This window comes from Leucoraja erinacea, unplaced genomic scaffold (genome assembly GCF_028641065.1).
Source record: "Leucoraja erinacea ecotype New England unplaced genomic scaffold, Leri_hhj_1 Leri_224S, whole genome shotgun sequence".
NCBI classification, from domain to species: Eukaryota; Metazoa; Chordata; class Chondrichthyes; order Rajiformes; family Rajidae; genus Leucoraja; species Leucoraja erinaceus.
The window spans coordinates 89119-161207 of record NW_026576125.1 but is presented as its reverse complement, the minus strand read 5'-3'; the positions used below and the strand labels follow the sequence as shown (position 1 = coordinate 161207).

Sequence of the window (72089 nt, the reverse complement as noted above, 5' to 3'; positions counted from 1 at the left end):
CGAATGTTAGAGTTTCCACCTCTAGTAGCTGCTGGTTGTTTCTATGCCTGGCAATAGGGTTATTGCATACCCACTTCAAGTTGACAGATGAAATGGAGCCAGTTTGCCAAGTTGACAGATGAAATGGAGCCCGTCTCTCATGGTTACGGATGCAGTTCACTGTGAGGTCACCAGCTAGGCACATTATGAGGTCACCTCTGAATATGATGGTTTACAAACTTGCGATCTTACGAATGGAAGGCAGGCCCAGAAGGGAATAAACCACTTCACCATATGACCATCACAGTGGTAAAAAGCAACTGGACTCAAGTGTTAGATAGAAGGAACTCAGTTCAGTTGAGATTATTGTCACGTGTACAGAGAAAAGCTTTTTATCGCATGTCAGCAGAAAGACAATGCATGATTACAATCGAGTCATTTACAGTGTATAGATACATGGTAAGAGAATAACGTTTAATGCAAGATAAAGCCAGCAAAGTCCGATCAAGGATAGTCTGAGGGTCACCAATGAAGTCAATAGTAGTTCAGCACTGCTCTCTGGTTGTGGTAGGATGATTCATTTGTCTGATAACAGCAGGGAAGAAACTGTGTTCAAGAAGAAACTGCAGATGCTGGAAAATCGAAGGTACACAAAAATGCTGGAGAAACTCAGCGGGTGCAGCAGCATCTATGGAGTGAAGGAAATAGGTGACGTTTCGGGCCGAAACCCTTCTTCAGACCGATAGGGGGAGAAGAAAGGAAAAAGGGAGGAGGAGGAGCCCGAGGGCGGGGGGATGGGAGGAGACAGCTAGAGGGTTAAGGAAGGGGAGGAGACAGCAAGGGCTAGTAAAATTGGGAGAATTCAATGTTCATGCCCGACGGACGCAGGCTACCCAGGCGGAATATGAGGTGCTGTTCCTCCAATTTCCGGTGTTGCTCACTCTGGCAATGGAGGAGACCCAGGACAGAGAGGTCGGATTGGGAATGGGAGGGGGAGTTGAAGTGCTGAGCCACCGGGAGTTCAGGTAGGTTCTTGCGGACTGAGCGGAGGTGTTCGGCGAAACGATCGCCCAACCTCCGCTTAGTCTCACCGATGTAAATCAACTGACATCTAGAGCAGCGGATTCAGTAGATGAGGTTGGAGGAGATACAGGTGAACCTTTGTCGCACCTGGAACGACTGCTTGGCTCCTTGAGTGGAGTTGAGGGGGGAGGTAAAGGGACGGGTGTTGCATTTCTTGCAGTTGCAATGGAAAGTGCCCGGGGAGGGGGTGGTACGGCAGGGAAGGGAAGAATTGACAAGGGTGTTGCGGAGGGAGCGGTCTTTGCGGAAGGCAGACATGGGGGGAGATGGGAAGATGTGGCGAGTGGTGGGGTCACGTTGGAGGTGGCGAAAATGGCGGAGGATGATTTGTTGTATTTGCCGGCTGGTGGGGTGAAAGGTGAGGACTAGGGGGACTCTGCCCTTGTTGCGAGTGCGGGGATGGGGAGAGAGAGCAGTGTTGCGGGGTATGGAAGAGACATAGGGAGGAAACTGTTCCTGAATCTGGAGGTGTGCGTTTTCAAACTTCTGCACCTTTCCTAATTTGAGGACGGACATTTTTGCTATTGAGGGATTGTAGCGTAAGTTCACCAGGTTAATTCCCGGGATGGCGGGAATGACATATGATGAAAGAATGGGTCGACTGGGCTTGTATTCGCTGGAATTGAGAAGGATGAGAGGCAATCTTATAGAAACACATAAAATTCTTAAAGGATTAAACAGTCTAGATGCAGGAAGAATGTTCCCGATGTTGGGGGAGTCCAGAACCAGGGGTCACAGTTTAAGAATAAGGGTTAGGCCATTTAGGACTGAGGTGAGGGAAAAACCTTCACGCAGAACATCTGTGGAATCCTCTGCCACAGAAGGCAGTGGAGGCCAATTCACTGGATGTTTTCAAGAGAGTTGAATGTGGCTTTTATGGATAAACGTAATCAAGGGATATGGTGAGATAGCAGGAATGGGGTATTGATTTTGGATGATCAGCCATGATCATATTGAAAGGCGGTGCTGGCTCGAAGGGTGTATGGCCAACTCCTGCATCTATTTTCTATGTTTCTACATCGTGGTGAGTCCAGCACTCGTTGATGTCTGGTCCTGAAGAAGGGTACTGTACCAAAATGTCACCCACCCATGTTCTCCAGAGATGCTACTTGAACCGCTGAGTTACTCCAGCACTCTGTTCTTTCATGGTCTGGCTGGTGTCTTGCTTATATGAAAGAGCTACATTGCCAACGCACACAAGCTCCAACTTTGCTGTCAACATGAAACTGTTGACAGTTCAATAAATGAAATACGTTGATGAAACCCGAGTGATGGACAAGATAATGCTTCACAGGAGAAAGTTAAAACTGCATTGAATTAAACCCCACATGTAGAAACTGAACTAAAGGAAGATGTTTCCAAAAGTTATGAGCTTGATTCTATTACTCCAGAAGTGAAGGGCAGGTGGGGGAGGGTCTTAGGCACCCCTTCATTTGATCAACACAAGGGATAAGGGGTTGGCTTAATCATACTTTGATCTGTCAAGGAATAAACGTGAAACACTATTCAATCTCAAGTATTTTCATTTTGACATACAGTGTGGCAACGGGCCCTTTGGCCCACCGTGTCCATGCCGACCAGCATTCACTTGTATGCCAGCGCTATCCTATACACTGGGCACTTTTTACCAAAGCCAATTAACCTAAAATCCTGTACGTCTTTGGAGTGTAGGAGGAAACCAGAGCACCTGGAGAAAACCCATGCGGGTTACGGGGAGAACGTACAAACTCTGTACAGACAGCACCCGTAGTCAGGATTGAACCCGGGTCTCCGACGCTGTGAGGCAGCAACTCTACCGCTGCACCACCCTACCTTGTTGGGGAAAAATAATTAAAAAGCAGCAGAATATTTTTGACATTTACCAAATGAGAGTTGTCTACAGTCAAAGCATGTGTAGCTAGTTCCTGGCACAAAAATACTTCCGCTTTAACAGTTTCACGCACAACTCTTTAAACCCAAAGACTCCACTGTTGAAATGCAATTCAATATTTGACAAATCTGAACACGGTAACAGACAGATATAAAGCACACAGAGGGATTACTGAAGTGCATTTTCCCTTTGTAGTCCCTGAGAAATCAGTGGCAGTGGCAGAGGGTTGTTCTGATGTTCTAAGCCATGCCAATCCAGATATGATTGAATGACGGAGAGGACTTGATGTGCCAAAAGGAGAAGGAACAATCATTGGGTTTCAAAGTTTGCAGAGGGCTAACATACAACTCCCTTAGCATCAAGTGAATTGATCAGCACGGTGGCACTGTGGTAGAGTTGCCGCCTTACAGTGCCAGAGACCCGGGTTCGATCCTGACTATGCCTGCTATCTGGACGGAGTTTGTATGTTCTCCCTGTGTCCTGCATGGGTTTAATTTGGATCCTCTGGTTTCCGCCCACATTCCAGAGATAAGCCGGTTTGTAGGTAAATTGACTTCTGTAAATTTCCCCTAGTGTGTAGGATATAGGACTAGTGTACGGGTGATTGTAGTGTACGTGTGAATTCCAGAGATTCACCACTCTCTGTGTGAAAAAAGTTTTCTTCATCTCGGTCCTAACTCTGACTGATGAGGGCCAAAGTGCCAAAATATTTTTTGACCACCTGACATACCTGCGACATGACCTTCAAGGAACCATGCAACCATCAACCATTCCTCTGCCCACCCGGCTAATTGATCCAGTTCCTGCTGCAATCATTCACAACCATCTTCACTACAATACAACAATACAATACAACGGTTTATTTGTCACATTGCACAAAAAGTGCAAGTGAAATGATACGTCAGCAGCGATACAATGATAAAGGGCACACACAAAAACACAATAAATTTTTAACATAAACATCCACCACAGCATTCATCACTGTGGTGGAAGGCACACAATTTGGCCAGTCCTCCTCCATTTCCCCCCGTGGTCGGGACCTCAACCCTCCGCAGCCGTTGCTGCGTGCGTCCAGATGGTAAAGGACAAGGTACAAGTCCAGGTAAGTCCAGAGTCGGCTCCTCCCCACCGGAGACCGCGGCTTTTAGTTGGTGTAGGCCGCAGGCCGGCGGCCGAAGATTTCTGCAAAACCACTCACTTCTGTATCATCAGCAAACTTGCTAATCTTGCCCTGTTCTGTGACGTTTCAGAGTGCTGGAGTAACTCAGCGGGTCAGGCTGAGTATAGAAGTTGGGAGGTCATGTTGCAGTTGCATAAGAAGTTGGTGAGGCCGCATTCAGAGTATTGTGTTCAGTTCTGAGCACCATGTTATAGGGAAGATATCATCAAACTGGAAAGGGTACAGTGAAGATTTATGAGGATATTGCCAGGTCATTTCACTCCTCTTTCAAATCTGCTCTACTTATCTACATGCATTTTTCTTCTTCACTTTTTAGTCATAGAATGATGCAGTGTGGAAACAGGCCCTTCAGCCCAACTTGCCCACACCGACTGACATGTCCCATCTAAACTAGTCCCACTCACACGCGTTTGGCCCATATATCCATCTAAATCTGTCCTATCCATGTACGTGTCCAAATGTCTCTTAAACATTAGGATAGTCCCAGCCTTAACTACCTCCTCTGGCAGCTCGTTACATACACCCAGCACCCTTTGTGTGAAAAAGCTACCTCAGATTCCTGTTAATTTCTGAAATATTGGTCATAGATTTGGTGCAAAAATGCTTCAAAATAATGCTCAGAATGCATCAGAGAGCATCTAAAACCCCTAAGCTTCCAGGGCCCTTAAGCGGGCCCTGGATCCCGGCATCGAGGGACTTCACGCTTCGCGCTCGTGATGTGCGCAGTGCGCACATTATTTCACATTAAATTTTTTGTAATCCTGTCATGCCACCCCCCTTTTTGACAAGCTTCGTACGGGGACATGGGGGGAGGGGTGGGAAGAGGTGGGGGAATGTTGGAGACCGGAGACAGGGTTGTCACTGGATGGATAGGATACTCTCCCATAAAGAAAAATTCAGAGGTGGCAGAAGAACCCTTTGTCCCTATGTTCCGGATGTAGGGGGATTCCAGAACCAGGGGTCACAGTTTAAGAATAAGACCCGCTGAGTCACTCCACCTTTTATCTTGGTCTATTAACAGATTCAGATCTACCTTAGATCTCCTCTTGTAAGTCTGCGTGGCTCTGTCCTTTGTCTCCGGCATTCTCGAAACTCCTTGCTTGGGTTATTGATCAACTCCGCGAAGGTTAGAGTTTCCACCTCTAGTAGCTGCCGGCTGTTTCAATGCCTGGCAGAATGGGTTTGGTGCACCCACTTCAAGTTGACAGATGAAATGGAGCCAGTTTGCCAAGTTGACAGATGAAATGGAGCCCGTCTCTCATGGTTACGGATGCAGTTCACTGTGAGGTCACCGGCCAGGCACATTATGAGGTCACCTCTGAATATGATGGTTTACAAACTTGCGATCTTACGAGTGGAAGGCAGGCCCAGAAGGGAATAAACCACTTCACCATATGAGCAACTGGACTCAAGTGTTAGTTACAAGGAACTCAGTTCAGTTAAGATTATTGTCACGTGTACAGAGAAAAGCTTTTTATCACGTGCTAAAACCAGTCAGCAGAAAGACAATGCATGATTACAATCGAGCCATTTACAGTGTATAGATACATGGTAAGGGAATAACATTTAGTGCAAGGTAAAGCCAGCAAAGTCCGATCAAGGATATTCTTAGGGTCACCAATGAAGTCAATAGTAGTTCAGCACTGCTCTCTGGTTGTGGTAGGATGATTGATTTGCCTGATAACAGCTGGGAAGAAACTGTCCCTGAATCTGGAGGTGTGCGTTTTCAAACTTCTGCACCTTTCATAATTTGAGGAAGGACATTTTTGCTATTGAGGGATTGCAGCGTAAATTCACCAGGTTAATTCCCGGGATGGCGGGAATGACATATGATGAAAGAATGGGTCGACTGGGCTTGTATTCGCTGGAATTGAGAAGGATGAGAGGTAATCTTATAGAAACACATAAAATTCTTAAAGGATTGAACAGTCTAGATGCAGGAACAATGTTCCCGATGTTGGGGGAGTCCAGAACCAGGGGTCACAGTTTAAGAATAAGGGTTAGGCCATTTAGGACTGAGGTGAGGGAAAAACCTTCACGCAGAACATCTGTGGAATCCTCTGCCACAGAAGGCAGTGGAGGCCAATTCACTGGATGTTTTCAAGAGAGTTGAATGTGGCTTTTATGGATAAACGTAATCAAGGGATATGGTGAGATAGCAGGAATGGGGTATTGATTTTGGATGATCAGCCATGATCATATTGAAAGGCGGTGCTGGCTCGAAGGGTGTATGGCCTACTCCTGTACCTAAGTGATGGACAAGATAATGCTTCACAGAAGAAAGTTAAATCTGCATTGAATTAAAACCCACTTGTAGAAACTAAACTAAAGGAAGATGTTTCCAAAAGTTACGAGCTTGATTCTATTACTCCAGAAGTGAAGGGCAGGTGGGGGAGAGTCTAAGGCAATTACCCCCCTTCATTTGATCAACACAGGGGACAAGGGGTTGGCTTAATCATACTTAGATCTGTCAAGAAATAAAAGGCAAACAATATTAAATCTCAAGTGTTTTTGTTTTGAGATACAGTGTGGCAACGGGCCCTTTGGCCCACCGATCCACGCCGATCAGCATTCACCTGTATACACGCACTATCCTACACACTGGGGACTTTTTACCAAAGCCAATTAACCTACAAACCTGCACGTCTTTGGAGTGTGGGAGGAAACCAGAGCACCCGGAGAAAACCCACTCGGGTCACGGGGAGAACGTACAAACTCTGTACAGACAGCACCCGGGTCTCCGGCGCTGTGAGGCAGCAACTCTACCGCTGCACCATCGTACCTTGTTCGGGAAAAATACTTAAAAAGCAGCAGAATATTTTTGACATTTACCAAATGAGAGTTGTCTATAGTCAAAGTGTGTGTAGTTTGTTCCTGGCACGAAAATACTTCTGCTTTATCAGTTTCACACTTAACTCTATAAACCTAAAGACTCCACTGTTGGAATGCAATTCAATATTTGACAAATCTGAACACCTTAACAGACAGATATAAAGCACACAGAGGGATTACTGGAGTGCATTTTCCCTTTGTTGGCCCTGAGGAATCAGTGGCAGTGGCAGAGGTTTGTTCTGATGTTCTAAGCCATGCCAATCCAGATATGATTGAATGACGGAGAGGACTTGATGTGCCAAATGGAGAAGGAACATCTCATTGGGTTTTAAAGTTTGCAGAGGGCTAACATACAACTTCCTTAGCATCAAGTGAATTGATCAGCATGCGTGGACACGGTGGGCAGAAGGGCCTGTTTTCATGCCATCTCTCTAAAACAAACTATTGCCTTCACCTCGTTGGTCTCAGTTTAACATTGCTTGTGAAAGTCAGCAAAGTGCAAGATTCTTTCAATAGTCCTCAGACCAGTGAGCCCATGGGCTCATCTCTTAACCAGACAGTCAAAATCTTTTTTAGTTTAGTTTATAGATACAGCACTGTATCAGGCCCTTCAGCCCACTGAGTCCACGTCAACTAGCGATACCCACACATTAACTACCCTGCACACATTAGGAACAATTTACATTTATACCAAGCCAATTAATCTACAAAGCAAAAACCAGAAGGTATTTACTTGTCTAAATGTCTCACCCAGCTAGATTTTAAAATAAGCCTGCATTATTCAATGTGGTATAAGTGGAAAACTACAATTCTGAACTAGGATTAATCCTGTATTAGTCACTAATGGCTGCATGCTACACTTGGGAGTTTTGTCTTCTTAAAAACATCTGTCACTTACACAGAAACTTGAGTGTAACTACTTGGGGATTTTCACTGAACCTTGGCTCACAGCACAAGACCCTTGGCTTGAGCATAACTCTTGGATCTAAGCAAGCACATCACACAATTTCCCCTACAACCACAAGAGATGCAACACCTGTCCCTACACCTCCTCCCTCGACTCTGTCCAAGGACCAGGCCAGTCCTTTCAGGTGAGGCAGAGGTTCACTTGCATCTCCTCCAACCTCATCTGAGTGATCGGAGTGGCGGCGCGGCTCTGGCTGCAGCGGCTTACCGGCGGTCCCGTTGTCTTTGTGTTTTTTATGTTGTTTATTTTGTTTGTTTAGTCTAGTTTTTGGTTTTAGCTTGTGTTTTTTGGGGGGGGGAGGGTGTTGAAACGGGGTTTGCAGTCTCTCCCTGCGGGGGAATACGACCTTTTTGTCGTATTCCCCTTCTCTGCCTCCGTCTGCGCTGAGGCCTAATGGAGCTGACGACCTCGAGGCTCCGGAGGCAGAGCACCGTCAGGACTCGCTCCCGTGAGGGTGGTCCGGCTCAGGGCTGGAAGAGGTTGGGACACTCCCGTGAGGACGGCCAGCCCGAGGGTGGAACGAGGCTCCCGTCGGAGCGGCCGAGCTCGGGGAGGTGCGGCGCTGGCAGCCCAAGGGAGGTTCGGCGCCCAAGTCGGGGCGGCCCGGTCCGGGGGAGGTTCGGCGCCCATGTCGGGGCGGCCCAGCCCGAGGCTGAAGACGGCACAGTACTCACGTGAGGGTGGCTGGGACGGTGTTCTGGCGGCGGTGGCCTGAGTCCGGGGTTCGGCCGCGGGCCAGCAGCTGTTTCTGCAGAACTGGTGGGCGGCAGCTTCAACCACCCCGGGCCGCGGTGTTTGAGCCACGGGACTGTTCTTAACATCGCCCGGGGGGGGGGTATCGCCCCAGCGCAGAGGGAGAAGAGGAGGGAAGAGACTGCGACCTAAGACTTTTGCCTCCATCACAGTGAGGAGATGCTGGGTGGACTCACTGTGGTGGATGTTAATGTGTGTTTATTGTTGTTTTATTGTATGGTATTATATGTATGACTGCTGCAATTTCGTTCAGATTTCTGAATGACAATAAAAGGCTATCTATCTATCTATCTATCTATCTATCTATCTATCTATCTATCTATCTATCTATCTATCTATCTATCTATCTATCTATCTATCTATCTATCTATCTATCTATCTACTACTGTATCCGCTGTTCCAGGTTTGAACTCCTTTATATCAGCGAGACCAAGCACAGGCTTGATGATCGCTCCGCTGAACACCACCGCCCAGTCCGCCTGAGCCTACACGATCTCCTGGTTGCTAAACGCTTTAACTACCCCTCCCATTCCCACACTGACCTGTCTGCCCTGGGCCTCCTCCACTGTCAGAGTGAGGCCCAGCGCAAATTGGAGGAACAGCATCTCATATTTTGCTTGGGCAGCTTACACCCCAGCGGTATCACTATTGACTTCTCTAACTTCAAGTAACCCTTGCTTTCCCTCTCTCTCCGTCCCTCCCCCACCCTAGTTCTCTGACTAGTTTCACTGTCCTCCTGATTAAATATTACTGATTGTGTGCCTCGTTGTCACCTTCCCCATAGCTAACGATGAACCTTTCTACATTTCCTTATCACGATCTGCTTTGATCTATCCTTTTCACACCTTTCCCCTCCATATCGCTACACCCCCTCCCAGTCTGAAGAAAGGTCTCACCCCAAAACATCACCCATTCCTTCTCTCGAGAGTTGCTGCCTTACCCGCGGAGTTACCCTAGCAATTTGTGTCTATCTTCGGTGTAAACCAGCATCTGCAGTTCCTTCCTTCACAACTGTCAATGTATGTGAACCACATTCCCTCATGATACTAATAAGCACATACCATTTGCAGAGGCAGCAGACAATGATCAGTTTAAGACACTATATGGGAAAATAGGACTTATGTTCCCTTTCCACAAACCTTAATGGACCTCAGACCGTAAAGGACCTTGCTTGCCTCGAGGAATGAGGGGGGCTCCTCATAGAAACTTACCGAATAGTGAAAGGCCTGGATAGAGTGGATGTGGAGAGGATGTTTCCACTAGTGGAAGAGACTAGGACCAGACTGCACTTTATTGCTCCTCGTTAGATCAGGAACTAAAATAAGAATCCCGCAGTACATTGAGCAACATCAGGTATCAGGAAAGATGTTTGCCGTAAATTGCCCCATCTGCTCACTTGAACATTTCCAGCCTCATCCCATCTCTGGTTTTAAGCCAAATATCTGTGCCTGCCTTATAACCATATAACCATATAACAATTACAGCACGGAAACAGGCCATCTCGGCCCTACAAGTCCGTGCCGAATTTTTTTTCCCCTTAGTCCCACCTGCCTGCACTCATACCATAACCCTCCATTCCCTTCTCATCCATATGCCTATCCAATTTATTTTTAAATGATACCAATGAACCTGCCTCCACCACTTCCACTGGAAGCTCGTTCCACACCGCTACCACTCTCTGAGTAAAGAAGTTCCCCCTCATATTACCCCTAAACTTCTGTCCCTTAATTCTGAAGTCATGTCCTCTTGTTTGAATCCTCCCTATTCTCAAAGGGAAAAGCTTGTCCACATCAACTCTGTCTATCCCTCTCATCATTTTAAAGACCTCTATCAAGTCCCCCCTTCTCCCCATAACCCTTGATTCCACTAGTCCCTAGAGCTCTATCTAACTCTGTCTTAAATCCATCCAGTAATTTGGCCTCCATTGCCCTATAAGGATATAGGACTAGTGTACCGGTGATCGTTGGTTGGCGTGGACTCGGTGGGCAGAAGGGCCTGTTTTCACGCCATCTCTCTAAAACAAACTATTGCCGTTACCTCGTTGGTCTCAGTTTAACATTGCTTGTGAAAGTCAGCAAAGTGCAAGATTCTTTCTATAGCCCTCAGACCAGTGAGCCCATGGGCTCATCTCTTAACCAGACAGTCAAAACCTTTTTTAGTTTAGTTTATAGATGCAGCACTGTATCAGACTCTCCTGGTTGCGAAACGCTTTAACTAGCCCTCCCATTCCCACACTGACCTTTCTGTCCCGATCACATTGACAACCCAGACGCGGCTCCGACCCTCCCCCTCTCCCTCTCCCGCCCCCACTCACTACTTCATGTTCTCCCCCAGCACCTCCGCTGAGAGAATGGAGAGGCTGGGCTTGTATACTCTGGAGTTCCGATGGATGAGAAGGGGTCTTATTGAAACATATAAGATTATTAAGGGTTTGGACATGATAGAGGCAGGAAACATGTTCCCAATGTTGGGGCCAGAACTAGGGGCAACAGTTTAAGAATAAGGGGTAAGATATTTAGAACGGAGATGATGAAACACTTTATCACACAGAGAGTTGTGAGTGTGGAATTCTCTGCCAGTGGGCGGTGGAGGCCGGTTCTCTGTATACTTTCAAGAGAGAGCAAGATAGGGCCCTTAAAGATAGTGGAGTCAGGGGATGTGGGGAGAAGGCAGGACTGGGGTACTGATTTGGGATGATCAGCCATGAGCACATTGAATGGTGGTGCTGACTCGAAGGGCCGAATGGCCTACTCCTGCACCTATTGTCTATTGTCTATTGTCTATTGATTGTGGCCCTGGCTGCTGCTTCAGTCTTAAACCTGATTCACTGAGCAGCCTTGGTTCTCATCAGCAAACATCAGCTGAAACACATTGTGCAGGGATTCTGCCCACGGCATTTTGTAATGCTGTAAATGCAGCTTGTCACAACTTTTTAGTTTGTCCTTAGTTTATTGCTTTGATGCTGCCAATTCCCATCTACCCGATCACTTTAACTACAGTCATCAGGGTGGATCTCTATGATCAGCTCGAGTAAACACAGAATAAGTTGCTGGTGGGAGTGAGTGTCTCAGCTCCATCAGAACCTAAAATGCAGGTGTACGTACATCTGGACAGCTCGTTCCCATTAATCAGTGTAATCATGATCAATGAAATTCACCAGCACTTTGAGCCCATTTCTAAACGTGGCAAATTTACTGAAATGCGGAGAGGATCGTCATTGCCCATTGGTTTTAATTCTTTCAGCCCCATTTCGTGGGGTAAACATGAACCTGTTAGTGCAAAACACAGCATCAGAATTATTTTTTTCATATGTAAAGCAGTATGCTTATTCTTTGTAGTAACAGCTCTGCTGGGAGGGCCCCCTGCTCAAATTAAACATGCCTGTGCAACCTATGAGGAAGTGTAAGGAGAAGGACTGGGTCGAAATGTTATCAGAGTTTCAGACATCTGGCAGTTATTAATAACAAATGGTTGCTGCGATTCAAGTAAATCAATGGCTGTCTTTGATACCTCATGAAGTTTTCATCCACGTTAATGCAAATGATAATGTAATGAAATTTAATGAAGTGGATCTCCCTCCTCTTAAAGCCCAGATAAACATGTGGCAGTCTGTGGCCCATGGATGGTATTGTGAGGTGTTGATTTGTTCAATGGGTTTATTTAATTTCTGCAGGTTCAATTTGTCTGCCATTAGCAGTCATGATATTGTATTAAAGATTATAATAAAAATGATCTGCAGATGCTGGTTTGTACCAAAGATCGACACAAAATGCTGGAGTAGCTCAACAGGTCAGGCAGCATCTCTGGAGAAAATGGGTAGGGGAAGTGTCAGCTTGGGACCCTTCTTCAGTCTGAGGAGAGAAGCGAGAGAGGGATTGCAAGGGTTACTTGAAGTTGGAGAAATCAATATTCATACCGCTGGGTTGTAAGCTGCCCAAGCATAATATGAGGTGCTAGTTCTGCAATTTGCATGTGGCCTCAGTCTGACAGTGGAGGAGGCACAGGACGGAAAGGTCAATGTGGGAATGGGAAGAGGAGTTAACATCTTTGGCAACTGGTAGGTCTCGTAGCCCAAGGTGGACTGAGCCTAGGTGTGTCAGCAAAATGATTGCCCAGTCTGTGCTTAGTCTCGCCGATACATTGGAGGTTGGAGGAGGTGCGTGAACCTCTGCCTCACCTAAGAGGACTGTCGGGGTCCCTTGCAATCCCTATCTCTCCCTCCCTCCACCACCCGAGACAACTTGCTAGTTTCATGGTTCGTATCCCTTTATTATCACTTCATCCACAGCCAACAATAGACCATTGTGGGCTCTACCTTTCCTGAGTCATCGATGATGGCTCTCATTTATTTTGTACCTTTTCATATCTCTAGTTTCCCTTTCCCCTGACTCAGTCTGAAGAATGGTCTTGACCCGAAATTTCTCCAGAGATGCTATCTGACCCGTTGTGTTACTCCAGCATTTTGGGCCTATTTCGGTGTAAACTAGTATCTGCAATTCCTATCGATAATCTCCCTCACCTCTATCCACCTATCACTTGCCAGGTTTTGTCCTACCCCCCCCCACCCCACCCCCACACACACCCCACCACCACCCCCACCACCACAATCAATGAAGAAGAATCCCAACCTGAAACATCACAACCATGTTCTCCAGAGATGCTGCCTGACCCATTTTTACTCCAGCACTTTATTTTGTAGCGCTGCCTTTAGTATTTTTAGTTTGAGGTAACAAAAGAAAGATATTATAGGTATTGAAAATACCTTTATTTTTAAAATCCTGTGGGAATAGTAACTTTCTTATTGTGAATCTGAAACACTTTAGCCCCGAAGCCTCCTTTCCCCCATTGGTATCATTGTCTTTACAAAGTGATTTTGTACAACATGAAGCTTCTTCAGAACACAATTATCACATTGGAGCAGATTATTTGTAATGGGTCCTGAACACTTTCCCATCAGCACTCCATAGCAGATGCAGCACAGATCAGTACAGAGGAGAGTTTCTGCCATATTATAACAAGATCTTTCCTGGTCCCAGCACGCTGATGCAATTATAGGTCCTTTTTCAGAATGGCAGGCAGTGACGAGTGGAGTGCCACAAGGCTCGGTGTTGGGGCCGCAACTGTTTACCATATATATTAATGATTTGGAAGAGGGAATTAGGAGCAACACTGGCAAATTTGCGGATGACACAAAGCTGGGTGGCAGTGTGAACTGTGAAGAGGATGTTGGGAGGTTGCAGGGTGACCTGGACAGGTTGAGTGAGTGGGCAGATGCGTGGCAGATGCAGTAGTCACTCAAGTCAAGTCCAGTCAAGTCAAGAGAGTTTTATTGTCATGTGTCCCAGATAGGGCAATGACATTCTTGCTTGCTGCAGCACAACAGAATATGTAAACATAATTCAGAAAAGGAGATAAAAGTTCAGTGTGTCTGTAGACCATAGACCATATATATACACAATAAATAACCGGATATGTTGCAATAGGCTGCTATTGTTCAGAGTTTGTTTGATGGCGTGTTTAATAGCCTGATGGCTGTGGGGAAGTTGCTGTTCCTGAACCTGGATGTTCCAGTTTTCAAGCTCCTGTACCTTCTTCCTGATGGCAACGGAGAGATGAGTGTGTGGCCAGGATGGTGTGGGTCCTTGATGATGTTGGCAGGCTTTTTGAGCCAGCGACTGCGATAGGTCCCTTCGATGTGGGGAGGTCAGAGCCGATGGTGGACTGTGCAGTGGTCACAACTTTCTGCATTCTTTTCCGCCCCTGGACGTTCAAGTTAACGAACCAAGCCACAATGCAACCAGTCAGTATGCTCTCTACTGTGCACCTGTAGAAGTGCGGGAGAGTCCTCCTTGACATACCGACTCTCCGTAATCTTCACAGGAAGTAGAGGCGCTGATGTGCCTTCATTATGATTGCATCAGTGTGCTGGGACCAGGAAAGACCTTCGGAAATATGCATGCCAGCTGACAGACAGTGATTCCATAAGGAAATGACCAATTGCATTGGGCACAAGAGCAAAGCAGGAAGGTTTGCTTTGTGTTGAGAGACCATTGCTAGGTTTGGTTTAATCCTGAGCTTGAATTTAAACCAATGCTCTTAACGTGCCTCAGTTGATGGGAATCACTGGGATACAAAGGGGGTGGGCTTTATGCTGCTGTTTAATAGAGCTCTGGTTAGACCACATCTGGTGCTCTGGGTGTGATTCCAGGCAGCACCGATCTGGAAGGATAGACAATAGACAATCGGTGCAGGAGTAGGCCATTCGGCCCTTCGAGTCAGCAACGCCATTCGCTGTGATCATGGCTGATCATCCACAATCAGTGCCCCGTTCCTGCCTTCTCTCCATATTCCCTGACTCCATTATCTTTAAGAGCCCTATCTAGCTCTCTCTTGAAAGTATCCAGACATCCGGCCTCCACCACCATCTGAGGCAGAGAATTCCACAGACTCACAACTTTCTGAGTGAAAAAGTGTTCCCTCATCCCGTTCTATGACCAGTCAGCATGTTCTCTACTGTGCACCTGTGGAAGTTTGAGAGAGTCCTCCTTGACAAACCGACTCTCCGTAATCTTCTCAGCTGATGTGCCTTCGTTATGATTGCATCAGTGTGCTGGGACCAGGAAAGATGCACGCCAGCTGACAGTGATTCCATAAGGAAATGACCAATTGCATTGGGCACAAGAACAAAGCAGGAAGGTTTGCTTTGTGTTGAGAGACCATTGCTAGGTTTGGATTAATCCTGAGCTTGAATTTAAACTAACGCTCTTAACGTGCCTCAGTTGATGGGAATCACTGGGATACTAAGGGGGTGGGGTTTAAACAGCTGTTTAATAGAATTAGACCACATCTGGAGCTCTGGGTGTGATTCCGGGCAGCACCGCTCAGGAAGAATAGACAATAGGTGCAGGAGTAGGCCATTCGGCCCTTTGAGCCAGCACCGCCATTCGCTGTGATCATGGCTGATCGTCCACAATCAGTACCCCGTTCCTGCCTTCTCCCCATATCCCCTGACTCCATTATCTTTAAGAGCCCTATCTAGCTCTCTCTTGAAAGTATCCAGAGAACCGGCCTCCATCGCTCTCTGAGGCAGAGAATTCCCCAGACTCAAACTCTCTGGGTTAAAAATGTTACCTCATCCCATTCTAAATCCCTTACCCCTTATTCTTAAACTGTGGCCCCTGGTTCTGGACTCCTCCAACATCAGGTACATATATCCTGCCTCTAGCGTGTCCAAACCCTTAATAATCTTGTATGTTTCAATAAGATCCTTTCTCATCCTTCTAAATTCCAGATTATACAAGCCAAGCCGCTCCATTCTCTCAGTATATGACAGTCCCACCATCCTGGGAATTAACCTTGTGAACCTACGCTGCACTGGCTTAATAACAAGAATGTCCTTCCTCAATTTAGGGGACCAAAACTGCACAAAATACCCCAGGTGTGGTCTCACTCGGGCCCTGTACAACTGTAGAAGGACCTCTTTGCTCCAATACTCAACTCCTCTGGTTATGAAGGTCAACATGCCATTCGCTTTCTTCACTGCCTGCTGTACCTGAATGCTTACTTTCATTGACTGATGTACAAGGACCCCCAGATCCCATTGTACTTTCCCTTTTCCCAACTTGACACCATTCAAATAATACTCTGCCTTTCTGTTTTTGCCACCAAGGTGGATAATCTCACATTTAATAGGGCTGCCAACATTGGGTGAGAGTTGAGAGTGAGAAATTGTACCCCCCTCCCACGGTAGGGAGCTTTCGCATTTTTCAGCTTTTAATTGTGCAATCTGGTGCATACTGTAGTGAGTCTTTTAACTTACACTTGAATGCAACATTTATGCTTTAAATTGGATTAGGTATGAATAAGGTTAGGCTGAATTGCATTCCTGATTACATTCCACAATAGAGCCAGGCTCTGATCAACAGCACATGGTGCAGCACATGAATGACTATATTCATGTATGGAAATCAGATTATATTCATGCTGTTATGCGTATATATATATAGAGAAAAACACAGAGAACTAAGGCAAGAGTCGGACTTCCACCACTGTCTGTACAAACAAATCAATCATCCTTACCTTTTGAATTTAGAAACAAGTTGAAAATAATGCCGCATATTCAATCACATATGGTTCAATGAAATTAAGATATATATGTAAAATATATAATGGAAACAGGCACTTCAGCCCACCAAGGCCACACTGACCAGCAATCTATCATATACCAGTTACGTCCATCACGCCAGGGACAATTTACAGAAGCCAATTAACCTACAAACCAGCACTTCTTTCAGATATGGGAGAAACTGGAATATCCAGAGAAAACCCATGTAATAGTAAGGCAGCAACTCTACTGCTGCGCCACCGTGCCACACCATTAAATTATTTTTTCTGTAATATATTTATTATGGTGTCACGTCAATAAAGATGAACATGTGATTCTGATTTCTGCCCTTAGCTGGATAACACACATCTCAAATCATTGCGTTTCAACCTCTTCAGTCTGAAGATCTCGACCCAAAACATCACCCATTCTATCGCTCCAGAGATGCTGCCTGTCCTGCTGAGTTTTACTAGTTTTTAGTGTCTATCTTCAGTTTAAACCAGCATCTGCAGTTCCTTCCTACACTGTTTGTTAAGCAAAATAGGTCCGATTCTCATAATATTTTTCACCTCAACTAAGTTTTTCCTTCATCTCCGTTACTGCAGAGAATACAATCCCAGTTATCAAATCTTTCTCCAAAATGAAACAAAAAATTCCAGCCCTGCCAACATCTTCATAAATCACCCCTGGATACTCTCCAGAGCAATTACACCCTTTCTACAATGTGTCATACTCTTACAGCATTTAAACAGGCCCTTCATCCCATCTTGTTCATGCAGATCAAGATGCCCCATCTAAACTGGTCCCATTTATCCGCATTTGGCCTACATCCCTTTAAACCTTGTGTGTGCCAGTGTGTGTGTGTGTGTGTGTGTCAGTGAAGCGGCGAAAACATCCGGAGTGAGATGAGACTTGGCGATGCCCGAGGAGCATTTCCCTCCCGGGAATGCGGGCTGGCCCAGGTGCTCCTTGTCCAGCTGGGGTCCGGGGGAGGTGAGTGTCAATGACCCGGGTGTCGGGCATCAAAGCGGACCCTTAGCCCGAGATTCATCCCCGCGGCTTAGCCCGAGATTCATCCCCGGCTCCGGATGAGGCACCGACGCCCCCACTCACCCGGTCCGTTCCTGGCTACGGGCCGGGGTTAAAACTCCATGGGGTGTGGACAGAACGACCGACGGACATAGAGCTGCCGGTGGTGAGGGTGGGAGGTGTGTGCCGTGCCTTGGGGGAGAAAAGGGAGGGGGGTTGATGCTGGGACCACCGTCGTTTCTCACCTCATCTGCACGGGAGATACTAAACTCCTTTTTTCTCTCTCCCGCATTTCTTAAAAAGTGGAATAACATTAGCTACCCTCCAATCCACAGGAACTGATCCTGAATCTATAGAACATTGGAAAATGAACACCATTGCATCCATGATTTCTAGAGCCACTTCCTTAAATGCCCTGGGATGCAGACCATCAGGCCCTGGGGATTTATCAACCTTCAGTCCTAGCAGTCTACCCAACACCATTTACAGCCTAATGTGGATTTCCTTCTGTTCCTCCGTCACCCCAGATCCTCTGGCCACTAGTACATCAGGAAGATTGTTTGTGTCCTCCTTAGTGAAGACGGATGTGTGTATTGGAGGTGGTGCAGCGGGTGCATCCCCTCCAGGGACAGTGGCAGTGGGAGAGAAGTGGTTGGAATATCAGGTCTGGTTCTATGCTCCCTGAGGTGAGGAGAATTGAAGGTGTAATTGGGGAGATTAAAATAATCACTGGATGCACTGGAGCAGACGAAGAATCTGCTTCCTCTGCCGTGGATCCAAACAAGGATAAAAACATAAACATGGCATCCAGGATATTGGTAACCCAGAACTGCCCCTGGAAGCTGTCAAGACTGGGGTTCAGTTGAAAGTTTCCACATGGACAGAATGTTAGAAACATAGAAACATAGAAAACAGGCGCAGGAGTAGGCCATTCAGCCCTTTGTGCCAGCACTGCCATTCAATATGATCATGGCTGATCATCCAAAATCAGTAACCTGTTCCTGTTTTTCCCCATAGCCCTTGATTCCGTTAGCCCAAAGAGCTATATCTAACTCTCTTGAAAACATCTAGCGATTTGGGCTCCATTGCCTTCTGTGGCAGAGAATTTTACAGATTCACAACTTCATGGGTGAAAAAGTTTTTCCTCATCTCAGTCCTAAATGGCCTACCCCTTTTTCTGAAACTCTGGTTCTGGACTCCCCCAACATCGGGAGCATTTTTCCTGCATCTAGCCTGTCCAATCCCTAAAGAATTTTATATGTTTCTATAAGATCCCCTCTCATCTTTCTAAATTCCAGTGAATACAAGCCCAGTCGACACATTCTTTCATCATATGTCAGTCGTGCCATCCTGGGAATTAACCTGGTGAACCTACTCTGCACTCCCTCAATAGCAAGAATGTCCTTCCACAAATTAGAAGACCAAAACTGCACACAATAATACTCCAGGTGCGGTCTCACCAGGGCCCTGCACAACTGCAGTAGGACCTCCTTGCTCATTTACTCAAATCATCTCGGTAGGAAGGCTTAAATGCCTTTAGCTTTCTTCACTGCCTGCTGTTCCTGCATGCTTACTGTCAGTGATTGATGTACAGGGAAACCCAGGTCTCGCTGCACTTCCTCTTTTCCTCATCTGACACCATTCAGATAATAATCCACCTTCCTGTTCTTACCACCAAAGTAGATAACCTCACATGTATCCACATTATACTGCATCTGCAATGCAACTGCCCACTGACCCAACCTATCCAAGTCATCCTGCAGCCTCTTAGAATCCTCCTCAGCTCACACTGCCACCCAGCTTTGTATCATCTGCAAACGTGGAGATGTTACATTTGATTCCCTTGTCTAAATTGTTAATCTATATTGTAAATAATTGGGGTCCCAGCACCAAGCCTTGCGCCACCCCACTTGTCATTGCCTGCCATTCTGAAAAGGCCATGTTAATTCCTACTCTTTGCTTCCTGTCTGCCAACCAGTTTTCTATCCATGTCAGTACCCTACCCCCAATACTGTGTGCTCTCATTATGCACACAAATCTCTTGTGTGGGCCTTGTCAAAGGCTTTTTGAATGTCCAGATACACAACATCCATTGGCTCTCCCTTATCCATTCTAGTTGTTACATCCTCAAAAATTTCCAGAAGATTAGTCAAGCATGATTTCCCCTTCATAAATCCATGCTGACTGACCGATCCTGTCACTGCTTTAAAAATGCGCTGCTATTACATATTTAATAATCGACTCAAGCATCTTCCCCACTATCAATGGAAGGCTAACTGGTCTATAATTCCCTGTTTTCTCTCTCCCTCCTTTTTTAAAAAGTGGGGTTACATTAGCTACCCTCCAGTCCACAGGAACTGATCCAGAGCCTATAGAACATTGGAAAATGATCAAGAATGCATTCACAATTTCTATGGCCACCTCCTTGAGTACTCTGGGATGCAGACCATCAGGCCCTGTGGATTTATCGGCCTTCAGTCCCAACTGTTTACCCAACACCATTTCATGACTAATATCAATTTCCTTCAGTTCCTCCATCACGCCAGATCCTCAGTCCCCTAGTATTTCTGGGATATTGTTTGTGTCTTCCTTAGTGAAGACAGAACCAAAGTACTTGTTTAACTGGTCTACCATTTCCTTGTTTCCCATTATAAATTCATCTGTTTCTGACTTTGAGGTACCTACATTTGTCTTCACTAATCTTTTCCTCTTCACATACAGTACAGTATCAAAAAATGTTTTAACGGTCAGTTTTGATATTCCCCGCAAGCTTTCTTTCATACTATTTTTCCCCTCTTTATTAATCCCTTTTGTCCTCCTCTGCTGAATTCTAAATTTCCCCCAATCCTGTGGTTTGCTGCTTCCTCCAGCCAATTTATATGCCTCTTCCTTGGATTTAACACTATCCCTCATTTTCCTTGTTAGCCACAGTTGAGCCACCTTCTTTGGTGATTAAAGGACTCCATTTATCCAAGGTGGATAAATGGAGTTCAAACACAGATCAGCAGAGAGGGGGGATGGGCTGTAGGGGTGAAGAACCTTTTTACTGATCCTCTATGCATGGGACAAATTTGAACACAATCTCTGCATGCAGCTGTTGATTTACCAGAAACATGTTTCATATTTTGACTGTTGATGGGTGTGTGAAACTGGACAGTGATGTGGGCACTATTTCCTTCACCTCAGATTTCCTGTTGGAGATCGCAGCTTGTCTTAATCTGAACAGGGGGAATCCCACAGGGAACAGACTTGCTAAAAAGAACAAGCAGGCTGCTTGACATATGGAAATATGTCCCTGACTTAAAGACCAACACCTATAAACAATTCTTACGTTACTGAAAAGATAACTGACCAATAGGACTGAGTCTGAAGACAGAGATGTGCTTCATGCAAGTGTGGAGAATATCGGTCATTTTTAGAAAAACAACAGCATTTAGTCGGATTAAACCTAATTTTCCATTTCTTTGCCCATTTCTGAGCTGATATATATCGTCTATACTTTAGAGTGCATCTGCCCACTCACCCAACCAATCCAAGTCACCCTGCAGCCTCATAGCATCCTCCTCGCAGATCTATACTTTAACATCCTTGCTCACTGTCCGCAGATCCCTGCAGAGCTCAGCTGGTCACAGACTTCCACTCTGAATAACGACATTCACCACAACCCTCTGTCTTCTATCAGTAAACAGGTATTGACCCAGATGACAAAATCACTTTGAAGGCCGTGCATTTTGCCCTTCTTGGACAACCAACCATGGAGAACTTTCTCAAATGCCTTACTATGGTCCATATGGACAACATCCACTGCCCTACCTTCATGGATCACCTTTGTCACCTCCTCAAAAAAATCATTCAAGTTAGTAAGACATGATCTGTGGCGTACAAAGCCATGCTGATGGTCCCTAACTAGCCCATTGGCTTCCAAATGGTAGTAAATCCTATCCCAAAGAATCCTCTCCAATTACATTCCTACCACTGATGTGATGCGAAACATACTTTGGAATACAAGTGGAACCAAAACATTCATACCCCGAGAGAAAGAAAATACTGAATGTCTAATCTATCTCTAAATGCCTTTTAATCATTGCTGTCGTATCTGCTTCCACAACGTCCCCATGTAATGCATTCCAAACATCAATGTTTTGTACAATCTTCATATCTACTGTCATACGCCTGAGGACATCGACCACCTCCATGTCCATAATACACACTGTCCTCAAGACATCTCCATTAACTGTCCCAAGTTCCTGTAAAAGGACAAATGGCAATGGTAAAAGTGAGGTTGAAAGGGTAACAGGACATCTGTTTAGCTGCCATGGGAGTTGGATTGAGCTGTGTTTGTTGCTCTATGTCTGTTGGAGCTGCATGATTTAGAACTGTTGTGAGACCATTCTGAAGTAGGAACAGATGCTCCACAGAACGTCTCTCCCTGGGATTTCCTGCCATTGAGCACTTGGCTGCTCCCTTGACTGGGCAGCCTCCTGTTTCTCAGTGCGACTGCTTCTCTTAGTGTTGCACTTCCTGTTCTTGAAAACATGGATCAAAAGACCCATAGCTGACACAGATCAAAGGGTTTTCTAAGCAGTGAGGGGACACCTGTCCAGGAGTGAAACTCAGTTTTAATCTCTGGGAGAGAAAATTCCTCACCAATATATAATCCTCCTTCCACCCAAGATATTCTGGTTCACATTGATTCTTCCAAGGTTAGTGGAGGCAGAAGATTCTGCAAATAAGTTTTATCAATTCAGTCCCTTTCTCTCACTGCATGGGTTCTCCCTGTCAATCTCTCTCAGGGGGCTAACTTTACACTGCTTACAGTTTCTCTGCAGCTTTCTGTCTCTCTCTCTCTCTATCTCTCTCTCTCTCTCTCTCTCAGAGGGTTATCTGTATACTGACCGGTGAACCTTACTTCCTCTCTTTCAGCTTGATATCTGTACACTGAGTTGTGAATCTGTGGAATTCTCTGCTACAGACAACAGTGGAGGCCAATTCACTGGATGTTTTCATGAGAGAGATTTAGCTCTTAGTGCTAAATGAATCAAGGAATATGGGGAAAAAGCAGGAACGTGGTACTGATTTTAGATGATCAGCCATGATCAGAAGGGTCAAATGGCCTACTCCTGCACCTATTTATCTATGTTTCTGTTCTGCATTGACTGGTGTCTCCCAATCCCTCTCTCTCATGGGGATATCTGTACGCTGACCAGTGTCTCTCAATGCCTCTCTCTTGGCATGTTTGTACACTGACAGCTAGCGCTCTCTCTCTCTCTCCCTCTCCCCCTTCGTTTCTCTCTCTCTCGCTCTCTCTCTCTCTCTCTCTCTCTCGCTCTCTCGCCCTCTCCACCTCACCCCCCTCTCTCACCCTCTCCCCCTCTCTCCCTCGCTCCCTCTACCTTCTGTAAACGGATCGGTCTCCCTCATTACCTCTCTCTTGGGACATTGTCCCACTGTCAGGGGTATATCTGTACACTCATACATGGGATATCTACAGTCTGATACCATTATACCAGCCAAGCTCATTTAAGACCATTATACCAGCCAAGCTCATCACCAAACTCGAGGGACTTGGAGTCAGTACTCACCTCTGCAACTGCATCATTGACTTCAGTTCAGTTCAGTTTAGTTTATTCTCATGTGCACAGAGGCATTGTGAAAAGCTTTTGTTGTGTGTTAATCTGTCAGCAGAAGGACAATGCATGATTACAATTAAGCCATTTAAGGGCATGTCCCACTTAGGCGACTGCCTGCAACTGTCATAGTCGTAGAATGCAGCCGAAAAACCGGCGACTTGACCCCCCCACAACAATGTCTACGACAAACTCCAACAACATACCACCGAGTCGAAGTCAAGCTAACGCAAGCTACCGACAACCGGCGACCCAATCATCGTGACTTGGGACGTCCACCTACGACAATCTACGACCACACAGGCGACAACCGAAGTCAACCTACGTCCACGACAAGTTACGACTGTCGGAGACAACTGAAGACAATTCATGTCATTTTGGCCTCCGAAACAATGGAATCACCCAGTTACAAAGGGGATGTATTGTTTCCAACATCTGAGGACATTGCTCTCACATGAAGAAGCCCTGCTGCTTGCAGCAGCCCTCATGCTTAAAGATCAGCAAGACAGAAGGGCAAGAAGAATGGGTAAGAGGAAGTCCAAGAAGAGGTGTGTGTTTGGTTGAATCCCTTGTCCCTGTAGAGACCCAGGTTGGGCCAATATGACAACCTGATGACTGAGCTCCAGCAAGAAGATGAGGCTGCCTTCAGAAACTTCACCAGGCTTCCCCCTGAGCTGTTTCAGGAGCCGAAGACACTGGGTGGGCCGTCTCCTGGAGAAAAAGGAGACTCATGGAGGAGCCACTGTTGTAGCCTGGTGTAGCTAGTCACGTCAACTGTTGCCGATGGTCGCCAGCTGTCGTAGCATGTCGCTGGTATGGTCATAGCATGTCACCGGTATGGTCATAGCATGTCGCCGGTATGATCGTAGCATGTCGTTAGTATGGTCATAGCATGTCACCGGTATGGTCGTAGCATGTCGCCGGTATGGTCATACATTGTTGTAGATTGTCGCTGATATAGGCGTAGATGGACTTCATTCATAGCATCACGACTGGCTGTTGTAGCTTGACTTCTGTGCTCTATCTACCTCATTGGAGATCCTCGCACTATCTTTGATCAGAATTTACTGGTTTTATCTTGCACTGAACTTTATTCATGTTATTCCCTTCATCATGTTTCTGCTCACTGTGCTCAATTGTAATCATGTATTGTCCGTCTGTTGTCTGGTTAACATGCAACTAAAGCTTTTCACTGTACCTCGGTACATGTGACAATAAACTCAACTCAAACTGACTGGTGTCTCTCAGTCCTCTCATTAATGTGGATATCTGCACTAACTGGCCTCTCTCAGTCCCTCTCTCTCACCACGATATCTGTACACTGACCGGTCTCTCTCAGTCCCACTCGCTCAGGGGGATATCTGTACACTGACCAGTCTCTCAGTCCCACTCGCTCACCACGATATCTGCACTGACTCAGTCTCTCTCAGTCCCTCTCTCTCACCACGATATCTGTACACTAACTGGTCTCTCTCAGTCCCTCTCTCTCACCACGATATCTGTTCACTGACCGGTGAAATTTAGACCCTCTCTCCCAAGGCAGGGGATATCTACATTGACAGATGTCCCACTCTCTCAGGGGGATATCTGTACACCGACTTTTAACTCAGCCCCTCACTGGGGATCTGAGTGACCTCTTGCTCCACAAAGTGTTCATCATTGTAATGAGTGGATGGAGCAGAGTGGGATCAATCTTTAATCCGGATCTCATCATTGCCCCTCCACCTGTTGTGGAGACAAACACCTTTTGGGGAATTGAACTGGGTGCTGGGGGCAGGGACAGGAAGCCGCGCCTCTGGTTTCAGTGGGTGGGGAAACCGCGGCTACCTCTCTCTCTGTCTCTCACTCACAGCTCACTTTCCTATTTAAACAGCGCTGACTGCTGCTCCCGACAAAGCCGGCCTTGAGCTGAAGCCGCCCATTCCTGGAGTGTCCAAGTGTGTGTCAGTGCTCAGAGTGATGGGGGTCGCTGCTTATCTCTGTCTCCTTCTGTCCTGTCTGCCAGGTGGGTGTCCCCCCGCGGCGGACGGGCGGGCGGGCGTCACCCCCACTCGGGGCCGGGCTGCTTCTCGGACACTCTTTGACCCTCTGCCTCTTCAACTGTTTATTCAACTTTGTTTCTCTTTTATTAGCAGGCGTTCGATCCGCGGTCGTGCTGAATCAGAAACCGACCGAGGCGGCAAAGTCCGGAGAGTCCCTCAAACTGACCTGTGTAACCAGCGGGTTCAGCCTCAGCACCTACTCCGTGAGCTGGGTGAAACAAGTCCCCGGGAAAGGGCTGGAGTGGGTGGCGGTGATGTGGAATGGTGGTGGCAAAGATTACGCGCCTGCCTTCAGCGGCCGATTCACTGTTTCCAAGGACAGCAGCAACGTCTATCTCCAAATGACCCGCCTGAGTCTGGCCGACACGGCCACCTATTACTGTGCGAGGTGTGAGAGATGGGACTTCCTCAATACAAAAACCTGCCGCAGCCAAACGCTTTAAATCACGTCTCTGGGCGCTGCCGCCGCCGCCTTTCCTCGGGACCCGTGGATATAAACCAGATCCAGAGTGCATCATCTGGCACAGGGAACAAGTTCCACTGGAGATGTGGGAACACAAACAGCGAGGAGCCGCTGTGGGTCGAGTCACGGTGACAGTCGCGGTGGGTTATCTCCTGTCCACTACAGGGCTGCAATGGCCGAGACTGGACACTCCTGTGTGGGACACATGGACACACATGGACGGGGCTTTAATTAAACCGTTGTCCACTCTGGCCAACGTTGGATTTCGGGCTGGATGTGGTAGCGCAGTTTGTGAGCGGCGGTGAATCACCGTGTATACTGGCCCACGGCGGTGGAGAGCTGAACAAAAACTGCCCCCGACAAATGAGCGTCCGCAGCGCAGTCTGTCTCCATCCATTGAGCATTGCTGCTTGCCAAAGTCAAATCCCTGAAGCCTGGCTCGCACTGCAGGGAAGAAATGTCCATTTCTGGCCGGTTAAAAGCCCAAAAGGAGGCGATTGTGTTTGTGAGAGACGGCCAGAGCCGGTGGCAGCAGACGGCAAAAATGCCTCTTTTATTCACACCAGAGGTTGAACAAGGACGGAGATTGGGATGGAAATGCAGGAAACGGCTGCTCCTGGTCCGGGCAGAGTTCACGTTGACACTTTGCTGAGATTATTGGATGTGGAGGGCGAGTGGAGTTATTGTACTGACTGAGTGGGAAAATGAATCAGTGTGTCTTGACTACTGGGGTGCAGGAACCTCGCTGACAGTGACTTCAGGTAAGACCAATTCCTCAATTCCATTTTACCCAGTTGTGTTTTATTAATGTATGGTCTTTGCCAATTCTGTAATTGACCTGAACTCGGTGTGATATTTGGAACGGATTTCCCGGACACAGGCGGGTTTCTCCAGAGTTAGAATCTACCCAGCAACAGTACATTTCCCACCACGTTGAACTGCCCCACAGGCTGTTCTTTCCCTGAGTCTCGCCATCATCTGCCTTCAGTCCATCTTGTGCATGCCGACCAAGCTGGCTTTCTGGGCTCGGCCCATTGGCCACATACCCTTCTCATCCATATACCGGATTTTTCGTAATTCTATCTGCTTTTATAGTTTTCTCTGGCAACTCATTCCAGATACTGCCTACCCAATGTGAATAAAAATGCCCCTGAAGTCCCCTTTTAAATCTCTCCCCACTCACCTTACGCCTGTGCCCTCTTGTTTTAGAAACCTCTATCCTGGGACAAAGCCTGTGAGCGTGCACCTTATCCATGCCCCTCATGATCTTGTTCACCTCAATAAGGTTACTGCCCAGTGTCCTTTGCCTCAAAGGGGAAAAAAGCACCTTATCCTCCCTCTCCCTAAAACAGAACCTCACATGTCCAGACAATATCTTGGTGAATCTTTTCCAAGTCTCCAATATAATGACATCCTGTAGCTGGGTGAGCAGAACTACACACAGTACTTACTCCAAGCGTGGTCTCACCAATGACTTATACAGCTGCATCATCATGTCCCAACTTTTATACGCAGTACCCTGCCCATTGAAGGCAGTCTGACAAAAGCCACATCAGCTCCCTGTCCACCTAACTCGCCACTCTCAGCGAACCATGCCTCTGCATTTCCACATCTGTCTGTTCTACAACACTCTTCAGGCGCTACCATTTACTGTGTAAGTCCAGCCCTGGTTTGATCTACCACAGTTCAACACTCCCTCACTTGTCAGAGTTAAATTCCATTTGGCATTCCTTGGCTCCCTTTCCCAACTGATCTTGATCTTATTGTAAACTTATCCCTCTCACTGTCCACTCATGCTCTGACTTTGGTGTCATCTGCAAACTTACTATCAATGTCCACTATATTGTATGGCAAATTGTTAATGTAGATAACCAACAACAGTGGTCTCAGCACTGACCCCTGCAGTAGTCCACTTCCTCCAAGCGAATTTAGCTCATATTGGGTTTCATGTGATCTAACCTTCCACACCAGCCCACCATGCCAGATCTTATTGAACCTTATCAGCTTCATGAGGCACAATTCCCCCCAACACAAGCCATGCTGTCCCTAATCCTTGGCCCACCCTCCCAAATGATCTAGATCTTGTAAATTTAGGACTATCCCTAATCAGTCCGTGTCTATCCAAATATGGATAGTTCCTATCCCTAAGGACATTCCCACCAATGACGTCAGGCTCACTGGTGTAGATCCCTGGCTTGGCCCTAATGTCCTTCTTCAATTACGCGTCAGTATCAGCCACCCTCCAGTCTTTTGGAGATTAATCTGCCTGTTTCCACACTATTAATCTATGACGCTATGACTCCAGTACCTGCTCCCGCAAAGCGATCCCATCAAACACATCCAGGTCAGACAGAGCATGAGTCAAATGCAGAATAAATCTCCCCGTGTCACTGTGCTGTCAGCTACAGATTAGATACAAAGTTCCATCTTCCTGTCCCAACACTCCCAGGGAAGGGACAGCACAGGTTAGACAAGGAGTGAGGCTCCATCCAACCTGTCTCCACACACACCCAGGGTACGGGTTAGTCACTGAGTGAAGTTCCCTCTACACTCTCTCCCAGTGCAGGGACAGTGTCTTTGACACAGAGTCAAGCTCCCTCTACATTGCTCTGTCAAACACTCCTTGTGTAAATGCTTCAGAACACAGAACATTCTCTAGATTGTAAAACACATTGATGCATGTTCAAAAACAAAGGTTCACAATAATGAATGATTTGAAAGTAATGAGAGAATGTTGTACATGGTTCTACTGTAGATGTGGGGTTTAGTGCACCAGGTTTTACTTGCGTCTTGTATTGAATTTCAACATTTAGAGATCCTTAGTAAGTCAATACCTTTTATTCTTCATTGTGAATTCACTGATGTGCATAGTTTAGATTCTGAATCAAGTTGCTTGGTGTTTTTGACGTGGGTTTTGCTGCACAAAAGAACTGCTTTTTCCCAGTTCACAGATGGAGGAACTGCTCTAATTTGCTGCCCTCCTCCGCCAGCCGACAGACTGGGTTTGTCCAACACGTGCTTTGTTCCATTAACCAGGGCTGCTGGTGTCTCAGTGAATCTCAGTGATTGACAGAGCACCTTTCATGGTGTTCCCGAGCGCTTCACAGGCAGTGAGGCATGTTCACAATAGAGCCGTGTTGTAAAGGAGGGACTATGGATCCACTCTGCACACAGCAGAATCGGCATACCGCTGGTGAGGGGAAAATGTTGTCCGAGACACCACAGTTACAGTGATCCAATGGACGGGCATCAGGCTACAATCAGACCCCAGTTTAATTCCGTAACAACTGTGGAATTTAAACTTTGTTCATAATCTGGGACAGATTGGACAAGTGTCAGATTTTCTTTTGTTAGTAACCTGGATTTTGTGCACAAATCCACAGTAATGATGACCTCTCAGTTTCCCTGTTGTCCCTCAGAGGAGGAGATCTATTGTCCTTACCCAGTCGAGCCTATTTCTGACCCCTGACCCAGCAGCGCAATTGGCACTAAATGCCCCCAGGATGGCAACCCAGACGGGCAGTTTATTGCAGCTCCTCACCCCCCAACACCCAGCTCCTCCCCCCAGCACCCAGCTACTCCCCCCAGCACCTCCCCCCAGCACCCAGCTCCTCCACCCAGCTCTTCACCCCAACACCCAGCTCCTCCCCCCAGCACCCAGCTCCTCACCCCAGCTCCTCCCCCCCCAGCACCCAGCTCCTCCCCCCAGCACCCAGCTCCTCCCCCCAGCTCCTCCCCCCAGCACCCAGCTCCTCACCCCAACACCCAGCTCCTCCCCCCAGCACCCAGCTCTTCACCCCAACACCCAGCTCCTCCCCCCAGCACCCAGCTCCTCACCCCAGCTCCTCCCCCCAGCACCCAGCTCCTCCCCCCAGCACCCAGCTCCTCCCCCCAGCTCCTCCCCCCAGCACCCAGCTCCTCCCCCAACACCCAGCTCCTCCCCCACACCAGATCCTCCCCCCAACACCCAGCTCCTCCCCCCAACACCCAGCTCCTCACCCCAACACCCAGCTCCTCCCCCCAACAACACCCAGCTCCTCCCCCCAGCACCCAGCTCCTCCCCCCAGCACCCAGCTCCTCACCCCAACACCCAGCTCCTCCCCCCAGCTCCTCCCCCCAGCACCCAGCTCCTCACGCCAGCTGCTAGTATGATGTGTTTTCCTGTCTCTGACCCACCTCCTGACCACATTAGGAACATGGATCCAAATTAAACTGCACTCACCACCTGCTGATCCCGGGATGGAAAACACAGTGAGCTACAAGTCTCGCCGCCTGATATCATTGATCCTCCTGCACGAAACACTCGACAGTTCAGGCAGCATCTGTGGGGAGAGAAGCAGAATCACCCTTTCACTTCAGAGCTCTATCATCAAACTCTTTCAGTACAGTATCTGACAACCACTATTTCCACTTTTATTTGATGTTTTTTTTATTTTGTTGAAGGTTTCCACAACCCCAGGACATCTCAAAGCATTTCCCAGCCCATTAATAACTCGGAGACATGGAGTCATACAGCATGGAAACAGGCCCTTCAGCTCAGCTTGTGCAAGGCAGCCTGATGTTCCATGTATGCTAGTCCCACTTGCCCATGTTTACCTCATGTCCTCTAATTCTTTCCTATCCATGTATCTGTCCAAGTGTCTTTTAAATGCTGTTATCGTACCTGCCTCAACTGTTTCCTCTGGCAGCCTGTTCCATATATCCACCACCCTGTGGATGTGAAAGTTCCCCACACATTCCCATTAAATCTTGTTCCTCACATCTTACACCTATATCTTGATTCCCCTATCCTGTGTAATAGACTGTGCATTCACCCTATCTATTCCCTTCATGATTTTATACACCTTTATAGGATCACTCTTCTGCCTTCTAGAGGTATAAAGGAGTAAAGTCCGAGCCTGCCCTACTTTTCCCTCCAGCTCAGGCCCTTGAGTCCTGGCAACATACTTGTGAATCTTCTCAGCACTCTTCTAGCCTAATGATATCTTTCCGAGAGTAGCTTGATGAAAACTCAACATTGTATTCCAAATTCAGCCTCACCGATTTCTTGTAACATTCTAGTATAACATCCAACTTCTGAACAGTAAACCCTCATTATAACGGACCATGGTGTGGGGGGGATAGTATCCATTATTGCCGAATGTTAGCTTTAAACAAGAAAGGTATTACCCGTATATGTAGTTGAAACAAAGAATGCAGATACTGGTTAATACACAAAAAGACACAAAGTGCTGGAGTAATTCAACTGGTCAGGGAGCATCTCTGGAGAACATCAATAGGTGAGGTGGGGAATCTTCTTCAGACTGATTCAGTCTGCTGGGTTACTCAAGCACTTTGTGTAATTTCAACTTAAAACCAGGCGCCATTGTCTCTGCTCTGCACCAGCGAGTCCTTCTTCATCCACCGCACGGTCCGGTGACACGGCTGTGGTTGTGGCTCACAATGTAGCTTCTGACTGGCAGTGCTTTCTTCAGGCCACTGACAGGGTGCATGCTCACCATGGGGCACCCTCTCCTCTCACCAGCTGCTGCTTCCAAGGTGCAGTATGTTGGTGACTCCAAGGACCATGCGTGCAAGGGTGCTGTCGGCAGGTCCGTCTGTTATAAAGTGGTCCGTTAAAACGAGGGGTTACTGTATATCAATTCCCTGATTCATGAATAGCTTTGTTTACCAACCTATTTACCTGTGACAACGCTTCCTGGGATCTGTGTAGCTGTTCTCCAAGATCCTTTAGTTGTACAACACTCCCCGAGGCCCAGCATTGAAGGAGTTCCACAACAGGCCAGATCCAGCACCATTTGGCCCGGTGGTTATAGATATGGTCCATCTGGCACCATACCATGTGGTTCCTGACCTGGGACACATCACCCAGAGCACAGGCCGGTTTGTCCCTCTGGTTGGCAGATGTTGCTTCCCCAGTGTGAGATCAGCATTTCACTGCTTGGTCATGCACGGTGTGAAAGGGATTGGGAAAGGAACTATTTGTCTGCTGTGCCTGGCCTTCTCTCAGCCTGAATCACCTGCATTCACTCAGCAATCAGCATGAACCTGTTGCATGCGCTGGTAATAATCCATGTACTATAGAACCAACTGTTCATTTATTTCCATTTCAGAGGATGTGGTTTTGCCTTCAGTCCACATCACCTCTTCCTGCAACACGGAATCTGGACAAGAGATCAGCATCCTCTGTCTGGTCAAGGACTACCTGCCTGAGATCATCAGTCAGACATGGTCCACCAGCAGTGGGGTCATCAACAATGGAATAACAAAGTACCCACCAGTGTTGGGACAAAACAACAAGTACACAATGAGCAGCTTGCTGCGAGTCTCTGTAGCAGATTGGAACAGGAAAACCTACTACTGCAAGGCAGGATCCAAGCCGGACAACATGGTGAAAACGGAGATCCAGAAGCTCAAGGTTAGTGTGAGATTTTGTTGTCCATTTAAAGCTGATGATAGAACTAAAGTGGAAGCCTTTGTCGAACAATGCAGGAGGAAGCGAATGGCTTATTTTGCTCATTCATTCTCATCCTATCAGCCAGACTGCTGCTGCACAAGGAAAAATACACTGGGAATTTATGTGGAAGGAGATAATGGTGAGGGGAAGGGGGAGGATTCACAGAGGAAGCATCTCGTCTTGATCTGCCTCCATTCTATCCACTGCTTTGTCAAATTCCTGCAGCTCTCTACCCCCCCAAACACCTCCCTCCAGATCAACTGCTGTGTACAGAGCCACACCTATTATGCCCATGCACAGTGTGGAGATTTAAACCTTCGTCACTCTTCCTGCACTTCCCCCTCAACCCTGCAGCCGACCCCTCACCAAGTGAAATCCAGTCTCCTTGTGGAAATGACATGAATCTGCTTCCACTCTCACTTTTAACCACTGCCTTCCTGTTCTGATCAAATCATTGCAAATCAAGTCATAACAAAATAAGTTTCTCGTCCATCTGACCTCCAATCCCATTAAACTTAAAGTGGTGTCAGAAGGAACTGCAGATGTTGGTTTAAAGCGAAGATAGACAGCTGGAGTAACTCAGCGGGTCAGACAGCATCTCTGGTGACGTTTTGGGATGAGACCCTTCCTCAGACTGAGGGTCGGGAAAGGAAAAAGAGATATCGACTGTGATGTAGAGAGTTATAGAACTAATAAATGAAGATATGCAAAAAAGTAATGCTGATAAAGGAAACAGGCCATTGTTAGCTGTGGGCTAGGTGAGAATGAGTTACAGACAAAGAAGAGGTGAAGACAACTTAAAGTTGTGATTCCCAAACCTCCTGCCAGTAGAAACAGTTGGCTCATCTGTTCCTGTGTCTGCTCCAGCACACACTGAGATCACGGATGGTCTGTACGCCACTTACCCACCTCCACCCTTACCACTGCAGAGTGGCCCACACTGCTGGGGAGGCCTGTGTTCTAACCCAGCCTCCCAATCACAGCACTGACCAGCATCTGATCGTGGGACCCACCGTATCAACACATCACCGGCATATCACCAGCATTGTGGGGAGGGCTGGTACTGGGGCACTTGTCCCAGATGCTGGGAGAGTGGAATCCTGCAATGTGGCTGAAAGAATCAAGTAATAACAGATATTAAATATGTTACAGCCCCACAGCTCATCCCCCTTGTTCCATCTCCGGAGACTCTCCACAATCAAACAACTGCTGTCCTGGGCTGCATGATATCTGGATTCTCTCCTGACAATATTAAAGTTTCCTGGAAAAAAGCTGGACTTAATCAAGCGGGCGTCGTTCTCCCGTCCACTCCGAGAACTAACGGTGGATTTGAAACAGTTGCTTACCTGCCGTTGAATATGGAGGAATGGACCAACAAACAGGAATATACTTGTGAAGTGACCCACGCACCTTCCGGCTTCAGCGACAAGATCAACATGAGATATCAAGAGGGTGAGTGGCGTCTGTAATTTACTTACAGCATTAAACAATCTTACTGACATTTCCACCAAATTCCTGTTGCTGTGATCAGTCCTGTTGAGCGATGTATTATGTTCACATTTGGCTTTTTGCAATTTAAGCCAATGCTTTCCATCTGTAATTCTAACTCATTCTACAGGACATGTAGAGAGGAAGCTCACCAGTGTGTTTACTCTCACTCCTCTAGTTGCCTTTGTGTGCAGTGGTAAGAAAAATGGACAGTGATTAAACCACAGGTCCCATTCGATATCTGGAGAAGATCTTTCTTCCCTTCTCACTGTCTTCTTTGTGTTAGTTTCTCCAAATCCATCTTGTTTCTTGAGTGTTCTGTATGGACAATAGGTGCAGGTTTAGGCCTTCAAGCCAGCACTGCCATTCAATATGATCATGGCTGATCATCCCCAATCAGTACCCCGTTCTTGCCTTCTCCCCATATCCCCTGGCTCCACTATCTTTAAGAGCCCTATCTAGCTCTCTCTTGAAAGTATCCAGAGATCCGGCCTCCACCGTCCTCTGACGCAGAGAATTCCACAAACTCACAACTCTGTGAGAAAAAGGGTTTCCTCATCTCCGTTCTAAATTGCTTACCCCTTATTCTTAAACGGTGGCCCCTGGTTCTGGACTCCCACAACATCAGGAACATGTTTCTTGCCTCTAGCGTGTCCAAACCCTTAATAATCTTATATGTTTCAATAAGATATCCTCTCATCCTTCTAAACTCCAGGGTATACAAGCCCAGCTGCTCCATTCTCTCAGCACATGACAGTCCCGCCAATCAGGGAATTAACCTGATGAACCTACGCTGCACTCACTCAATAGCAAGAATGTCCTTCCACGCATTAGGGGACCAAAACTGCACACAATACTCCAGGTGTGGTCTCTACTAGGGCCCTGTACAACTGCAGAAGGACTTCTTTGCTCCTATACTCAACTCCTCTTGTTATAAAGGCCAACATGCCATTCGCTTTCTTCACTCCCTGCAGTACCTGCATGCTTATTTTCATTGACTGATGAACAAGCACCCCAAGATCCCATTGTATTTCCCCATTTCCCAACTTGATCCAATTAAGATAGTAATCTGCCTTCCTATTTTTGCTACCTCACATTTATCCACATTAAACTGTATCTGCCATGCATCTGCCCACTCACCCAAACTGTCCAACTCACCTGTAGATTGCCCTTTCCCTTTCATTGAAATGTCAGTGCCTGGATTATTTTTGAACTCATCTCCACACTCTTTAAAGTATTGTCTGATCCTGGATAAAGTGAAGCAGTTTATCGTGGTCGGCATAATCTTATGCTGATAAATACTGAGGACACAGACTGGGAATATGTGAATCTCCTCTTTCCTCAACACAGGAGGTAAAAATCTCTTAACATTTAAATCAATTAATCTTCCATTTCCAGGTCGAAAATGTCCCGGCTGTTCGAAGTGTCTGCCGAAGTTCATCTACCAGAGTAATCTCAATGTGACATTCTCAGATGGTTCTATCCGGCAGTATGATTGTTTGGCAGGAAAGTGTGAAATAAAGTAATTGGCTGCGTATGGAATTTGTCATTCTATTATTACTACCCATTTATAAGATTCAAATCCAACCCCTGGTATCTACTGGGATCAAAGTGTACCAGAGTGTGGGAAATACCCAATTCAAGCTGTCTCCCTCTCCCTTCCACTAGTTGCCTGTGTATTCATTCATTTGCAGACATTGTTGCTTCACATCCCAGTGCCACTGGCCAGATTTATTCATGCTCAGACTCTAGTCAGCAAGGACCACCCAGAGATCGAAAGGCAGGAGATGTTTAAGGTAAACGGTGTGAAATGTCAAAGTGGCTCAGTAAAAAATAGGGTGACCCTATAATAAATGCAAACTGGTGAGGCAAGATCCAGGGCTCTAACCGGTCTCCTGTCCTATACTGGCTTTGGGTGAAAACTGTAGTTAGCACAAATTGCCACAGATTTATTAACCCACCTCCCGGACACAGACCTCAGTCCAAAGGAGAAACTCAGGGAATGCAAGGAATGTTGCAAGGAATGGACGTGTTTGGTTATAATCATCTAAGGTTGAGCAAGACAAAATGTCTCTTGTGGAAGATACCAGCATTTGACAGGATGGAGGGTATCCATACTCTGCCAGGTTTCATAGGAGGCGGTTTCCCCCCGACACCGCGATGCTGGAACTACACGACTGTCACTGATAAGGGACGGGATTGAGCATCTTGCAAACACACATGTTTAACAATATCACATTGCTGATTAAAACAAGATTCACAAAGCAAAAACATTGCACACTGTTAAACTAGACTTATAAAGTTCTGATGACACTGCAACCACTGTCATCCACACTAATACCATGCACATAACTATTTTTGAAAGGAATTTGCTCACCATTTTGCTTAAAGAAGGAGGGGTTGTGAAATAGACAACATCTTACATTGACAAATGTTATGTCTCCTGTCAGACAGACTGCTTTCTACGCAGCTGAAGGCTTTGATCTCCAGGCTCACTGAAAGTTTCAATTCTGACAAACCTAATCACACTCCACAATAAGTGTTTGAGAGCAAAATCAGCTCATGTGGTCCAAGTGACTAAGTGTGTAAACAGTGCACACACAAGAGTGAGCTGAGTGCAACTAGACTCATGATGCTGCTTCAGAAGACAAGTGGCAGTGCAGGCCAGTCAGGGGCAATGAATGAATAAATCATTCTCTTCCTCGCCCAATGATTCTGATGTGAAACGGGAAAATACATCTAATGCAGAATTTCATCCCAATCTGCAGCAGGAGAGGGACCTTGATACTTCTAACCATTTATGATTTGCTCTGCTGTCGCTGGAGAGTCAGCCACTAATTTATTTCTGATCATTTCTATCAATTACTGAAACGCCTCAAAGTCTTCACTGGAGCACAGTCACACTAAACTGACACTAGTCTATGGCTGAGTGAGTTTTGGTGTTTGTGGGCAACACTGCAACATGACACAGCAAGTGGTACAAAGGTGAAAGGAGTGCAGGCTTACGAGTGCCCTGAGCTGGAAGAATGACACCTTTACTGAAGGTTGTGTTTGTGGTGAAGGTTTCAGAGATGGTGAGACACATGGTCAAAGTAAGGCTGTGATATCAGCATGTGACATTCTTAAACTGAGGGAATCCCAGGCTTGGCCTACAGGGAAAAAAGTTGCTTTTCTCATTCATGTTGCTCAGTATTACTAATCGATGCAGCAGGGGTTCCAAGCAAAGCACATATCAAATTGTGCCCCTGTAATGTACCAGCTGATCATGGTGATGGGAAAGAGAGTCAAATCCCAGTTGACGGATCCTTTGTTCTGTTTTTTTTCAGTCAAAACACTCAACCTGCTATTTAACACGAGTTTTTCTACTATTCTGTTTGCAATAAATCTAGCCAGTGTATAGTTTGATCTGCCATTGATCAGTCTTTTATGTGATGACATAAACATCTTAAAGTTCTTTTATGAGACACCTGTTTGGGCTGGTGCAGTCCTGTTGTGGGCTTGTAAGTGAATCTGGCCACAGAAATAATTGTATCTTTGACATTGCTTTAGTAACTTTAGGGCAATCCAAGCCAGTCGACAGGCCAGACACGGTGGAGATCCACATTACTCTTCTTCAAAACGGTCTTTCCCTCTGCCTTTGTTATTTTATGAGACACCTGTTTGGATTTCTGCCCTGCCTTTCCATAAAGAGCCTGAGCCACTTACGCAATTTATTCTGCGATTGCCAGCACCTGTCATAGTCGCAGCAGGTCACTGAAAAATGTTAACGTTGAAAATTTAGCTACGACCAGACCGGCGCTACGACTCTTTGGGCAACTGAGGAGAATACTCACGACCATACAGGTGACACCCTGCCGACATAGGTGAAGCCTGTATGGTCATGAGTAGTCGCCCAATGGTTCGTACCTTGTTCTGGTCGCCGCTGGATTTTCAACATGTTGAAAATTTTGGGCGACCTGCGACGACCTATGACGGTGGCCGACAGTCGCTGAAAAAGTTGCGTAAGTGGGACAGGCCCTTTAGTAACAGATGAGTCTCATCTAAAATTCTGAACTTTTCCATTTCTGATCCACAGCATTGGCCGTCTTCATTCAAAATCCTGGCATGAAAGAGATTTGGATCAACAAGACCGCTACGCTGGTGTGTTCAGTGATCTGTAGTGATCCGAGCCAGGTCCATCTCACCTGGAAGGTGGGAGGAAAGGGGAGAAGTGAAGGAGTTATGACCCGTACACCGAGCCATGAAGGCACCCAAAACCCTGTGACCAGTGAACTCCGGACCAGCGTCGAGGAGTGGACCAGCGGGGTGGAGTTTGTGTGCTTCGCCCAACAATCTTCATCATCCTCACCAGTGTCAGCGCGGACCAAACATAACAAAGGTGGGCAACAGATCAGTGATTAAATGGGTGTGACAGAGAGAGAGAGGGTACAGAGAGGATTTACAAGGATGTTGCCAGGGCTAGAGAGCTATAGAGAGATTGAGTGGGCTGGGACTCTATTCCTTCGAGTGTCGGAGGATGAGGGAATATCTTATTGAGGTGTATAAAATCATGAGAGAAATAGATTGGATAGATGCACAGAGTCTCTTGCCCAGAGTAGGTGAATTGAGTTCCAGAGGACATAGGTTTAAGGTGAAGGGGGAAGATTTAATAGGAATCTGAGGGGTAACTTCTTCATGCAAAGGATGGTGGATGTATGAAACAAGCTGCCAGAGGAGGTAGTTGAGGCAGGGACTATCCTAACATTAAAAAAACAGACAGGGACAGGTTTTGAGGGACATGTACCAAACACGGCGGGAGAGACTAATGTAGCTGGGACATGTTGGCCGGGGTGGGCAAGTTGGGCTGAAGGGCCTGTTTCCACACTGTATCACTCTATGTCTCTATGAGAGAGTTTAACATTTATTTTGCTCTGTTCCAGTTGAGCCAAATAAACCTGAAGTCAGACTGCTGCTTCCAGCACACGAAGAGACCAAGCATAGCCACAAGGTCACCCTCGAGTGTGTGGTCTCTGGATTCTACCCAGACCTCATCAACGTCACTTGGAGTAAAGACGGTGCCCTGATCTCCAACAACACCAGCGCTGCACCAACTGCTCTGGAGCAGGGGGGCACTTTCAGTGCCAGCCACTTCCTGACCATGAGTACAGAGGATTGGAAGTCAGGCTCACGTTTCAATTGTACAGTGTATCATCGCGCCTCCAACACCATCATCACGAAGGATGTGAAGAACATCCAAGGTAGGCTCCTGGGATTCACTCCATTCTCCACATTGTAAACTGTGCCACACATGGGCAGCATTGTAACATGGTGCAGTCCTGTTGTGGGCTTGTAAGTGAATCTGGCCACAGAAATAATTGTATCTTTGACATTGCTTTAGTAACTTTAGGGCAATCCAAGCCAGTCGACAGGCCAGACACGGTGGAGATCCACATTACTCTTCTTCAAAACGGTCTTTCCCTCTGCCTTTGTTATTTTATGAGACACCTGTTTGGATTTCTGCCCTGCCTTTCCATAAAGAGCCTGAGCCACTTACGCAATTTATTCTGCGATTGCCAGCACCTGTCATAGTCGCAGCAGGTCACTGAAAAATGTTAACGTTGACAATTCCGTGACGACCAGAACGGTGCTACGGCTCTTTGGGCAACTGAGGAGAATACTCACGACCATACAGGTGACACCCTGCCGACATAGGTGAAGCCTGTATGGTCATGAGTAGTCGCCCAATGGTTCGTACCTTGTTCTGGTCGCCGCTGGATTTTCAACATGTTGAAAATTTTGGGCGACCTGCAACGACCTATGACGGGTGCCGGCAGTCGCCGAAAAAGTTGCGTAAGTGGGACAGGCCCTTTAGTAACAGATGAGTCTCAACTAAAATTCTGATCTTTTCCATTTCTGATCCACAGTATTGGCCGTCTTCATTCAAAATCCTGGCATGAAAGAGATTTGGATCAACAAGACCGCTACGCTGGTGTGTTCAGTGATCTGTAGTGATCCGAGCCAGGTCCATCTCACCTGGAAGGTGGGAGGAAAGGAGAGAAGTGAAGGAGTTATGACCCGTACACCGAGCCATGAAGGCACCCAAAACCCTGTGACCAGTGAACTCCGGACCAGCGTCGAGGAGTGGACCAGCGGGGTGGAGTTTGTGTGCTTCGCCCAACAATCTTCATCGTCCTCACCAGTGTCAGCGCGGACCAACCATAACAAAGGTGGGCAACAGATCAGTGATTAAATGGGTGTGACAGAGAGAGAGAGGGTACAGAGAGGATTTACAAGGATGTTGCCAGGGCTAGAGAGCTATAGGGAGAGGTTGAGTGGGCTGGGACTCTATTCCTTCGAGTGTCGGAGGATGAGGGAATATCTTATTGAGGTGTATAAAATCATGAGAGAAATAGATTGGATAGATGCACAGTCTCTTGCCCAGAGTAGGTGAATTGAGTACCAGAGGACATAGGTTTAAGGTGAAGGGGGAAAGATTTAATAGGAATCTGAGGGGTAACTTCTTCACGCAAAGGGTTGTGGATGTATGAAACAAGCTGCCAGAGGAGGTAGTTGAGGCAGGGACTATCCTAACATTAAAAAAACAGACAGGGACAGGTTTTGAGGGACATGGACCAAACACGGCGGGAGAGACTAATGTAGCTGGGACATGTTGGCCGGGGTGGGCAAGTTGGGCTGAAGGGCCTGTTTCCACACTGTATCACTCTATGTCTCTATGAGAGAGTTTAACATTTATTTTGCTCTGTTCCAGTTGAGCCAAATAAACCTGAAGTCAGACTGCTGCTTCAAACACACGAAGAGACCAAGCATAGCCACAAGGTCACCCTCGAGTGTGTGGTCTCTGGATTCTACCCAGACCTCATCAACGTCGCTTGGAGTAAAGACGATGCCCTGATCTCCAACAACACCAGCGCTGCACCAACTGCTCTGGAGCAGGGGGGCACTTTCAGTGCCAGCCACTTCCTGACCATGAGTACAGAGGATTGGAAGTCAGGCTCACGTTTCAATTGTACAGTGTATCATCGCGCCTCCAACACCATCATCACGAAGGATGTGAAGAACATCCAAGGTAGGCTCCTGGGATTCACTCCATTCTCCACATTGTAAACTGTGCCACACATGGGCAGCATTGTAACATGGTGCAGTCCTGTTGTGGGCTTGTAAGTGAATCTGGCCACAGAAATAATTGTATCTTTGACATTGCTTTAGTAACTTTAGGGCAATCCAAGCCAGTCGACAGGCCAGACACGGTGGAGATCCACAATACTCTTCTTCAAAACGGTCTTTCCCTCTGCCTTTGTACTTAATGCCAGTGGGTGCCTCAGCTGTGACAGGGTGTCCAGCAGAGCAGCTCTCTCCCTGCCCCAGAGTGGCTACAGTCAGTCTAGGCAATGTGTAGCAGCCTCTGGAACAGGCCGGCTGCAACACACTACATTCTGACAAAGCAGCAGGAGAGTTTAGTTACACCTCATGGATACAAAATGCATTTAAACAGTTGTGACTAAATGAAAGGACACAATATGCTGGAGTAACTCAGCAGGTCAGGCAGCATCCCTGGAGGACATGGGGAGGTGAGGCTTTGTGTCGAGACCTTTCTTCATCCTACTCCGGTCCACTCGTGACTAAATAAAATAATGCCGCTGCTTCTATTTTATAATATAAAGTGAAGAACTTTCCGCTGACTGGTTAGCACGCAACAAAAGCTTTTCACTGTACCTCGGTACACGTGACAATAAACTAAACTGAACTGAACATTTTGACCTCATACATTAGCTCGATTTGCCTCTCCTCAGAGGGAATTTTATACATTTGATTCAGTAAATAGCTGGTAGCAGGTTCAGTGATCCCAAAACTGTCAAATAATGTAAAAGTCAACTTGTTAATTCACATTGTTTAGCACGGTTTCCTTGTGGGATCAATAGGAAGCTTCATTCCTACACCAATGTAGATAAATCTCCCTGATGTTGATGGGACCAGCATATCATTCAGTGGAAATGTGCACAAAATACTTCAGTGGCAAGCTGCTCCATCAGGGAACGATGACATAATAAATGTGATTTCTCCCAGATGAATGTTCAGATACCCGCCCCTCGGTCACTTTAAGCAAACCTTCCTTCGAAGAGATCTGGATCAACAAGACAGCCACCATTCTGTGTAAGGTGGTTCACGGTGATTTAGAGGGATTCAGGGTCACCTGGCAAGTGAATGAAATGAAGAGAGAAGACGGGGTGACAACTCGTGGTGTAGAGAAGATCGGAGGTACAGACACCATCACCAGCGGACTGACGGTCCCCGCTGCAGAGTGGGAGAGTGGGGCTCTGTACACCTGTGTTGTGGAGGACAAGAGTTTGCCAACACCGGAGCGCAGATCTTTGCAGAAGCTGACAGGTACGTGTTGACAGAGGTTGGTGCGAGTCTGATCTGAGCAAATGGACACACTTATCACATCCAGCATAGAAAATAATTGCAGGAGCAGGCCATTCAGCCCTTCAATCCTGCACAGACATTCAATATGAGCACGGCTGATCATCCATATTCAGTACTCTCTTCCTGCATTCTCTCCATATCCCTTGATCCCTTTACCCTAAGAACTGGATCCAACTCATTCTTGCATATATCTAATAATTGGGCTTCAATGCTGTCTGTGGCAGAGAATGTCCAGGTTCACCACTGTCTGTGTGAAGACATTTCTCCCCCTCTCACACCTACACACCTTCACCTCAGACTGTCATCTCCTGGCCTGGATTCCCCAATATCTAAAACATTCTTCCTCTGCCTCACCTGTTCATAGAAACATAGAAAATAGGTGCAGGAGGAGGCCATTCGGCCCTACGACCCAGCACCACCATACATTGTGATCATGGCTGATCGTCCCCAATCAATAACCCATGCCTGCCTTCTCCCAATATCCCTTGATTCCATTAGCCCCTAGAGCTCCATCTAACTGCATCTTAAAGCCATCCAGTGATTTGGCCTCCACTGCCCTCTGTGGCAGGGAATTCCACAAGTTCACAGCTCTCTGGATGAAAAAGTTTTTTCTCACCTCAGTCTTAAATGGCCTCCCCTTGATTCTAAGACTGAGCCCTAGTTCTGGACTCGCCCAACATTGGGAACATTTATCCTGCTTCTAGCTTGTCCAGTCCTTTTATAATTTTATATGTTTCTATAAGAGCCCACCTCATTCTTCTAAACTCCAGTGAATACAAGCCTAGTCTTTTCAATCTTTCCTCAGATGACAGTCCCGCCATCCCAGGGATCAATCTCGTGAACCTACACTGTACTGCCTCAATCACAATGATGTCCTTCCACAAATTAGGAGACAAAATGTACTCAATACTCTTGATGTGGTCGTACAAGAGCCCTATACAACTGCAGAAGAACTTCTCTACTCCTATACTGAAATCCTCTTGTTATGAAGACATATCTATTCTCCATGGCCTTTGTAGACCAGTGAGGTGTTGAATTGTTTATTAACTTTATTTGCTTGGTTTTGCTGCGTTGTTCGTACTTGTGTTTTATGTTTTTTTTTAATTTATTGTTTGGATTTTTTGTATGTAATTTATGCGCCTCGTGTTAGTTGTATGTTCTGTTGTTCTGCCTGTTTTATGATGTCTTGCTTGTTTTCTTTTTTCTGTACAGCACTTTGGTCAGCTTTGGTTGTTTTTAAGGTGCTTAACAAACAAAGTTATTATTATTATTATTATTATTATGAAGGCCAACATTCCATTAGCTTTCTTCACTGCCTGCTGTATCTGCACGCTAACTTTCAGTGACCGTTGTACAAGGACACCTAGGTCTCGCTGTACATCCCCCTTACCTAACCCCATTGAGATAATAATCTGCCCCCTTGTTTTTGCCACCAAAGTGGATAACCTCACATTTATCTATATTATACTGCATCTGCCACGCATCTGCCCACTCACTCAACCTGTCCAGGTCACCCTGCAACCTCCTAACATCCTCTTCACAATTCACACTGCCACCCAGCTTTGTGTCATCCGCAAACTTGCTAGTGTTGCTCCTAATTCCCTCTTCCAAATCATTAATATATATGGTAAACAGTTGCGGCCCCAGCAACGAGCCTTGCGGCACTCCACTCGCCACTGCCTGCCATTATGAAAAGGACCTGTTCACTCCTACTCTTTGCTTCCTGTCTGCCAACCAATTTTCTATCTATGGCAACACCCTACCCAATACCATGTGCTCTAATTTTAGTCACCAGTCTCCCGTGCGGGACCTTATCAAAGGCTTTCTGAAAGTCTAGATACAATACATATACTGGCTCCCCTTCATCAATCCGATTAAGAATTTCATAGTTTTTCTCAGATTCCTTTGGATTTTTCTGATCTCCAGTGGATATCTAATGGATATTGGGTGGACTTACAGATGGTCAGAGAGTGTGAAAATAAGATTAAACTCAGCTGAATAACCACATCATTAATATCCCAAGTCACCACGACAGCCTCGCCCATTACCACACTTATTCCCTCAGCGTGAGTTGCTTAGATAGAATCGAGGGAGAGGGAATTGCAACTTTCACAAGCCGAGATACAGACTGAGTCAGGACTGGAAGGGCAGGGAACTTGAGGCAAACACCAGCCAATCATTTAAGCAGAAGGGGAGATGGAACAGACAGCGCAGAAACAGGCTGGTCCAAGGGCTGGGTTCCATTTTCTGTAGAGTCTCAGCATTCAGTGGCTCCTGTTGATTAACTAACCAATTTAAACTCACTGGAAGCTATAGTTCTGTTTAGTTTAGAGATACAGCGACCTTCGGCCCATCAAGTCCACGCCAACCAGCGATCCCCGCACACTAACATTACCCATCACATACCAAGGACAATTTACAATTAAACCAAGTCAATTAGCCTACAAACAATAGACAATAGACAATAGGTGCAGGAGTAGGCCATTTGGCCCTTCGAGCCAGCACCTCCATTCAATGTGATCGTGGCTGATCATCCCCAATCAGTACCCCGATCCCGCCTTCTCCCCATATCCCCTGACTCCACTATCTTTAAGAGCCCTATCTAGCTCTCTCTTGAAAGTATCCAGAAAATCGGCCTCCGCCGCCCTCTGAGGCAGAGAATTCCACAGATTCACAACTCTCTGTGTGAAAAAGTGTTTCCTCATCTCTGTTCAAAATGGTTTAACCCTTATTCTTAAACTGTGGCCGCTGGTTCTTGACTCCCTGAACGTCGGGAACATGTTTCCTGCCTCTAACGTGTCCACACCCTTAATAATCTTATGTTTCGATCAGATTCCCTCTCATCCATCTAAATTCCAGAGTATACAAGCCCAGCCACTCCATTTTCTCAGCATATGACAGTCCTGCCATACAGAGAACATGTACATTTTTGTAGTGTGGGAGGAAACCTGAGCACCCGGAGAAAACCCACGTGGTCACGTACAAACTCCATGCAGGCACCAGCCATAGTTGGGATCAAACCCCATGTCTCTTGCATTGTAGGCAGCAATTCTACCGCTGCGCCACCATGCCGCCCTGTAAAATGCACCAGAGGCATGATTTCTATTCCATACATCCCTACAATGAGCAGAAAGGAAAAGCCTTTAGTTTCAGATGAACTGAGGTCCCTCAGGATGTAAACGGGGTCCATGTCAGTATAAGATTGGAATGTATTGTGTAAGTACAGAATTATCGACAGATTCAGTCTAACTCAGGTTCTCTCTGTTCCCAGATGGAGTTGAGGTACGTCCTCAAGTCTACCTCCTCCCCCCTTCATTGGATGAGGTGGAGACGGATAAGACAGCCACCTTGACGTGCCTGGTCACCAAATTCTCTCCTGCAGACATCTATGTGGCCTGGATGGCCAACGACACCCTTCTGAAGACAGGGATCGTGAACCAGCCCGTGACCAAGGACACCAGGAATGGGTGGAACACCATGACCAGTCAGTTGAAGGTTTCTCCAGAGGACTGGAACTGTGGCACCACCTTCTCCTGTGTTGTGGGACATGGATCCATCACAACCAGTCTATTCAGAAGCATCAATAAATCTCACAGCAAACCCACCCTGGTCAATGTCTCACTTGTTCTGACTGACAGCTTTAAATCTTGTGTGTAACATGATTCATTTCTCAAACACTTGTTTTGTTCATTTCTGGATGTATTAACTGACCCAGAGGATGATGGGTTAGTTCCCTAATACATCATCAAAATGTGAACCTTTGTAAATCATTAAAAACATAATGCCACACGAGATACAAATGAAGCCACAGCCATGATTCATCACACATGTCTGAGCTTCTGGATACATTTACAGAACTATTTCTGCCGTGCTTGAACAGATTTTAACCCTGTATGGGATCACACGAGATATTAAATCTATGTATGTGTCAATGTATCAATACAAGATCAATAAATGTGATGTGAAAAAGATTTTGTGTGCGTGTCTGTGTTTTGGGTGGCAGTACATGGGTAGCTTGGGATGTGAGGTGTGCACATTCTAGGAGAAGCACATTCTGGGAGAAATAGTTGTTGTTGGATCAATGTGTCCAAAACCTTCCACCATTGGGTGTTCTCACACCCACGCCTGGACCAGTTGAAGACAGAGATTGATTGTGGTCGTCAACTCCATTATCACTGTGCCGTGTGACCGTCAGGGTGACACAAGGTGAACTGATTGGTCCGTGGTCTTTCCTTGCCCAGCTGTGACAATGTACCTGATGCCAGCTCACACACGGCAAACCAAATCTGGGCAGATCTCCTGTGTCGGGTAGTGCTTGCTTTCTTCCTCTTTCCCCTCCCCTTCCCAGCTCTCCCACAGCCCACCTGTGTTTAGCTGTTTGGTTTCAGGATAAATATTAGCAGAACTCTTGTGGTCATGTTGTGGCATTGCTGACATATACCTGAGAAGCACCTCCTTAAAGCCTCATCCCAAAGACAGCAGCTTTCATGAGGTGACATTGCTCACCACTGAGCCACACATGACATCTGTGTCCAACAAGGGGGATGGTTGTTTGAGGAGTCTCTGTCCTCAGTGGATGTGCACGGATGATGTTGAATAAAAGAGACAACTCATCATTGGTAACTCTTCTATTCCAATGTTACAATTAAACATCTGCCTGTCGGTGCTTAAAGTAGATCTGTCCTTGAATTTGCTGCTATGTGCTTTCAAGCTTCTTGTATCTTCTGGAGAGGGGAGTAGAGACAATGACTGGGATGTGAAGGTTCCTTGATGATGTTTGCTTTCCTGAGGCAGCGTGAAGTGTCGATGGTGGAAGGTCTATGGTGGGGGATGCAATGCCTAATGTGTGGGCCGAGGGATGTTTGGTTTGGTTTAGTTTATTGTCACGTAGACTGAGGTACAGTGAAAATGCTTTTTGTTGCGTGGTAACCAGTCACCAGAAAGACTATATAATTACAATCAAGCCATCCACAGTATACAAATACATGATAAAGGGAAGAATGTTTTGTGCAAGGTAATGTCCGATTAAACATAGTGCGAGGGTCTCCAGTGCGGTAGATGATATCTCAGGATTGCGATCTAGTTGGTGAGTGGATGGTTCAGTTGTTTGATAGCAGCTGGGAAGAAACTGTCCCTGAATCTGGAGGTGTGTGTTTTCACACTTCAATACCTATTTTCCTGATGGGAGAGGGGAGAAGAGAGAGTGGCCAGGGTGCAACAGGTCCTTGATTATGCTGCTGGCCTTGCCGAGGCAGCATGAGATGTAAATGGAGTCAGTGGAAGGGAGATTGGTTTGTGTGATGATCTGGGCTGCAACCACAATTCGCTGCCATTTCTTGGATGGAGCTGTTTCCAAACCATGGTGTGATGCATCCTGATAAAATGCTTTCTATGGTGCACTAAAATTAAATACCAATAAAGAATTGAACAGCATGTATTTTTATTTGTGTTAAACCCCTGTCCCATGGTGCGAGTCCACCCACAAGTGATCCCGAGTTAAAAACAAATCAAACTCGTGGTAATCACGTAGAATTAATGTAGCGGGAACGTTGGAACTCGTGGACGTAACTTAACGACTCGTAACGCTAACGGCAGGTACTCGGGAAACTTGTTAACTCGTGAAAAATGTTCAACATTTTGAAAGATTTCCATGAGTCAAATTTACTCTTGAAGGAAAAATGTGAAACTTTTAAACTCCTTGTAATACCGTAGTAGCCCGTGAGTTTACTGTAGTGACTCGTGAGTAACTCGTGGGTTTGGCCTGAGTGCCAAAAGTGAAATGTTGAAGATTAGTCAGATCTTAATGGAACATTTTACAGTGATCTAATAATTCGCTGTTAAAGAGCAAAAAGCACTCACCGGTGATCTGAGAAACAGTGGTAAAAGGAATGAACCATACAGTGTTGGGAAAGCTGCATTGTGAGAGTGAATTAGTTCCCTTCAGAACTTTACCTTTTCACATTGAAACGGTGCCATGAATCCCTGTTGGGTTAATGCACTTTTTATGGAGAAGCAGATATATGGGACAGGTGTCCGATCTCAGGATTTATATCCGACACATTAACATCAGTTATTGAAGACTGATGCGTTATACAAGGGATTTTTGTCAGGCATCACTTTCCACCCAGTCTGTCCACGTTAGAGAACAATTGCTCAAAACAATGTTGTAAATGGGATTTTATTTTATAATTTAATAAATGTCAAAATTATAAATGGGGAGGAACTGCAGATGCAGGTTTAAAATCGAAGAAGGGTCTCGACCCGAAACGTCACCTATTCCTTCATTTCAGAGATGCCGTCTGTCGTGCTTAGTTACTCTAGCTTCTTGATAAATGAATCTTTGGAAGCTCCTTCATGGCATGTTGTTATTCAGAGTTTTAACCGTATTTGTACTAACCCGTGCAATATGCTTGCAAAAGATAGGAAGCATTCAGTGGGGAAGTTCACAAAATAAGTTCACAAGTTTAGGAACTGCAGATGCTGGAAAATCGAAGGTAGACAAAAGTGCTGGAGAAACTCAGTGGGTACAGCAGCATCTATGGAGCGAAGGAAATAGGCAACGTTTCAGGCTGAAACACTTCTTCAGTCTGAAGAAGGGATTTGGCCTGAAACGTTGCCTATTTCCTTCACTCCATAGATGCTGCCGCACCTGCAAATAAGTTCACAAGCTGCATTGGTAATTAAGACCAGAGTTATTTTTGTGTGTTATGTAAAATAAATTAATTTCTGGTTCTTTACATCACAAGTATTCTACTAAAAAGTTACCCACAGCTTTATGTTGTAAATGGGTTGGTTTCAGTCCAACAAAAACACATAACATAAGTCCTTAATGACCTTTCTTAGAAACACAGCAAGAGAACGTGAGCTGTAGATGGGATATGACTCCAATTTTTAACTAACCCCTGTTTTTTGTATATTCATATTTTTCCAATAAATGATGGTGTCTACACTGGATGATAGTCTACCGTACAATATAGGAAAACATTCTCATATTTACAATTAAGGTCCAATTGTATTTGGGTTTTAAATAAAAAATCAGTTTACCTGAGTTTAAATTGCAACTTGGGCCAGGCGCTGGGAAACTCTGGGATGCCACTGCTGAAGAGCACATCTGAGCTTTGTCTTTCATTCGGCGGTTCGCTGGCGGGCTTGAGTGACTGTAGAGCTCTGAAAATGTTGTTTTCCAGGGCTGGGGTGAGTGTGAAAGGGGTGGTTTCTGAGCAGATCTGCCCAATCAGCAATGTTGTGAGCCACTGCTTTTTATACAGTTTAAGTCGCAATGGTGGGATCCCTGTTCTGACGGACATACTGGGTGAGTAGAGACACACACACTGCTATCCGTCTGGTCTACGGACCTTGCTGTTGGGAGAAAAAATAACGTTAAAGTTCAATTTACCTAATCTTTTTGTTAGAAGTTTACCAACGTTTTGATGAGAGATAAATTAAGGGAATAAAATAATCTTACTAGACACAAAAAGCTGCAGTAACTCAGCCAAGCCGGCAGCATCTGTGGAGAGAAGGATCGAAAGGTTTTTTCAGTCTGAAGAAGGGACTCGACCAGAAATGTCACCCATTCCTTCTCTCCAGAAATGCTGCATGTCCCGCTGAGTTACTCCAGCTTTTTGTATCTATCTTCGGTGTAAAACAGCATCTGCAGTTCCTCCCGACACAAAATAGCCTCTGCCTTTCAATGACAAATGCTGTTCAAGTGGACTTTTGAATGCAATTTTGGAAGGATTGTTTCTTGAAACAAACTGCTCTAAAAGTTTGAAGGAAGGAATTGCAGATACCAGTTTAAACCAAAGATAGACACAAAATGATGGACTAACTCAACTGGTCAGGCAGCATCCGTGGAGAAAAGAAATAGGTGATGTTTCGGGTCGAGGTCGTTCTTCAGGCTGGGTCTTTTTAGAGTGAAAAAAAACTGCATGACATCATTTTTACCATGTGATGATTTTTCCACATGTCGGTAGTCGTTGTTGGCTCAAGAATAACTCTGGAGAGGAGCTTGGTAACTCGGGAGAGTAACTTGGTACATCGCAGAAATGAGAAGTAAATGGCAAACTTAGACATACACGTGGGAACGCGTTTAAACTCGTGAAAATAAACTTGGAATCTCGTAGACAACCACGAGGTTGATTTTTTCTTTCACTCGGGATCACTCGTAGGTGGACTCACACCGTGAGACAGGGCCATTAGTGTTAATGTATTTGTATAAGTGTTGTGGAAAATGTATTGTGTTCAATTATAAGAAATTAGAGTGTGCGCATAATTTCAAGGGTCAAACTATGTATAAATGCTGAATGTAATTTCAGAGCAGCAGGTAAGTGGGACTGTGCTGCTCTCCTTATGCACACGTCAATAAAGTGAGTCTGGAAAATGAATGCAAATCGTCAGAGTCCAGTTGATCGGTGACGACAACACCAGACCTTGTCCGGTTTGTAAGCTTCCTATTTCTCATCTGCAGAATTGTCTGTCTTTATCCAAAACCCCTCTACTGAAGAGATTTGGATCAACAAGACCGCTACTGTGGTGTGCGTGGTAATGGGCGCTGATCTGGGCCAGGTCCAAGTCTACTGGCAAGTGAGCGGAAGGGAGAGAACTACAGGGGCTGTGACCCGCCAACCGAGAGGGGAAAGGACCCAAGACAGAGTGAGCAGTAAACTCCGGAGCAGTGTGGAGGAGTGGACCAGCGGGGTGGAGGTTGTGTGCTCTGCCCAACGATCTCCATCATCCTCACCAGTGTCAGCACGGACAGAAAGTGCCAAAGGTGGGCGAGAGATCGGCAATGATACGGCCAACATTAGTTACCATGAAGGGCCTTTCCCACTTACGCAACTTTTTCGGTGATGGCCGGCACCCGTCATAGGTCATTGTAGGTCGCCAAAAAGTTTCAACATTTTGAAAATTCAGTGGCAACCTGAAAGACGTTACGACTCTTTGGGCGACTGAGGAGGCTACTCACGCCCATGCAGGCGACAACCTGGTGACATGTCGCGGGGTGAAGCCAGTATGGTCGTGAGTAGTCATACCTTGAGTCAAATAGTCATACCTTGTGCTGGTCACCGCTGGATTTTCAACATGTTTACATTTTTCGGCGACCTGTAACGAGCTATGACGGGTGCCGGCAGTCGCCAAAAAAGTTGTGTAAGTGGGACAGGCCCTTGAGGAAGAGGGTTTCACATCTACTTTGCTCCTCTGTTCCAGTTGAAACAAAAAGACCCAAGGTCAGACTGCTGCCTCCAGCTCACCAAGAGACCAAGCGCAGCCACACAGCCATCCTCGAGTGTGTGCTCTCTGGTTTCTACCCGGACCTCATAAACGTCACTTGGGAGAAAGACGGAGCCCCAGTCTCCTCCACCACCAGCGCTACACCGACTGCTCTGGAGCAGGGGGGGACTTTCAGTGCCAGCCACTTCCTGACTGTGAGTTCAGAGGATTGGAAGAAAGGCTCAGTCTTCGGCTGTATAGTGTCTCATCCCCCCTCGAACACCAGTATCAGCCGGGAAGTGAAAAGCTTTCAAGGTACGGTGCTGGGATTCACTCTAATCATCACATCTTTTACCCCGTCACAAAATAGGGTCCAGACAAGTTTAGCACTGAAGGACAGGTGTTGCAGTGTGTGAGTGAGGGATGACCACAAAGCCTAGACTAGGGTCAAGAAGAATCAAAAGTGTTTTATTGTCATATATCCCGGACGGGACAATAAAATTCTTACTTGCTGCAGCACAACAGAATATGTGAATATATAAACATAGTGCATAACGGGGGAAGGGAAAAAAAGAAACATTTCAATAAATAACAAACATAGTGTAAATACCAAATAATAATATAGTATTTAGCCTGATGGCCTGATTGTAAAATCTGCTCTTAAGTCAGGTGGTACTTGCAGCCATGCCCCTGTATCATCTGCCTGACGGTAACAAGGAGAACAGTCTGTGTGCTGGGTGGCTGTGGTCCTTGACGATGCTGTGCAGCAGGCACCACTCTCCAGTGGAAAATGTCCTGAATGGCCAGGAGACAGTTGCCAGTGATGTACTGTGCTGCCTTCTCCACTCTCTGTAGTGATTTGCGGCTGTGGGCAGAACAGTTCCCGTACCACACTGTGATGCAACCCGTCAGCAGGCTCTCGATGGTGCATCTGTAGACGTTTGTGAGGATGCTGGCGTTCATGCCAAACTACCTCAGTATTGTCAGGAGAAAGAGCCGCTGGCGGGCTTTCTTAGTTATTGTGTCCGTGTGCAGTGTCCAGGAGAGGTCCTCACTGATGTACACACTGAGGAACTTGAAGCTGCTGACCCTTTCAATGTCAACATCACCGATATGGATGGGGAGGTGTCCACTCCCCTGCTGTCTCCTGTAGTCCATGATCAGCTCTTTAGTTTAGCAGACATTGAGAGAGAGGTTGTTCCTTATGCACACGTCAATAAAGTGAGTCTGGAAAATGAATGCAAGTTGTCAGAGTCCAGTTGATCGGTGACGACAACACCAGACCTTGTCCGGTTTGTAAGCTTCCTATTTCTCATCTGCAGAATTGTCTGTCTTTATCCAAAACCCCTCCACTGAAGAGATTTGGATCAACAAGACCGCTACTGTGGTGTGCGTGGTAATGGGCACTGATCTGAGCCAGGTCCAAGTCTACTGGCAAGTGAGCGGAAGGGAGAGAACGACAGGGGCTGTGACCCACCAACCGAGAGGAGAAAGTACCCAAGACAGAGTGAGCAGTAAACTCCGGAGCAGTGTGGAGGAGTGGACCAGCGGGGTGGAGGTTGTGTGCTCTGCCCAACGATCTCCATCATCCTCACCAGTGTCAGCACGGACAGAAAGTGCCAAAGGTGGGCGAGAGATCGGCAATGATACGGCCAACATTAGTTACCATGAAGGGCCTTTCCCACTTACGCAACTATTTTGGTGACGGCCGGCACCCGTTGTAGGTCGTTGCAGGTCGGCGAATATTTTCAACATGTTGAAAATCCAGTGGTGACCAGAAAGACGTTACGACTCTTTGGGCGACTGAGGAGACTACTCACGACCATACAGGCGACACCCTGGCGACAAAGATTCGTTCCTTGTTCTGGTCACCGCTGGATTTTCAACATGTTGAAAATTTTCGGCGACCTGTACCGACCTATGACAGGTGGCGGCAGATGCCGAAAAAGTCACGTAAGTGGGACAAGCCTTTGCGGAAGAGGATCTCAAATCTACTTTGCTCCTCTGTTCCAGTTGAAACAAAAAGACCCAAGGTCAGACTGCTGCCTCCAGCTCACCAAGAGACCAAGCGCAGCCACACAGCCATCCTCGAGTGTGTGCTCTCTGGTTTCTACCCGGACCTCATAAACGTCACTTGGGAGAAAGACGGAGCCCCAATCTCCTCCACTACCAGCGCTACACCAACTGCTCTGGAGCAAGGGGGGACTTTCAGTGCCAGCCACTTCCTGAATGTGAGTTCAGAGGATTGGAAGAAAGGCTCAGTCTTCGGCTGTACAGTGTCTCATCCCCCCTCGAACACCAGTATCAGCCGGGAAGTGAAAAGCTTTCAAGGTACGGTGTTGGGATTCACTCTAATCATCACATCTTTTACCCCATCACAAAATAGGGTCCAGACAAGTTTAGCACTGAAGGACAAGTGTTGCAGTGTGTGAGTGAGTCAAGAAGAGTCAAGAGTGTTTTACTGTCATATGTCCCGGACGGGACAAAGAAATTCTTACCTGCTGCAACACAACAGAATATGTGAATATGTAAACATAGTACCTAACGGGGGAAGTGAAAAAAAAGTTCAATAAATAACAAATAGTGCAAATAACAAATAATATAGTATTTAGCCTGATGTCCTGAAGCTCCTATATCATGTGCCTGACGGTAACAAGGAGAACAGTCTGTGTGCTGGGTGGCTGTGGTCCCTGATGATGCTGTGCAGCAGGCACCACTCTCCAGTGGAAAATGTCCTGAATGGCCAGGAGACAGTTGCCAGTGATGTGCTGTGCCGCCTTCTCCATTCTCTGTAGTGATTTGTGGCTGTGGGCAGAACAGTTCCCGTACCAGACTGTGATGCAACCCGTCAGCAGGCTCTCGATGGTGCATCTGTAGACGTTTGTGAGGATGCTGGCGTTCATGCCAAACTACCTCAGTATTGTCAGGAGAAAGAGCCGCTGGCGGGCTTTCTTAGTTATTGTGTCCGTGTGCAGTGTCCAGGAGAGGTCCTCACTGATGTACACACTGAGGAACTTGAAGCTGCTGACCCTTTCAATGTCAACATCACCGATATGGATGGGGAGGTGTCCACTCCCCTGCTGTCTCCTGTAGTCCATGATCAGCTCTTTAGTTTAGCAGACATTGAGAGAGAGGTTGTTCCTTATGCACACGTCAATAAAGTGAGTCTGGAAAATGAATGCAAGTCGTCAGAGTCCTGATCGGTGACGACAACACCAGACCTTGTCCGGTTTGTAAGCTTCCTATTTCTCATCTGCAGAATTGTCTGTCTTTATCCAAAACCCCTCTACTGAAGAGATTTGGATCAACAAGACCGCTACTGTGGTGTGCGTGGTAATGGGCGCTGATCTGAGCCAGGTCCAAGTCTACTGGCAAGTGAGCGGAAGGGAGAGAACTACAGGGGCTGTGACCCACCAACCGAGAGGGGAAAGTACACAAGACAGAGTGAGCAGTAAACTCCGGAGCAGTGTGGAGGAGTGGACCAGCGGGGTGGAGGTTGTGTGCTCTGCCCAACGATCTCCATCATCCTCACCAGTGTCAGCACGGACAGAAAGTGCCAAAGGTGGGCGAGAGATCGGCAATGATACGGCCAACATTAGTTACCATGAAGGGCCTTTCCCACTTACGCAACTATTTCAGTGACGGCCGACACCCGTCGTAGGTCATTGTAGGTCGGCGAAAATTTTCAACATGTTGAAAATCCAGTGGTGACCAGAAAGACGCTACGACTCTTTGAGCGACTGAGGAGACTACTCACGCCCATGCAGGCGACACCCTGGTGATATGTCGCGGTGTGAAGCCTGCATCGTCGTGTGTAGTCGCCCAAAGAGTCGTACCTTGTGCTGGTCACCGCTGGATTTTCAACATGACCTGTTTCAAATTTTCGGCGACCTGTAACGACCTATGACGGGTGCCGGCAGTCGCCAAAAAAGTTGTGTAAAGTGGGACAGGCCCTTGAGGAAGAGGGACTCACATCTACTTTGCTCCTCTGTTCCAGTTGAAACAAAAAGACCCAAGGTCAGACTGCTGCCTCCAGCTCACCAAGAGACCAAGCGCAGCCACACAGCCATCCTCGAGTGTGTGCTCTCTGGTTTCTACCCGGACCTCATTAACGTCACTTGGGAGAAAGACGGAGCCCCGATCTCCTCCACCACCAGCGCTACACCGACTGCTCTGGAGCAGGGGGGGACTTTCAGTGCCAGCCACTTCCTGAATGTGAGTTCAGAGGATTGGAAGAAAGGCTCAGTCTTCGGCTGTACAGTGTCTCATCCCCCCTCGAACACCAGTATCAGCCGGGAAGTGAAAAGCTTTCAAGGTACGGTGCTGGGATTCACTCTAATCATCACATCTTTTACCCCATCACAAAATAGGGTCCAGGCAAGTTTAGCACTGAAGGACAAGTGTTGCAGTGTGTGAGTGAGTCAAGAAGAGTCAAGAGTGTTTTATTGTCATATGTACCACACGGGACAAGGAAATTCTTACTTGCTGCAGCACAACAGAATATGTGAATATGTAAACATAATGCATAACGGGGGAAGTGAAAAAAACACTTCAATAAATAACAAATCGTGCAAATAACAAATAATAGTAAGATTAAACGAGAACTTACCAGTTTGAAGTTTGATCTGTATTTTATGAGGAGTTACGATGAGGGATTACGTGCAGAACCCGCTCAGCACGCATGCGCGGCATACTTCAAAGCAGCGGTGTGGAATCACAGAAAGACCCAGTTATAGAAATAAACATAGTAAAGAAAAGACCTCAGTTATCAGTTTGACCCATATTATTTTAGGGTGAGAGCGGAGGGCACGTATTCCCTCATCGTAACTCATCGTAAGTTCTCGTTTAATCTTACTATTTTACTTCGGAGTCACGTGAGTGACTGCGTGAAGATTTTAAAGCTCTGTGATATCAAACCATGTAACATTTCATACTTCACTCGCTGCCGAAGTCATTCGAGGGAGGAAGTATGTTATCGTAATCAATGATGAATCTGTTTGTAAAAATAATAATGGTGCTATTAACAATAACAAGACCAAATGCTCCCCTGGCTTAAATTACATATGTTTTGCAGATTCTTTTCTGCAACCGACATAGGTTCTGTCAGTGGTTTGTATTAAAAGTTTGGAACGTATACTCCCTAGACCACCCCGCTGTAGCCAGGATGTGGTCCATAGGCTCGTCCATCATCTTAGTCACTGACGTGGAAGCTGTCCTGGTAGAATAAGATTTATACACGTTAGTATTTACTCCAGCAACTCCCAGTACCTGCTTGAGCCACTAGAGATAGTTTAGCTCATCACCTGACCATGAGGTTTATTGTGGCTGACCCATAAGGCTTTTTCCTCTCCCTCGGTATTGCTTATTGTGTCGATGTAGATCTCTAAGTGGGTCATGACACATAAAACGTGGTTCAGGTGGGTATGCCCGGAATTCCATGACTGGACCTGATGTTCCTGGTCTGTTCTGTTTGGCCAGCCCTTGAATGGGAAACGTGACACTATCTGGTGTTATAACCATGTTGTCCAATCGCAGTAGATGGAAGAACTGGCTCTTTGTGTTGATGTAAGGCCTCCAGCATGTCCATCTTCAGGGTAGGCTGTTCCAGGGTGAGGGACCTGGCTGGTGATCATCCCCTAAGGTATGTCAGGACTTCACTGACATCCCAATTTGGGTGTACCTATTTCTGGGGAATGTATGTATATACCTCTCCTGTATCTGATCACCAGTGAGCGGTACCCTTTGCCCTGTTGTCGTGGTGCCCAACTTGAGCAGGTTGACAGAACTTTTCCTTCATTGTGGTGGAGACCTGCCAGGAACTCCAGTACAGGTTTTTGTTGTAGTTGAATGTGTAGTTTCTGTTTTTGAACAGTTTCCCATTTCTTGATGTTCGTCAGGTATGTTCCCTAGTGGATATGCGACGGAGTGCTGTCATCATGTTGATAGTGCTGTCTGATCCAAACACAGCAGTGGTCTTCCCAATTCTGCAATTCTTTTAATGACCATGTCGAGGATCGCTGGGAACCATGCCTGTGGACTTAGTCCACTGTAATTTGCGTAGTACCCGACTGATGAAGCCGTAGTACCTATTGAAGAGGTAGAAGGAAGGGAGAACATAGAGATTAGATTCCCCCCCAATACGCAGGGATGAATTCATCGCCGCTGGCTTGAGATTGGTTTCATGCGACGTACGTTAGTACGTGGCGACGTAGGTTAGTACGTGGCGATTTAATTGAATATAAGGAAATCGATATCTGGTGTCCATATTGCTTATTACTTTCAGCAAATATTTTTGGTTTAAATCTTTGTTTACAGTATTTAGCTCACCTGAATAGGTAAGTTACTGATGGTCAAACATGTTTGACGACATACCGTTACCAATTGTTAATAAATTGTCACCTAATATCGATGTTCTCTGCCCAAGTGGTTTGGTATATGCCACCACTTGTTAATTTATAAACGAACATGCAGAATGGTGCATTACTGAGCAATGTTTCACTAGAAGTAAGTAAAATTTGATATATAACACGTTTAAGTCAACTCGTATTGGCACTAAGTATTACAAGCTCAGTAACACATCAGAACACATAAGATGTTACTGAAACCAGGTGGAAGTGTACAACCATAATCCTTCCTATGCAGATGAATTCCATGATGACACTCCAGATTAGTCCATTTGCCACCATATTATAGGTATGGAATATAGTTTGAACACTAGTATCTCAGCTCATAGGAAAGGGACAATGTTCAGTAGCTGGTAATGCTGCTACTATCCCAATTACTTTGCCACGTAGTTGAATGGTGGTTAAATGTTACCATAACTGATAGCATTAATGAATACCAGATAGACAATGTTGTGGATGGTCAACGTAATATCTGGATATATGACAGAGCCAGCTAAATAAGTTAGTAGCTAATGCAGCTAATAAAGCTTTATCCAAGGATAGTCTGTCATTAATATATAGACATGCCATGACGGAATGTTCCTTAAGTGTCAGGGCTGGTTTGATTCTGGAATAGCTTCGGCTTATATGCCAATTCAATACTCAAATCAAGTTTATTTGTCACATACACACGCGAGATGTGCAGCGAATGAAAATGGCAATGCTCGCATGGTTACCCCATCCAGGTAATTGTGGTATATCCAAAAAACTTATATGAAAAGGCACTGAATAGTATGCATCTTCAAAGTCGATGTCTACCATAAAGTGTCCTTGGATCCATGGTAGGAGTTACAAATCCCATGTGGGTATACCTGGTGAAATACTCAAGTGGTTAATCAATGATGGTGCGACATTCACCATTGTGGGAGGGTAGACCCCTTGGGGTGCTTGCTGATTTGGTGGCAGGATATTAATTCTATTCCCCTTGAATATATATTTTGGTATATAACTACCACGAGTGATAGCTTCCTAACCAGGTGTGATTCACCCACCCCTTGTTAGTACAAACCCTTCACCTTTATGTGATAGTAGGAACCAAACCTATCTGCCTTCATTGTTGTTTTCTTCAGTTTCTGGTTCCTTGTTCTTGTAGGGACGATGTTTGTTGGGGGGTGGAGCATTTTCCATGGGGCCTGCTGTGGGCCCTGGCCTAAAAGGCTTACGGGATTGGCATGCAGGCCCCGAGCTTTCACCAGTACCATGAGGTAGACGCCCCTGGTGGACGCGTAGAGGTACTGCTGTCTGGTTTAGTGTGGTGCTCATTCCAGACTCTGCCCTCTTGTGCCGAATAGTTTGAACACTTCGTCCAGTTTTTAGGACTGGTTTGGTAAGTGCCAGGTAGCAGGATCTGTGGTTGTGAGGTCGGCGTTCTCACAGTCCTGTGAATTTCATACATTGAGGGCAGGTTTGTGACTTCCCTTGAGAAGTTACGGGGTATACTGTTGAACAGTAGGGTCAGGTGTTTTGCCATACTACCCTGCCCTTCTGGAATGAGCAGGTGGACATGATAGCCGACGTCAGGGTATCAAATGCAATTTTAAGATATTTGGGTTAAAATGCGCTGCTCAATGTATCCCCCAATAATGGCGGGCACTTCGAGTAAATGCAATTTAGGGGAGGCGTGATGAAACCAATGCCTCATGGCTACCAGTCTTGGAGAGGTTTTTTGGAAAAAACAGGTAGTAGGCTGGCCATCAGTTAAGACTGAAAGGCCATCTTGCTCGTGGTGAAACCACGTAGCGGCCACACCCAGCAGCTCTCCCTGATCCTGTACCCCAAGCATACTCCCGATGTTGTTCAGCCAGTGCCCATCTTCTTGACCAGCCCAGCTCTGGTCGCCAAAGCTGTCCTCGGATGAGGAGGAAGCAATGGCCAGTGTGGAGGGAGTGCCTGAATTCCCTCTGCGAAACTGCTCCTCACGAAGCACGTCTCGCTGGAGCTTACGCTCCATGAGCCGCTCCATGCCAGGAAAACCGACCTCAGAGTAGACTTACCTGATGGTCCGTTTTTTAACTGTAGCGGGGGCGCCTGACTCCCGCTGTGCCTCTGGACTGGAAACCAGCGCAGCTCTGTCTGTGGACCGCAGCGTGTGTGGTCCTGGTGCCGTCTCTCTCCCCTCCGCGAACGGAACGCTCCTTCTCCGGAGGCCAAGGGGGGGTGGGGGGCTTACGTCTGGACTGGCACCGACGCAGCTCCCTATCTGTGGACCGCAGCGTGCGGTCCTGGTGCCGTCTCTCCCCCCTCCGCGAACGGAACGCTCCTTCCCCAGAGTCCAACGGGGGCCGCTTGCATCTGCTGCTTTGCTCCACCTGGAGCAACAAACAGACGCGAGTCGCTAGTTAAAACTGAAGGTAAGTACTTACCTAACGGTTCCTTCCTTCAGGCTTGTAGCGGGAGCGCCTGACTCCCGCTTGCCGCTGTTGCCTGCGTGAACGTAATGCCGCGCATTCGTGCTGAGTGGGTTCCTCACGTAGTCACGCACTTGACTCCGAAGTAAAATATAGTATTTAGCCTGATAGCCTGATGGTCAAAATAGTTCTTAAGTCTGGTGGTACTTGCAGCCATGCCCCTGTATCGTCTGCCTGACGGTAACAAGGAGAACAGTCTGTGTGCTGGGTGGCCGTGGTCCTTGATGATGCTGTGTGCCTTCCACAGGCACCGACAGTGGAAAATGTCCTGAATGGCCAGGAGACAGTTGCCAGTGATGTGCTGTGCCGCCTTCTCCACTCTCTGTAGTGATTTGCGGCTGTGGGCAGAACAGTTCCCGTACCAGACTGTGATGCAACCCGTCAGCAGGCTCTCGATGGTGCATCTATAGATGTTTGTGAGGATGCTGGCATTCATGCCAAACTACCTCAGTATTGTCAGGAGAAAGAGCCGCTGGCGGGCTTTCTTAGTTATTGTGTCCGTGTGCAGTGTCCAGGAGAGGTCCTCACTGATGTACACACTGAGGAACTTGAAGCTGCTGACCCTTTCAATGTCAACATCACCGTATGGATGGGGTGGTGTCCACTCCCCTGCTGTCTCCTGTAGTCCATGATCAGCTCTTTAGTTTAACAGACATTGAGAGAGAGGTTGTTCCTTATGCACACGTCAATAAAGTGAGTCTGGAAAATGAATGCAAGTTGTTAGAGTCCTGATCGGTGACGACAACACCAGACCTTGTCCGGTTTGTAAGCTTCCTATTTCTCATCTGCAGAATTGTCTGTCTTTATCCAAAACCCCTCCACTGAAGAGATTTGGATCAACAAGACCGCTACTGTGGTGTGCGTGGTAATGGGCGCTGATCTGAGCCAGGTCCAAGTCTACTGGCAAGTGAGCGGAAGGGAGAGAACTACAGGGGCTGTGACCCGCCAACCGAGAGGAGAAAGTACCCAAGACAGAGTGAGCAGTAAACTCCGGAGCAGTGTGGAGGAGTGGACCAGCGGGGTGGAGGTTGTGTGCTCTGCCCAACGATCTCCATCATCCTCACCAGTGTCAGCACGGACAGAAGGTGCCAAAGGTGGGCGAGAGATCGGCAATGATACGGCCAACATTAGTTACCATGAAGGGCCTTTCCCACTTACGCAACTATTTCGGTGACGGCTGACACCCGTCGTAGGTCGTTGCAGGTCAGCGAAAATGTTCAACATGTTGAAAATCCAGTGGTGACCAGAAAGACGCTACGACTCTTTGGGCGACTGAGGAGACTACTCACGCCCATACAAGTGACACCCTGGCGATATGTCGCGGGATGAAACCTGTATGGTCATGAGTAGTTGCCCAAAGAGTCGTACCTTGTGCTGGTGGTTGCTGGATTTTCAACATTTTCAACATCGGCGACCTGTGACGGGTGCCAGCAGTCACTGAAAAAGTCACGTAAGTGGAACAGGCCCTTGAGGAAGAGGGTCTCACATCTACTTTGCTCCTCTGTTCCAGTTGAAACAAAAAGACCCAAGGTCAGACTGCTGCCTCCAGCTCACCAAGAGACCAAGCGAAGCCACACAGCCACCCTCGAGTGTGTGCTCTCTGGTTTCTACCCGGACCTCATAAACGTCACTTGGGAGAAAGACGGAGCCCCAATCTCCTCCACTACCAGCGCTACACCGACTGCTCTGGAGCAAGGGGGGACTTTCAGTGCCAGCCACTTCCTGACTGTGAGTTCAGAGGATTGGAAGAAAGGCTCAGTCTTCGGCTGTACAGTGTCTCATCCCCCGTCGAACACCAGTATCAGCCGGGAAGTGAAAAGCTTTCAAGGTACTGTGCTGGGATTCACTCTAATCATCACATCTTTTACCCCGTCACAAAATAGGCCCAGGCAAGTTTAGCACTGAAGGACAAGTGTTGCAGTGTGTGAGTGAGTCAAGAAGAGTCAAGAGTGTTTTATTGTCATATGTACCAGACGGGACAAGGAAATTCTTACTTGCTGCAGCACAACAGAATATGTGAATATGTAAACATAGTGCATAATGGGGAACGAGAAAAAAAGAAAAAGTTTAATAAATAACAAATAGTGCAAATAACAAACAATAATAGAGTCTTTTGCAGTTCAGGGCTCAGAGCTTATTCATTGTGTTTAATAGCTTGATGGCTGTAGGGAAGAAGCTGTTCCAGTACCTGGACGTTACAGTTTTCAGGCTCCTGTAACTTCTTCCTGATGGCAATGGTGAGATGAGTGTGTGGCCAGGATGGTGTGGGTCCTTGATGATTCTGGCTGCCTTTTAGAGGCAGTGACTATGATAGATCTCTTCGACGGTAGGGAGGTCAAAGCCAGCGATGAACTGGGCAATGGTCACAACTTTTTGTAGTATTTTTTGTTTCTGGATGTTTGCTCCTATACTCAACTCCTCTTGTTATGAATGCCAACATGCCATTCACTTTCTTAACTGCCTGCTGTACCTACCTGCATGCTTACTTTCATGATGCTGAACAAGTTGTCATTTAGAAGGCTAAAGGAAGTTTTGTTTGATGTTTTCACAAAGTTAATGGGAGCTAACAGAATAGATTATCCTGTGAAGATCTATTTACACACCTCCACATTCAGGGACAGTTTCTTCCCAGCTGTTATCAGGCAACTGAATCATCCCACCACATCCAGAGAGTGGTCCTGAACTATTATCTCCCTCACTGGAGACCCTCGGACTATCTTTGATTGGACTTTACTGGTTTTACCTTGCACTAAACATTAATCCCTTATCATGTATGTATACACTGTGAATGACTCATTTGTAATCATGTTTTGCCTTTCCGCTGACTGGTTAGCATGCAACAAAAGCATTTCACTGTACCTTGGTACACGTGACAATAAACTAAACTAACTAGATGAGGAGGAATTATTTTTTAGTTGTATACAGTGCTCCCTGGGTTACAAATGATCTCCCTGATTTATGGAAATCCAACTCTATACAAAGTACAGGGTCTAAAAGTTAGAGGTAGCCATGCTACATGAAGTGGGTCATGATGTCTGAAGAAGGGTCTCGATGCGAAACCTCACCCATTCCTTCTCTCCAGAGATACTGCCTGTGCAACTGAGTTACTCCAGCTTTTTGTGTCTATCAGAGGTTCATGGAAGTTTGGAATTGCCTTCCACAGTTAGCATTTGGTTTCAGGTGTGAAGGTGATTTTATATCTGAGATTGCAGAGTTTGACTATACGAGATGATAATGGATGTGGGGGAAAGTCAGCTCAGTGGAGCTGGTGATAGATCTCCACATATCATTGAACGGTGGAACTAACCCAAGCCTCCTGTCTTCCTGTCCTCCTGTTGTCTTCATTTTATTCACACGTTGTTGATCTTCACAAAACATCAGCGGCAAACTAACTGTCTCACCTTCTCATTTGTCCTGAAGCCGGCACAGAATTGACAGGTGAGGAAGGGAAGGTGGAGTCAGGGGACTTGGATGGAGATGACAACATGCTCACAGTTGCTGCCTTCGCCATCTTGTTCGTTATCAGTTTCCTCTACAGTACCTTCGTCACTGTTGTCAAGGTAACGATGACCAACGACAAAGATACTTTGTGACCCCCCCACACTGTGACCGTCCATTCCTCACTACACTGTGTTCTCTGACTCTTCAATCCTCACCACACCACGGCCAACAGATGATGCAGTCTGGGACAATAAGGGGGGGGGGGGGTGTCAAATGGGATAGTCAGGGCCGGAGTTAAAGGGAAAGGGAGTAAAGGGATAGTTAATGACCCTAGAATTAAAGGGAAAGAAAGCTCACAAAGGGATAGGAGAGTAATAGGGATCGATGTGAAAGGTGAGATGTGTAAGGAATTAAAAGTATTGTACATGAATGCGCGAAGTATAAGAAGTAAAGTAGATGAGTTTGAAGCTCAGTTAGAGGTTGGTAGATATGACATGGTGGGGATTACTGAGACGTGGCTGCAGGAGGATCAGGCCTGGGAACTTAATATTCAGGGTTATACAGCCTATAGAAACGTCAGGGAGATGGGCAGAGGAGGGGGGGTAGCTCTGCTGGTGAGGGAGGGAATTCAGTCCCTTGTGAGGGAAGACATAGGGACTGAAGAGGTAGAGTCACTGTGGATTGAGTTGAGGAATTACAAAGGCAAGAAGACCCTAATTGGTGTTATCTACAGACCCCCAAATAGTAGCCCGGATGTAGTGTGTAAGTTGCAGCAGGAGTTAAAACTGGCATGTAACAAAGGTAATGCCACTGTGGTGATGGGGGATTTCAATATGCAGGTAGACTGGGAAAATCAGCTTGGTTCAGGACCCCAAGAAAGAGAGTTTGTAGAATGCCTCCGAGATGTATTCTTAGAGCAGCTTCTAATCAAGCCGACCAGAGAAAAGGCAATTCTGGATTTAGTGTTGTCTAATGAACCAGATTTGATAAGAGAACGAGAGGTAAAGGAACCGCTTGGAGGTAGTGACATAATATGATTAGTTTTAATCTGCAATTTGAGAAGGTGAAGGTTAAATCGGAAGTGTCAGTGATGTAGTTGAACAAAGGGGACTATGAAGGCATCAGAGAGGAGCTGGCCAAGTCAAGTCAAGTCAAGTCAAGTTTATTTGTCACATACACATACGAGATGTGCAGTGAAATGAAAGTGGCAAATGCTCGCGGACTTTTGTGCAAAAGACAAACAACAAAACAACCAAACAAACTATAAACACAATCATAACACACATATTCTTTTACATAATAAATAATGGAAGGAAAAACGTTCAGTAGAGTTAGTCCCTGGTGAGATAGGCATTTACAGTCCGAATTGCCTCTGGGAAGAAACTCCTTCTCAACCTCTCCGTTCTCACCGCATGGCAACGGAGGCGTTTGCCTGACCGTAGCAGCTGGAACAGTCCGTTGCAGGGGTGGAAGGGGTCTCCCATGATTTTATTTGCTCTGGAGTTGCACCTCCTGTTGTATAGTTCCTGCAGGGGGGTGAGTGAAGTTCCCATAGTGCGTTCGGCCGAACGCACTACTCTCTGCAGAGCCTTCTTGTCCTTGGCAGAGCAATTCCCAAACCAGATGGTAATGTTCCCGGACAAGATGCTTTCCACCGCCGCTGCGTAGAAGCACTGGAGGATCCTCGGAGACACTCTGAATTTCCTCAATTGCCTGAGGTGGTAAAGGCGCTGCCTTGCCTTACTCACGAGTGCTGAGGCGTGTGATGCCCATGTCATATCCTCAGTGATGTGGACTCCCAGATACTTAAAACAGTTCACCCTATCCACAGGATCCCCATTTATCCTCAATGGAGTGTACGTCCTCGGATGATGTGCCCTCCTAAAGTCCATGATCAGCTCGTTTGTTTTTTTGATGTTCAAGAGGAGGCTGTTATCCTGGCACCAGAGTGCTAGATCAGCCACCTCCTCCCGGTAGGCCTTCTCATCGTTGTCTGAGATCAGGCCCACCACCACAGTGTCATCAGCAAACTTAATTATTGAATTAGGTAGACTGGAAAGGGTTCAAGAAGGAACTGCAGATGCTGGAAGATCGAAGGTACACAAAAATGCTGGAGAAACTCAGCGGGTGCAGCAGCATCTATGGAGCGAAGGAAATAGGCGACGTTTCGGGTGGAAACCCTTCTTCAGACTGGAAAGGGATCCTAGCAGGAATGACGGTGGAACAGCAATGGCAGGAATTTCTGGGCATAATCCGGAAGATGCAGGATCATTTCATTCCAAAAAGGAAGAAAGATTCTAAGGGGAGTAGGAGGCAACCGTGGCTGACAAGAGAAGTTAGGGATAGAATAAAACTAAAAGAAAAGATGTATAACACAGCAAAGAGTAGCCAGAAGCCAGAGGATTGGGAAACCTTCATAGGACAACAGAAGGAAACAAAACGGGCAATACGGGCTGAAAAGATGAAGTACGAGGGGAAGCTGGCCAGGAATATAAAGAAGGACAGTAAAAGCTTATTTGATATGTTAAGGGAAAAAGAGTAGCAAAGACAAATGTGGGTTCCATGAAGGCAGACATGGGTGAAATTATTATGGGAAACAAGGAAATGGCAGAAGAGTTGAACAAGTACTTCGGATCTGTCTTCACTAAGGAAGACACATACAATCTCCCAGAAGTAATGGAAGACAGAGGATCTAAGGGGGTAGAGGAAATGAAAGAAATTTTCATTAGGTGAGAAATAGTATTGGGTAGGCTAATGGGACTAAAGGATGATAAATCCCCTGGGCCTGATGGTCTGCATCCCAGGGAGGTGGTTCTAGAAATAGTGGATGCATTGGTGATCATTTTCCAATGTTCAATAGATTCAGGATCAGTTCCTGTGGATTGGAGGATAGCTAATGTTATCCCACTTTTCAAGAAAGGAGCGAGAGAGAAAACGGGGAATTACAGACCAGTTAGCCTGACTTCGGTGGTGGGAAAGATGCTGGAGTCAATTATTAAAGAGTTAATAATGGGGCATTTAGATAGCAGTAAAAGGATTAGTCCAAGTCAGCATGGATTTATGAAAGGAAAATCATGTTTGACTAATCTTCTGGAATTTTTTGAGGATGTGACAAGTAAAATGGATGAAGGGGTGCCAGTGGAGGTAGTGTACCTAGACTTTCAGAAAGCCTTTGATAAGGTCCCGCACGGGAGACTGGTGACTAAAATTAGAGCACATGGTATTGGGGGTAGGGTGTTGACATGGATAGAAAATTGGTTGGCAGACCGGAAGCAAAGAGTAGGAAAGAACGGGTCCTTTTCAGAATGGCAGGAAGTGGCGAGTGGAGTGCCGCAAGGCTCGGTGTTGGGGCCGCAACTGTTTACCATATATATTAATGATTTGCAAGAGGGAATTAGGAGCAACACTAGCAAGTTTGCGGATGACACAAAGCTGGGTGGCAGTGTGAACTGTGAAGAGGATGTTAGGAGGTTGCAGGGTAACCTGGACAGGTTGAGTGAGTGGGCAGATGCGTGGCAGATGCAGTATAATATAGATAAATGTGAGGTTATCCACTTTGGCGGCAAAAACAAGGGGGCAGATTATTATCTCAATGGGGTTAGGTTAGGTAAGGGGGAGGTACAGCGAGACCTGGGTGTCCTTGTACACCAGTCACTGAAAATTGGCGGGCAGGTACAGCAGGCCGTGAAGAATGCTAATGGAATGTTGGCCTTCATAACAATAGGATTTCAGTATAGGAGTAGAGAGGCTCTTCTGCAGTTGTATAGGGCTCTGGTGAGACCACATCTGGAGTATTGTATACTGCTTTGGTCTCCTAATTTGAGGAAGGACGCTGGTGTTTAGAAGGATGAGGGGGAGATCTTATAGAAACATATAAAATTATAAAAGGACTGGACAAGCTAGATGCAGGAAAAAATGTTCCCAATGTTGGGCGAGTCCAGACCCAAGGGCCTCAGTCTGAGAATAATGGGGAGGCCATAATGGGGAGGCCATTAACTGAGGTGAGAATAAACTCTTTCACCCAGTGAGTTGTGAATTTGTGCAAGTCCCTACCACAGAGGAGGCCAAATCACTGGATGGATTTAAGAGAGAGTTAGATAGGGCTCTAGGGGCTGGTGGAATCAAGGGATATGGGGGGAAGGCAGGCACGGGTTATTAATTGGGGGTGATCAACCATGATCACAATGAATGGAGGTGCTGGCTCGAAGGGCCGAATGGCCTCCTCCTGCACCTATTTTCTATGTTTCTATGTTTCTATGGGACCCTTCATATCCCCCTGGTCTTTGAACCTTTCCACTTTACTCCTGTCCTCTGGGCCTTGATACAGCAAACATTCATAGAACGTTGGGTATTTGGGGCAATGACCCTGGGCTCAAACAAGGAAATCAAACAAACGTTGTATTCATATCAAATGTTGGGCAGCACGGTGGCACAGCGATAGAGCTGCTGCCTTACAGTGCCAGAGATCTGGGTTCCATCCTGACTACGGGTGCAGTCTGTACGGAGTTTGTACGTTCTCCCCGTGACATGCGTATGTTTTCTCCGACATCTTCGGTTTCCTCCCAAACTCCAAAGATGTACAGGTTTGTAGGTTAATTGGCTTGATGTAAATGTAAAAATATTGTCCCTAGTGTGTGTAGGGTAGTGTTAATGTGGAGGGATCGCAGGTCGGCGCAGTCTCCCTGGGCTGAAGGGCTTGTTTGATGCTGTATCACTGAACTACAACTAACATGGTATTCCGTATCTGGAAACTGAGCCCAAGTACGGGACCTCTCTTCAGCCCACAACTGGCATTCAGACTGTGTATCCCTTAGAGTTGGCCTGGGCCACTAATGAAAGACCACCTGTCCATGAGAGTCCATCTCCTACACACATGCACAGACCACCAATCCTCGAGGGTCCTAGAAATGTTGCAGACCCCCTGTCCACGAGGGTCCATCTCTGAGGTTAAGGACAGACTGTCTGTTATTTAGTTTGCCTGTCCCTTTAGTTTGCCTGTTTTTTTTCACACAGAGAGTGGTGAATCTCTGGAACTCTCTGCCACAGAGGGTAGTTGAGGCCAGTTCATTGGCTATATTTAAGAGGGAGTTAGATGTGGCCCTTGTGGCTAAGGGGATTAGGGGGTATGGAGAGAAGGCAGGTATGGGATACTGAGTTGGATGATCAGCCATGATCATATTGAATGGCGGTGCAGGATCGAAGGGCCAAATGGCCTACTCCTGCACCTAATTTCTATGTTTCTATGTTTCCCTGCAGATCACCATCTGTGCTGCACCTTGTCACACACAATATCTAACTTTCCTGTGTATATTACAGGTGCAACAATGACCAGCCGACACACACGCCACATTCACTCAAGAGATCACCATGCAGCTGCTGACGTTGACAAATGGAGTCTCCCTGTCTTTCACTCACTCACTCGACAATCTGAGGCTACTGCTCTGCAAACGCTCATTACAGGAGATAAACTTGGAAATGCACTGGGGATGCTGGGGAAGAAACCGGTTGGGACTGAGGGGGGTGAGGCGAGTGGGGGGGGGGGGGGGGCGGGAAAGGCCAGGATAGGACATGACAGTGGGAAAATGTCAGAGTATGAGACACTGGATTGGGTAGCATGCAGCAGTGGGAGAGGAAGGCAGGATTAATGTTTGGGAAAGGGGAGAAGGGGATGGGGATGGGATGAGTGAAGGAGAAGAGGGGAGTGTGGGAGGGGGAGGGATGCGCTGATGCCCTAGGTGCAAGAAGGGGGCATGGGGGAGGGGAGAAGGAACAGGAAGCAATGTGGTGGAGGGGAGGGGAGGGGGGGGGGGCGATGCTTGGGGACTTGCTCAATCAGGTTTTGTAAAGTAGATGTTGTTTAACTCATTGTCTGCAGCTTATTTTTTTAATTTTTCTGCTGAACTGCATGTTTTCATTTGAAATTAGATGCATAAATAAAATAAAATAACAAAAACATGAAATGTTTGGAGTTGATCATCATTTTACTCATCACTTTAGGGACTTCAGCTGAGGATGTTGCCAGGACTTTTACGAGGATGTTGCTAGGATGTTGCCAGGACTCGAGGGTGTGAGCTACAGGGAGAGGTTGAGCAGGGTGGGTCTCTATTCTATGGAGCGTACGAGGATGAGGGGTGATCTTATAGAGATGTACAAAATCATAAGAGGAATAGATCGGGTGGGTGCACAGAGTCTTTTACCCAGAGTAGGGGAATCGAGGACCAGTGGACATGGGTTCAAGGTGAAGGGGAAAAGATTTAAAATGAATCCAGGGGTAACTTTTTCACACAGAGGTTGGTGGGTGTATGGAACAAACTGCCAGAGGAGGTAGTCCATCGTTTAAGAAACAGTTGGACAGGTACATGGGTAGGGCAGGTTTGGAGGGATATGGACCAAGTGCAGGCAAGTGGGACTAGGGTAGTTGGGACATTGTTGGCCGGTGTGGGCATGTTGGGCTGAAGGGCCTGTTTCCGCACTATATTAATCTATGACTCTATGAGTGCACCAAATACACCAGATACTGGGCTAAAACGCATCAGGAGAGGAGTACATGAACAGGTTCCGAAAAGAATACAACTGATACTGAAGAGTCAACTCCAGCACCTGATCCAAATGGCATAGGTCAGAGGGCCAAACATTGCAGGAAAGCCCATGGGGCCGGGTATTGGAGGAACACACCTCGGGGAAAAGACATTGGGGCATGACCAGACAATGGTAGGCCTCCGGGGAATGTTGTAGAACAGAGGGATCTAGGATTACAGGTGCATGGTTCCTTGAAGGTGTAGTCGCAGATAGTTCGGGTGGTCAAAAATACTTTTGACACATTGGATTCATCAGTCAGTGTATTGAGTATAGAACTTGAGAGGTCATGTTCGAATTCTCTGCCTCAGAGGGGGGTGGAGGCAGGTTCTCTGGATATTTTTAAGAGAGAGCTCTTAAAGATGGCGGAGTCAGGGGATATGGGGAGGAGGCAAGAACGGGCTACTGATTGTGGATGATCAACCATGATCGCATTGAATGGCGGTGCTGGCTCGAAGGGCCGAATGGCCTATTCCTACACCTATTGTTTATTGTCTATTATATGTCATTGATGGGACCACATTTAGAGTATTGTGTTCAGTTCTGGGCACAATGTTATTGGGAAGATGTCAACAAGCTGGAAAGGGTACAGAGAAGATTTATGAGGCTGTTGCCAGGATATCAGGGTCGGCTATAGGGAGAGGTTATGTAGGCTGGGACTCTAATCCTTGGAGCGCAGGAGGTTGAATGGTGACCTTATAGAGGTGTACAAAATCACGAGAGGAATAGATTGGGTAGATGCATAGAGTCTTTTGCCCAGAGTAAGGGAATCGAGGACCAGAAGACATAGGTTCAAGGTGTAGGGGAAAAGATTGAATAGGAATCTGAGGGGTAACTTTTCCAAACAGGGTGGTGGGTGTATGGAATGAACTACCGGAGGAGGTAGTTGAGGCTGGGACTATCCCAATATTTAAGAAACAGTTGGACAGGTACATGGATAGGACAGGGTTGGAAGGATGTGGGCCAAAAACAGGCAGGTGGGACTAGTGTAGCTGGGACATGGAAACAATTCATGAAATCAATATTCATACTGCTGGGTTGTAAGCTGTCCAAGTGAAATATGAGATGCTGTTCCTCCAATTTGTGTTTCATCTCACTCTGACAGTGGAGGAGGTCCAGGACAGACAGGTCAGTGTGGGAATGGGATGGGGAATTAAAGTGTTTGGCAACTGGGAGATCAGGTTGGTCCAGGCGGACTGAGCGAAGGTGTTCAGCGAAACGATCGCCCAGTCTACGTTTGGTCTCGCAGATGTGTAAGAGTCCACACCTTGAACAGTGGATACAGTAGATGAGGTTGGAGGAGGTGCAAGTGAAGTGAACTAACATTTATTTCCCGTCCACAACTGCCTTTGAACTGGATGTTTCCCAGGGCCATTTCAGAGCTGATACGGGTCGGCTACATAACTGGGGGCCTGGAGTCACATAACAAGACCAGGTAAAGTCAGCAGATGCTCTTCCCTGAAGCTTATAGTCATGGGTTTAGACACGAACGGTAGACAAAATGCTGGAGAAACTCAGTGGGTGAGGCAGCATCTACGGAGTGAAGGAATAGGTGATGTTTCAGGTCGAGACCCTTCCTCAGACTGAAGTGTGGGGGGGGGGGGAGAAGAAAGGAAGAGACGGGGACAGTGGGTTGTGGGCTGTGGGAGAGCTGGGAAGGGAGGGGAAAGAGTGAGAAAGCAAGGACTTCCTGAAATAGCGGTATGAACATTG

General features: G+C 46.7%; 1 protein-coding gene and 3 gene segments (V, D, J or C); all 4 read left to right on the top strand.

Annotated features, from left to right (window-relative positions):
* The first annotated feature begins 25297 nt into the window (after positions 1–25297).
* Positions 25298–46269, top strand: LOC129716386 (immunoglobulin epsilon heavy chain-like). The gene is made up of 12 exons (XM_055666253.1): positions 25298–25429; positions 25560–25856; positions 26053–26057; positions 26627–26690; positions 32043–32351; positions 33539–33838; positions 37950–38252; positions 38794–39111; positions 39778–40080; positions 40623–40940; positions 41939–42259; positions 45570–46269. The coding sequence occupies exons 1-12, from the start codon at positions 25384–25386 to the stop codon at positions 45953–45955; spliced, it is 2970 nt and encodes a 989-aa protein (XP_055522228.1). The 5' UTR covers positions 25298–25383; the 3' UTR covers positions 45956–46269.
* Positions 46270–50771: 4502 nt separating this feature from the next.
* Positions 50772–52052, top strand: LOC129716385 (immunoglobulin heavy constant gamma 2-like). The segment is given in 2 exon segments: positions 50772–51068; positions 51506–52052. Coding segments are annotated over 2 exon segments (645 nt in total).
* Positions 52053–52212: 160 nt separating this feature from the next.
* Positions 52213–57693, top strand: LOC129716382 (immunoglobulin heavy constant gamma 4-like). The segment is given in 4 exon segments: positions 52213–53133; positions 53522–53839; positions 54768–55070; positions 55506–57693. Coding segments are annotated over 4 exon segments (1266 nt in total).
* Positions 57694–60227: 2534 nt separating this feature from the next.
* On the top strand, positions 60228–69294 carry LOC129716383 (Ig gamma-3 chain C region-like). The segment is given in 4 exon segments: positions 60228–61453; positions 61870–62187; positions 63780–63919; positions 69117–69294. Coding segments are annotated over 4 exon segments (696 nt in total).
* Positions 69295–72089: the final 2795 nt, after the last annotated feature.

What these genes read in the sequence shown, in the direction of transcription:
- LOC129716386 (XM_055666253.1), top strand. Translation starts at nt 25,384, where the DNA reads ATGGGGGTCGCTGCTTATCTCTGTCTCCTTCTGTCCTGTCTGCCAG. An exon ending in GGATGTGAAGAACATCCAAG is followed by an intron (nt 39,112 to 39,777) that starts GTAGGCTCCTGG and finishes TCTGATCCACAG; the next exon opens with TATTGGCCGTCTTCATTCAA. An exon ending in ATCTTTGCAGAAGCTGACAG is followed by an intron (nt 42,260 to 45,569) that starts GTACGTGTTGAC and finishes CTCTGTTCCCAG; the next exon opens with ATGGAGTTGAGGTACGTCCT.